General features: G+C 35.8%; 7 protein-coding genes and 1 long non-coding RNA gene across 11 annotated transcripts; 1 reads left to right on the plus strand and 7 right to left on the minus strand.

Moving 5' to 3' along the window:
• Positions 1–3,043: 3,043 nt before the first annotated feature.
• On the minus strand, positions 3,044–5,137 carry LOC111992366 (uncharacterized). Its single transcript, XM_024024233.1, has 3 exons — positions 4,388–5,137; positions 4,090–4,339; positions 3,044–3,912 (listed from the first exon to the last, which is right to left on the minus strand). Exons 1-3 carry the CDS (start codon positions 5,135–5,137, stop codon positions 3,044–3,046), a joined length of 1,869 nt encoding a protein of 622 aa, XP_023880001.1.
• A 45-nt stretch (positions 5,138–5,182) lies between these two features.
• Positions 5,183–23,703, minus strand: LOC111992384 (phospholipase SGR2-like). Its single transcript, XM_065773420.1, is given in 17 exon segments — positions 5,183–5,372; positions 6,860–6,962; positions 7,617–7,689; positions 7,916–8,037; positions 9,062–9,134; positions 9,216–9,353; positions 9,355–9,597; positions 9,695–9,760; positions 12,488–12,637; positions 13,763–13,933; positions 15,607–15,657; positions 16,047–16,199; positions 16,289–16,360; positions 16,828–16,983; positions 20,206–20,397; positions 20,624–20,724; positions 23,046–23,703. Coding segments are annotated over 17 exon segments (2,232 nt in total). The 5' UTR covers positions 23,224–23,703.
• LOC136067474 (uncharacterized) lies at positions 14,795–15,600 on the minus strand. Its single transcript, XR_010628949.1, has 2 exons — positions 14,991–15,600; positions 14,795–14,895 (listed from the first exon to the last, which is right to left on the minus strand). It is a non-coding gene; the product is annotated as an uncharacterized LOC136067474 (long non-coding RNA).
• Positions 23,704–25,080: 1,377 nt separating the features above from the next.
• Positions 25,081–31,775, plus strand: LOC111994449 (uncharacterized). Of its 2 annotated transcripts, none has more exons than XM_024026340.2 (7): positions 25,081–25,486; positions 25,954–26,264; positions 26,359–26,544; positions 26,675–26,776; positions 26,861–26,935; positions 27,036–27,152; positions 30,287–31,775. In XM_024026340.2, exons 1-7 carry the CDS (start codon positions 25,216–25,218, stop codon positions 31,535–31,537), a joined length of 2,313 nt encoding a protein of 770 aa, XP_023882108.2. In that variant the 5' UTR covers positions 25,081–25,215; the 3' UTR covers positions 31,538–31,775. The 2 variants fall into 2 exon arrangements, with proteins under 2 accessions (XP_023882108.2, XP_023882121.2); XM_024026353.2 differs by having other exon boundaries at positions 26,861–26,932.
• A 2,787-nt stretch (positions 31,776–34,562) lies between these two features.
• Positions 34,563–36,291, minus strand: LOC111994777 (tubulin-folding cofactor E). 2 transcript variants are annotated; one of them, XM_065773402.1, is made up of 6 exons: positions 36,098–36,291; positions 35,524–35,615; positions 35,365–35,441; positions 35,204–35,281; positions 34,852–34,957; positions 34,563–34,721 (listed from the first exon to the last, which is right to left on the minus strand). In XM_065773402.1, exons 1-5 carry the CDS (start codon positions 36,142–36,144, stop codon positions 34,859–34,861), a joined length of 393 nt encoding a protein of 130 aa, XP_065629474.1. In that variant the 5' UTR covers positions 36,145–36,291; the 3' UTR covers positions 34,563–34,721; positions 34,852–34,858. The 2 variants fall into 2 exon arrangements, with proteins under 2 accessions (XP_065629474.1, XP_023882432.2); XM_024026664.2 differs by having other exon boundaries at positions 34,563–34,957; positions 36,098–36,281.
• A 2,191-nt stretch (positions 36,292–38,482) lies between these two features.
• On the minus strand, positions 38,483–47,580 carry LOC111994473 (tubulin-folding cofactor E). 2 transcript variants are annotated; one of them, XM_065773403.1, is made up of 16 exons: positions 47,210–47,580; positions 44,249–44,419; positions 43,351–43,397; positions 42,966–43,112; positions 42,634–42,708; positions 42,248–42,357; positions 42,013–42,152; positions 41,862–41,923; positions 40,743–40,850; positions 40,625–40,659; positions 39,991–40,053; positions 39,424–39,515; positions 39,265–39,341; positions 39,104–39,181; positions 38,752–38,857; positions 38,483–38,621 (listed from the first exon to the last, which is right to left on the minus strand). In XM_065773403.1, the coding sequence occupies exons 1-15, from the start codon at positions 47,520–47,522 to the stop codon at positions 38,759–38,761; spliced, it is 1,617 nt and encodes a 538-aa protein (XP_065629475.1). In that variant the 5' UTR covers positions 47,523–47,580; the 3' UTR covers positions 38,483–38,621; positions 38,752–38,758. The 2 variants fall into 2 exon arrangements, with proteins under 2 accessions (XP_065629475.1, XP_023882131.2); XM_024026363.2 differs by having other exon boundaries at positions 38,483–38,857.
• A 795-nt stretch (positions 47,581–48,375) lies between these two features.
• Positions 48,376–49,921, minus strand: LOC111994399 (uncharacterized). The gene is made up of 2 exons (XM_065773404.1): positions 49,196–49,921; positions 48,376–48,789 (listed from the first exon to the last, which is right to left on the minus strand). Exons 1-2 carry the CDS (start codon positions 49,381–49,383, stop codon positions 48,525–48,527), a joined length of 453 nt encoding a protein of 150 aa, XP_065629476.1. The 5' UTR covers positions 49,384–49,921; the 3' UTR covers positions 48,376–48,524.
• A 711-nt stretch (positions 49,922–50,632) lies between these two features.
• Positions 50,633–60,681, minus strand: LOC111995105 (uncharacterized). The gene is made up of 21 exons (XM_024027002.2): positions 60,518–60,681; positions 59,987–60,102; positions 59,432–59,547; positions 58,996–59,100; positions 58,635–58,691; positions 58,476–58,546; positions 58,132–58,231; positions 57,440–57,510; positions 57,226–57,326; positions 57,036–57,139; positions 56,895–56,948; positions 56,229–56,284; positions 55,996–56,034; positions 55,722–55,866; positions 54,749–54,927; positions 54,594–54,661; positions 54,059–54,131; positions 53,909–53,970; positions 52,897–53,824; positions 51,446–51,736; positions 50,633–51,037 (listed from the first exon to the last, which is right to left on the minus strand). The coding sequence occupies exons 3-21, from the start codon at positions 59,540–59,542 to the stop codon at positions 50,773–50,775; spliced, it is 2,880 nt and encodes a 959-aa protein (XP_023882770.2). The 5' UTR covers positions 59,543–59,547; positions 59,987–60,102; positions 60,518–60,681; the 3' UTR covers positions 50,633–50,772.
• Positions 60,682–70,310: the final 9,629 nt, after the last annotated feature.

Consider the following 70,310-nt stretch of genomic DNA (forward strand, 5'->3'; position numbering starts at 1 on the left):
TGACCCTTTATGACTTACACCTTTTTTTCAAAGATCTTGTCATCGTCCGTAGCCTACATCCGTCATGGCGAAATCTTGCTACTTGACCATTTTTGATTCTTTTTGACTTGTGATCAGCTATGCCTGCTTGTAGAGAAACATTAGCTGAATAACTTATTTATTAATTTCAACAACGAATAATGAGTACATTTCACAATCGCGTTTATTGATGGTATTTCTTTCAGTGTTCGATATTCCATGGTCTGGGGAGTCTTTGTCCGTCTAGGGTCTCCAGGTGATAGTTGCCCTTCCTGGAGTAATGAATGACCCGGTAGGGTCCTTCCCATGTGGGGCCGAGTTTCCCTTGAGAAGGATTCCTGGTAGCTGGAGTTACTTTGCGAAGGACGAGGTCCCTAATGTCAAGTTGTCTGAGCTTTACTCTCTTGTTGTAATAGTCGATCATCTTTTGTTGGTATTCCATCATTCTGCTACAGGCTTTATCTCTTACTTCGTCTAGAAAGTCCAGGTTAAGTTGCAAATGATCGTCATTGACTTCTTCATTAAATGCCTCTCGCCTGATGCTGGTTATTCCTACTTCGACTGGGATCACCGCTTCTGTGCCATAGGTGAGTCTGAAGGGGGTTTCTCCTGTTGGTGTTCTTGCTGTTGTCCCGTAAGCCCACAGGATATTGGGCAACTCTTCTGGCCAAGCTCCCTTCGCGTCGTCCAACTTCTTTTTGATAATCTTGAGCAACGTTCGATTCTTCACCTCTGTCTGTCCGTTTGCTTGTGGATGACCTGGAGACGAGAAATGATTCTTGATGCCTAGGCCTGAGCAAAATTCGTTGAAACTTTGGCTGTCGAATTGTCATCCATTGTCCGATATGATCATCTTTGGAATCCCGAACCTGCAAATGATGTTCTTCCATACAAAGCTCTGGATTCTGGCTTCGGTTATGGTTGCCAGTGCCTCTGCTTCAACCCATTTTGTAAAGTAGTCAATAGCAACTAGTAAGAATTTTACCTGTCCTTTGTCCTGGGGCAGTGGGCCGACGATGTCAATTCCCCATTGTGCAAATGGCCATGGGGATGCAATCGTCATCAATTTTTCTGCTGTAAGTCACTGAACGTTTCCGAACCGTTGACATTTGTCACATTTCTTGACGAACTCTGCTGCGTCTACTTGCATGGTTGGCCAGAAGTAGCCTGTACGAATTATCTTACCTGCCAGAGATCTAGGACCAGCATAATCCCCGCAAACTCCCTCGTGTATTTCCTCCAAGATGTACCTGGCTTCTTTCTCGTCAACACACCTTAAGTAAGGCATGGAGAAGCCTCTTTTGTATAGGGCGTCATTGAGGACCGTGAATCTTGCTACCCTCTTTTTTATCTTCCTGGCTTCTTTTATGTTCTGTGGGAGGTGCCCATCCTGAAGGAAGGATACGGTAGGTGTCATCCAGCTGTTTGTACTCTAGATTGCGAATGTTGGAACTTCTTCAATGCTGGGGTTCTTCTGGACTTCCATCATCAGGCCTTCTTCCAAAGCCCCTTCATCTGACGAGGCCATCTTTGAGACTTCGTCTGCCATCACATTCTGGCTTTTGGGAATTTGTACGAACTCCACTTTTTCGAACTCTTGAGCCAGATTCTTCGTTAATTTGAGGTACTTCTGCATTCTTTCTTCTTTTGCTTCGTATTCTCCCCTGGCTTGTCCAATCACAAGCTTTGAATCGCTCTGGATCATCAGATTCTTAACTCCAAACTCTCTTCCGAGCCTTAATCCCATCAAAATCCCTTCATACTCGGCCTCGTTATTGGTCGCTGGGAATTTCAATTGAACTCCGTATTTTAGCTTTTCTCCATCGGGGGTGATCATGACTACCCCTACTCCCCCTCTCTTATGGGCTAATGAGCCGTCAGTCTGTACTGTCCACTGCTTGTGTTTGATGGTAAGATCGTCTTCATTCGGGAGGGTGAATTCAGCGATGAAGTTTGCTAAAGCTTGTGCTTTTATGGCCATTCTGGGGTGGTATTCAATATCAAATTGACTGAGCTCAATTGCCCACTGGACCATTCTTCCCGCCGCCTCGGGCTTGCTCATGGACTTTTTAATTGGTTGGTCTGTCATTACCAGGATAGGATGTGCTTGGAAGTATTGCCTGAGTTTGCGTGAAGCTACTACCAGCGCAAACGCGATCTTTTCAATTTGGGGATACTTGGCTTCAGCTCCTTGGAAGGCCTGGCTGACGTAATAGACTGGGAGTTGCTTCCTGTTTTCTTCTCGGATTAGGGCTTCACTGACGGCCATATCTGACACCGCCAAGTATAAGTATAACTTCTCACCTTTCTTTGACAGGCTGAAAAGGGGAGGATTGCTTAAGTACCGTTTGAGTTCTTGGAAAGCGGCCTCACACTCGTCAGTCCAGGCGAAAGCCTATTTCAATGTCTTGAAGAATGGCAGGCACTTGTCCGTCGCTCTAGAGACGAACCTATTGAGGGCTGCAATACGTCCTGTCAGCTTCTGGACTTCCTTGCCTGTCTTGGGCGAGGCCATGTTGATTATGGCTTGTACTTTCTCTGGATTCGCCTCGATTCCTCTCTGGGAAACCATAAATCCCAGGAATTTGCCTGAAGCTACATTAAAGACGCATTTATTGGGGTTTAGCCTCATATGATATTGCCGGAGGGTAGTAAAGGTCTCTTTGAGGTCGTCCAGATGAGTAAGTTCCTCCCTGCTCTTGACGAGCATGTCATCCACGTACACCTCCATGTTTCTGCCTATCTGCTTGCTAAACATTCTGTTCACCAATCTCTGATAAGTGGCTCCTGCATTCTTCAGTCCAAAGGGCATTACTTTACAGCAATAGAGCCCTTGGCTGGTGATGAAGGCTGTTTTCTCCTGACCCTCTTCTGCCATTTTTATCTGGTTGTACCCAGAGAAAGCGTCCATAAATGTCAGAAGCTTGTGTCCAACTGTGGAATCTACCATCTGGTCTATTCTTGGGAGAGGGAAGCTGTCCTTTGGGCACGCCTTGTTCAGGTCTGTGAAGTCTACGCACATTCTTCATTTCCCATTTGCTTTCTTCACCAGGACGACATTTGCAAGCCAGTCTGGATAATATACTTCGCGGATGAAGCCTGCATCTAAGAGCTTGTTAACTTCGTCAGTAACCGCTTGGTCTCTTTCGGGTGCGAAAACTCTTCGTCTTTGTTTAACGGGCTTCCTTTCTGGATCTACATTCAACCTGTGTTGGATGACTTCTGGAGGTATACCTGGCATGTCTTCGTGGTTCCAGGCAAAGACGTTTAGGTTTTCTTTAAGAAATTGGACCAGCTTTGTTCTCATCTCAGGGCTTAGAGTCATCCCTATTCTTGTTGTCTTATTTGATTCTTCGTTGGATAACTCTACTGTTTCCAAGGCCTCCACCTTTTCTTTCTCCTTTTCTTCGATCGTCCATGTGTGGTTTTCCTTTGCAGCTATAACGGCCTGGTAGCACTCCCGAGCCAAAATTTGGTCTCCTCTGACTTCCCCTACCCCATTCTCTGTTGGAAATTTTATCTTCAGGCAGTAGGTTGACGTTGATGACTTCCACTTGTTGAGTGCTGGTCTTCCAATGATCACATTGTAGGACGAGGGACAATCTACCACCAAGAAGTCTAAATGACTGGTCAAATGCTTCGGGTAGGTTCCCACTATCACCGTCAACGTTACTATGCCCTTGGGATATACCCTGTCCCCACTGAAGCTGACGAGGGGAGAATCAAATGGATGTAGTCTTTTTGGGTCTAGCTTTAACTGTTGGAACGCAGGGAAGTAAATGATATCAGCGGAGCTGCCATTGTCCACGAGGATCCTTTTTATGTCAAATCCTTCTATGGTAAGTGCTATGACCAATGGGTCATTGTGAGGCTGCTTCACTCCCCTAACATCCCCTTCATTGAAAATTATGTCCTGATTAGTTCACCTCTGTTTCAACGGGGGTGTCATATAAACATTGTTCACCTGTCTTTGGCATGCCTTCTTAAGGGACTTGAACGATCCTCCTGCGATGGGCCCTCCTGCGATCGTCTGTATTTCCCCCATCACATTTTGGGGAAGCTAGAACTGACGATCACTGCCCCCAGACGAGGACTCGTGTTGGCCCTTGTTTCCATCCCGGAACCTACTGAACTCCCCTTTCTTCACAAACTTCTGCAACTTCCCCTTCTTTATCAGCTCCTCTATCTGCTCTTTGAGGTTCCGACAATCTTCGGTGTAATGGCCGTGATCCTTGTGAAATCGGCAATATTTATTCTTATCACTGACGTTAGGGGATGAGTGCAATGGTCGCAGCCACTTCAGGTAATGCTCGTCCTTAATCTACGTTAAAATTTTATCAACTGGCATAACAAGAGGGGTAAACTTTACCGTTTGAGGTCCCTTGTCGTCCCTCCTCCTGATCCCGTCACTGTTCCTACGATTTGGGCGCTCCCGTTTTTGCCCTCTACGATCGTCATCTTTCCTTTCTTTGTCTCCTGGCCTTCCTGCATCTCTGATGGCTGCTAATGCATCTTCAGCGTTCATGTACTTCTGTGCTTTAAGAAGCATTTCGGCCATTGTTTTTGGAGGATTCTTTGCAAGTGACGTGACGAGCTCTCTGGACCTCAATCCTGCCTTGAAGGTCGTCAATTGTACCTTGTCGTCTGCTTCGTCGACCTCTAGTGTTTCGCGAGTAAAGCGTTTCACGTACGACCTTAGGGTTTCCTTTTCTCCCTGCCTGATGGTAAGTAAGTGATCCGCGGTCCTCTTAGGACGTTGTCCTCCAATGAAATGACGCAGGAAGGCGTTGCTCAGCTGCTCAAAGTTGTCAATGGACGACGTTGGCAACTTTGTGAACCATTCTCTTGCAGCTCCTTTGAGGGTAGTTGGGAAGGAACGACATAGTATTTCGTCTGGGGGCTGTTGGAGCCCTAGGGTCGTCCTGAAGGTGTTAAGATGATCCTGAGGGTCCTTTAGCCCATCAAATGGTTCAAGCTGGGGCAACCGAAACTTTGACGGTAGTGGACATTCAAGGACTACTGGAGTGAATGGAGAATCCGTCGCCCTGACCAGTCGATCTACACTCTGCTCTGTTTTCTCCTTGATGGCGGTCCTAAGTTCGTTCATCTCCCTCCTCATCTCTTGGAGAAGATTTGAGTTGTGCTCGGTTGGAGTGGCGGGCCTTTAATGGTCACTTCTTCTATGGCTATCTCCCTCGTCGTCTCGGTTCCCTTTAGATCGATTCTCATCCTGCTGAAGTAGTAACTTCATTTCCTGATTTTGTCTAGTCAGTTCTTCTACAGTGGCCGCGAGAGCCTGAACCTGCTGAGCCAAGGATGTGGAATCTTGATTGGACTCCATCTGATAGTGATTGCTGATTGGAAACTATTTTTTCGAGATTGAGAACAAAAATTTCGCTTCCCACAGACGGCGCCAAACTGATGAAGCGTAAATTCGTTAGTCAGAGTGTGCAAACAAAAATGGACTCCGACCTGCAAGAATGTGTGCTTGAGGGTGGTCACCGGTGTGGTGCCTGCCACAATGCCTCCGATGCCAAAGTCAATATCAATTGCTATTTGAGAATGAGTAATGTAAAGGTAATAGAGCAAATTATAATCTCTTAGTATGTATGTGTGAATGTACCTGCTCTTTGGCAATGTGGGGGCTATATATATATGTTGCTGCATCCTCTAGCCGTTGGAGCAGTTATGGTGGCTTCAATGCCCTCCTGGGTAACGTTTTTCCGGCCTCATAATGCTGCTTTAATTTACCCCAACGGTCTGTACAGTTGGCTTTGCAACCGTCTGGGGTGTTTATGATCGTCAGTGGAGCAAATATTCGTCTTAAATGTTATTCTCGTCTGTACAATTGGCATCGTCTATACTTGATTTCGTCAGTCCCATCAGTAATAAAATCAATTGTTACATTCACTTAATTTAATCATATAATTAAATACAATCATACAAAATTTAAATTTAAAACTAATCAAACTCTAATATGGAAAACCATATTTCTTATCAAAACTAAAAAGAAGATATTCTTCAATAATAATAGAAATATATACAAAATAAAGATGGAAATTTTCGAAGTCCCATTTTTGACATTTCATTTAACATTATTTAGGCAACATTAAGATAAGATATAAGAATTTTAGTTTTTAACTTCCATAGAATCAAATGTTTTCCACATTATTTCAGCCTTATGGAAAATAGGGTTTACATGTAGCATGCAAAATGTGTATAATTGACTTAGAGATGTACAAATTAGTCAACCAACTATGGTAGAATTAAGGTTTCAAAATTTAAATAAAACAATTCTACAATAATAAAAAATTATTTTACGATGAACATGATTATGAAATGCATTTCTCTTCATTAAGTTAGTTCAAATTACAAAATAATGATAACAATGAGACCTCCTTTAAAAAAATAATCACGCGACGCGCGGGTCCGTGTCTAGTGATATATAAAAGAGAAGGCAACCACTTTGGAGTTAAGCTCACACAATCTTTTTATATTCTCTCCTTTCTAGCCATCAACACTACTACATCTTTTATGCAGATCTAATGAAAAGTACTTACCAAATAAGTTCATTGGAAGGTTGCAAGTTGCAACCCAAGTACACATCTAAGTATGCAAGAGGAATCAAATAATGATGAATAAATCAATAAAAATGGAACCAGAAACTAGCACACAGAAATCAATCCACCAACAAAATCAAGACGAGGAAAGACAAACTAGCTGGTTGAAACCACATCCGGCCCTTCATACACCCAATTCTAACAAAATACAATGTCTACTAAGCAAATGAAAACAAAACAAAAACGAGAAACATCAATGTAATAGAGGAACTATGACTGACCTGTATGCCACAGGATCAAATGGGTGAAAAATGTTAAACATTTGCCGACAGGCTGGCATCTCTTCACTTATATTTTCTTCTCCCCAATACTCCTTTCCTTTTCCTGGGATGAAGACGAAAAGCAAGTCATTAAATCTGGAACACGTATCTGAAACTACTTAATTTTATAAAAGAGTGACAGAAATTCAAAACTAAAGAAAAAGACACATCCTAAAGCTACAAAGCAAATTAGCAACCCCAAGAGAAAAGACTGACACCTACCAAAATTCACCAAATCCTGAACAAACCTATGCCCATTACAAGGAGAACACAAACCACAAACTCATTTATAGATAACTAACTTTCCGCACAGGCCTCTGCATATTTATCAGGTAGATTACATTTAAATAAAGTAAAAAAATAGTCAGAGCCCAACTCAAAATTAAGAAATACGGAAGCTCTTGTCCACAAATAAGTATTTGAATGAACATTGATTAGAAACTTTGAGCATCAAGTTCAGTTACATTTTAGTCTCTAAAAAAGCAGAAATTTTACATGGAAGTATAAACACATGATGTTAAACACTTTAGCTCATACTAGAAAAGAAAGTTATACTATCAGGACGAACTAAATATCTAGACTAATTAATCATAAGATAATTATAACCATTTAAGAACTTTGGAAGATTTCAGAGAGATATCAACATTCTTAGTAAAAAGGATATTCATGCACCCATACATATACAGGGTCTTAAATCCATATGCATATTAACTCTTACCAATGCCAATACGAATATTACGAAGGGTGAGGAATACTCCAAGAGGCGATCCAACTGCAAAGAATGTGTCAACCTGATGTAAAAGATTTTAGTCATATGACAAAATATACCCATTCCAAAATATGAGCAGATCTGATTTGCAACTAAACATAGAATCAATTTCATTCTTCTTCAGAGATGCAAGCATTTACTTTTGAAAATCCACAAGCACTAGATAAAGTAAAGAACAAGGTACTCCATTATGCAAAAAGGAAAAAAGAAATTGCACAATAAAGGATCCAAAAATCTCCCTTCTTTACCTTAAATTCAAGCTTCATGTACTTAATATTTGGAGTGTAATTCATTGATGCATCATCTTGCCCAGATGGCAGCTTCTCATCTATGTGTTGCTCTTGAATAGTTGTAAGATCCTCCTTAGTTCCTGTATATTTTTCACATCAAAACACAGACATATAAACACAAAATGTTATAGATATATTAGCCCATTAGTATAGGCCCAAGCCTAATTCTACTTTGTGTGCAAGCCAAGTCTCCTACTTGTACTAGAAGTCTATTAGTCTAGAGTTTAGTCTACTATATATACACATGTTATGATTCATTGTAACACAAAAATTTGTACTACACTCTAATATATTATTAATATAGTCATTTAGGGTTTCCTCCGTGGATGTAAGCTGTTAGGCTAAACCATGTAATCCTCGTGTGTTATTGTGTTTTATACTTTATGCTTTCACTTCCGCATCCATACTAGTATATTCAACATGGTGTATCAATGCTAATATTTAACATGGTATCAGAGCCACCTTCTTGTGGCTATGGTTTTCTATCCTTGCAGTATATTTAAGAGCAATCTTTGTCTTCCTCGATGTTTTTTTCGCTACGTTCATCTTCTTTGGCTTCCTACTATTGCCGTAAAAACTCTTCGGTATAGTCATGCTACCATTAGAAGTCGCATCAACACTGCAAGACCATTGCCTTCCTCAAACTACCGTCACAAAGTCAAACTTCATTCAAGCGATCTTCTCAACCTTATCAAATCTCAAGATTTCATCAAGCTTCCATCTTGAGTTTGAGAGGGGGTATTAGAGATATATTAGCCCATTAGTATAGGCCCAAGCCTAATTCTACTTTGTATGCAAGCCAAGTCTCCTACTTGTAATAGAAGTCTATTAGTCTAAGGTTTAGTCTACTATATATACACATGTTATGATTCATTGTAACACAAGGATTTGTACTACACTCTAATATATTATTGATATAGTCCTTTAGAGTTTCTTCCGTGGATGTAAGCTGTTAGGCTGAACCATGTAACTCTCGTGTGTTATTGTGTTTTATACTTTATGCTTTCACTTCCATATCCATACTAGCATATTCAACATGATGTATCAATGCTAATATTTAACACAAAAAAAGGGGGAAAATTTTATGTGAAGATTGGAGGTCACCTTGATGCAACCTTGTATCTCCACCACCACATTGCTTTTCCAATTCCACTATTTTGGTCTTTAATGAATCAATCTGAAGCAGCAAATATTACATGTTATACAAAAGGTTCCATAGAAACCCATGAAGAAAAATGATCATTTTTTATAGTCACACCTCTTTCTTCAGCAATTTGATTGCTTTGTTTTTATTGCCTTCATCTTCACACATGTCCTCAGTCATTTTCTCCAAACCCTCAATCTGGATGCCAGAATCCATGTTCGTAGTTTCACTCAAGGCATCCCTCTTCTGAGAAAGTATATATGTCACTAGAATCACAAAGTAATTCATCAACATCTTTCTCACTACCTGGTTGCTTGGAGTCCATAGCCTTTGCAGTAAGTAGTGAAGACTGGTTGTTCACATCAGGAGATGATTCTTCATTTCTAGCATGTTCTTTGTACATCCAATCCATTGGAAATGGGGAGGATAAACTCTCCTGATGACAGAGAATATCATAGGAAAGGACACTTCCCAACGAATGCCCATATATTGAAACCTATATAAATGTTAGCATGATTCATATCATTCAATGTACATAACTTATATTTCATTTTAAAAAATTAGAAAAACCAGGGATGCATTCCAGTGCAAACCTTTCCATCATAGCCTGGATTCCTCTTCAGAAACTTCAAGTATAACCGATTTAATTGGATGGATACCTGGAGGAGGAAGTATTTTTATCAATTCAAGCACTAATCATGCTGTTACCTCCAATGTCCTTAATAGCTTGAGTTGGTCACTACTAACTAAAAAAATTACTTTTTCAAAGCAACAGCTGAAGTTGCTGAGGAAGAAAATAAATAGTTATAAAATATTTAATACAAATATATCTATTAATTTCATTTCAAAAAAGAATACAAATCAATGTATTCTTCCTTAATCAATAACTATGATCAGCAAATCCCTTGCAACTGTTGCATATGTATACATACGTATGCATAAAAATCCTCTAATGATCCTCTCATTGATCATAACCAAATTCCTATGAGAGCAAACCCAGAGCACATCTTCAGTGTACACCTTTTTCCCAAAAAAATCCTACAAGGCTGATATGAATCTGTCTATCAAAAAAAAAAAAAAAAACCTGTTTATTAGTCTTCTAAGCACCTTATGAACACAGTTTTTTCTTTTTCCATATGATATCTGAAATTAAAACTTAAAAAATCTCTTGTGCCTCTAGAGCCTGGAGATCCAAACTCTTATACCTCTCCCTACCTTAAGCTTTAACTTTATACCTCACCCTACCTTTTGCTATAATCTGTTTCTTTATTGTAAATCTGCCTCGTCATGACAGGTATTGCATCAGCTTTATGCTGCACCAGCCAGTTCTTTCTAATCTTGTTTACCTACAGTCATATGGTGCAATTGATACCCATTTGACACTTGGATGTTAGAATATCATGAATACTCTTAAATTGATTGGATCTTAATCTGATCACTGTCCCACTTCTTAAATAGAGAATAATTTCCCAAACAGTTTTTTTGGGACTACAGCTTTGGTGGTGTTGTTATTTTAAGGAAGCCCCAACATTTGTTAATCATGGTATTGTAGAACTTGCTGTATTATAATGTAGACCAACCTTCCTTAATAGTCTAATAAAGGAATATAAAGTTTCAATTTTTTCTTTTTTTTTTTTCTTTTTTTTTTTTTTTTATAGGTAATGTTTCATTATTTTCAAGGAATGAAATTTCCTCCTCTCCCACTACTTAAATAACAATAATTGCCCAAACAGTAGGGTTTTTTATTTATTTATTTATTTTATTTAAGGAAACCCCAACAGTTGTTTATCATGGTATTTTAATTCTTGATGTATGATCATGTACACTAACCTTCCTATTAATAAAAGAACTAGTCAATAACCCATGTAATGCAAAGAAAAATAAAACAAAATACAATTCTCTCTCTCTCTCTCTCTCTCTCTCTCTCTCTCTCTCTCTCTCCACTAACTATGAAATTTGATATTTATGGTAGCTATTAATAGGCATTTATTAGTATGGTGTTTCTATATAGAACTATATTATACTATTTAAAGAAAATATGATGTGGCAAGATTTTAACGTAGGATGTAAATAAAGAAGGTTTGTAGAATTTAAATTCAATTTATGTATTAATACACTTATGAATAAACCTTCCTTGTACTGTTTTAGAATATTAATGTACTCATGAATGAAGCCTCCAACAACTTAACTCAATACATGAATTCCTATTTACCCCCCCGCTGGAAGGAGAAAAATTCCTATGATATAGACAGATTAATATAAATAAAGTATCCCTGATAAAATATGTATTATGAAGATGCTTAAGAATTGCCAATAGTGCACACGATATCTCCAGCAGAATATTATAAAATGGATGGATAGAAGTGCAGAGTTGAAAAAATCCTTTTCCAATAAGTGATGATTTTACTGAAATTAAATAGATTCAACCTAATTATACATAAAGAACTAAAAACTAGAAATAAAAATGACTACAAGAGTATGCAAGATCCATACCGAGTCAATAATATCCTAACAATAAATGGGGCTCATGTAGTATAAGACATCATGAATAGTTGCACTCAACATGACACGCAAACCTCAAACTCCATCTAAAGTAATTTTGTCAACTGCAGCTTCACCACTAGAATAGAAATACCATCAAGTTAGTTAGAGTACATACTGATATGGAAGAATAATCATAGCAGGTGTCATGGGCTTAACCCGTCAGCCGAAGCTTGGGCTGACGGGCCAATCACGGGTAACGGACAAGAGTCACGCTGACGGGACCAAGATAAACTGGGGCTGAAGGCTCCGGTTCTAACCGACGGTTATTCAAAGCTCCTTGGTTACTCGTATAGCGAGAAGGTGACGCCAACTTGGCTGAAGGGGAGAGAAAAGGCTGACGGTTTCAAGGCCGACGATTAGAGCTTCATTATTTCCATATAATGAAATTCCCCCCCCCCCCCTCCACCCCCCAACAATTAAAAGGAAGCAAGGAACTGAGTTAATGTACCTATGTATTAATATCCTTATGAATTAACCTTCCTTGTACTGTTTTAGAATATTAATGTACTAATGAATTAAGCCTCCAACAACTTAACTCGATACATGAATTCCTATCAACCCACCACTGGAAGGAGAAAAATTCCTATTATATAGACAGATTAATAGAAAAAAGTATCCCTGATAAAATATGTATTATGAAGATGCTTAAGAATTGCCAACAGTGAACATGATATCTCCAATAGAATATTATAAAATGGATGGATAGTTAGAAGTGCGGAGTTGAAAAAATCCTTTTCCAATAAGTGATGATTTTACTGAAATTAAATACATTCAACCTAATTATACATAAAGAACTAAAAAATAGAAACAAAAATGACTACAAGAGAATGCAAGAGCCATACCGAGTCAATAATATCCTGACAATAAATGGGGCTCATGTAGTATAAGACATCATGAACAGTTGCACTCAATGTGACACGTAAACCTCGAACTCCATCTAAAGTAATTTTGTCAACTGCAGCTTCACCACTAAGCTTCAAACCCTTTCTCCACTAGAATACAAATACCATCAAGTTAGTAAGAGTACAAACACCAAATACTCCAATTAACAAGATATACACCCCAACCCAAGCACTCAAATCTTTCAAAAAAGGAGACAAAAGAACCATTATCCTTTTTGAAAACAATTTGAATTCCTTACAACTTGCACCACTTAACATAGGGTACTATCCAGTTAACAACTTTATTTAAAGAACTTTTCTTGCTTTAAAACATTGCAAATTCTGTCCTCCAAAGATTTGTTTAAAAGCAAACCCAAAAATACTTTCAACTTCAATCTACTTCTTATGCTGCTTCTATATTTCAGAAAATGGTTTAAACATGCTTACACCAATAGATTGCTAGGACCATTGTTATTAATGTTTGCTACAATCAATGAATCAATTTGTTTTCCTTTCAGGAATAGCTTAAATATTTAGGGACCATGTTTTCTGCTAATTGCATAGTCATCTCTATGAAAATAGACAACTAATGGTGAATCCGTTAATGGCATAAATCTCTACAATAAATTTAAAACACAATGCCCAAGACAGATTGTAGAATACTACAGAACAGTTACAAGTGACCTATAATAGAATTTGCAGCTTAAGAAACCCCTATAATTTGATGATAAATGTGCTATAATGCTCTAAGTTGAAGGAGAGTGCTTCCACCTTTTGAATGGCATATCAGTTTGAGAAGATTATAAGCACATTCAATCCCATTCATCTCAAATTATGTGACTGATTCAATATAGTCTAAACATTATGATAATCTCACATTTACCCACCAAAGAAAGAAAGAAAGAAAGAGAGAGAGAGAGAGAAATTGAATAGCTTTGGCTCAAATTGCACATCCTCCTCCACAAGAATGGGTGGAAGGTGAGTTTGTGAATTCAAAACCCACCGGGTTTAAATTACCAATAAAAAAATTTTGAAAAAAAAAAAAGGAAAGGAGGAAGATAGTTATCACTATAAGAAATAGCTTGTCCAACCTCATCCATACATTCATATTTTCTATATCCAATTTTCCTCAAATAAACAAAGCTTGATCTTGTCAATATCATAGGAAACTAAATGCCTAGGAATTCTTTATTCATGTAACCAAAAAAATATCCACAATAAATTGGCAGCATTTACCTGGCATGGGATGAAAAGGACTCTCTGAGCGCCACGTTGGTGTGAAGTAAGGTGACGTTCAGCAAGACTTGATGTGACATGGCGAAAATTAGTAACATCATCAACCAAATTAGACTTCTCCAACCTTTGACCAATACCATGAATCATAAAAACTAAGTGTTGAACAGGTACCTAGAACAATTTCAGTCAGACAAAGATCATTTAAATGATATGGTAGTTTATTGTGTTGAATGCTAAAGAGGAAGATGAGTTTCTGGGTTCAATACATGAAATCTAGTTATGCATATGGACTTGTCCCTTAACACACCTGTCTCAACAAAACAAGCCGGTAACACTTGCATGGAACATATCTTTGGACATGGTTGCCATACCATGGATCCAAAAGAAGAAAGGAAAAGTTGAAACAGAGAAAATGAATATAAATAAATAACATTTTCTTTTCCCTTTTTGTCTATCACAGAAGAGGTTATTGAAGGCTGCAACTGAGTCAAGCCATTTGCAAACAACTGATGCTCAGCTGGTCTCATTTCATATAAAAAACATGCAAATCCCAAGCTCAATAAAAGCAGGTCAAACTCGAACATAGTAAAACTTTGCTTATGAACCCACTCTTTTAGAAGGACATAAATAGTCACAAGCAAGCCCCATATTAGAAAGTGACACTGAAACCCCAAGGAAACCCAATAGCTCAAGCGATCACAAGGTCCACTTAAACCTGATAAGGAATGGCTAATTCAATCTTACTCTTTCCTGATCAGGTTAGAATCATGCAAAGATGTAAAATTGTGGGAGCTCTCAAACTACCTTCCCATATACCCCCCAAAAAAAATATGAAGTACCTGAGCGAGGTTCTATCCTCTGATTCTTAAAACTTCTGTGCTTAACCTAATCCCCCCCTACTTATGTGACCCACATTGAACAAGAAAAGATAAGAGGGGGTGACACTTTCTATAAAAACAGATAAATACTGGAAGAAAAAATGCTTAACCAAATTCCCTTGGGTGACATGGGCCCCTAAATGGTGACTGAACCTAGCTGGAGCTTAAGTTGAAGTGTTCAAGTGGAGCTCGAGCCTAGCTTAAACAAGAAGTTCAATCAGCTCCATTACAGCCTACAAAGGAAGATCAGGCCATCTACGAATAAAAAACATCAAGCATGGTGTACAGCCATAATCAAATATCTGGCTTTCTAATTTAAAGTTGCTTTTAATAATTGAAACAGACCTTACCTTCAAATTAAAGAGACAATACAAACAGCCCTCCAAATATGATGTAGAACAAATTAAGCCCAAGATAATATTCTTTACAATATATCTCTTAAAATTATAATTTTATGCAACAATTGTGGAAAAACACAGATGAAACTATCTAATAGCCAAAATGTAAGTTGATTATAAGGTTCTGGCCACATAACTTTATGTTGCATTGGATGGCCCAAATTATTAGATATGCAGCCCACAGGTTTAAAAATTGTGTTCAACATCTAATCACATTAACTATAAACATGCACAGTTTCTTTAGTTAAAAACAAAACACTAGTTGCTTAGCTACCATGGTAACAGCGCACCCAATTCGTTGTCCATTCGCATAAAAAATAAAAAATCTGTTGCCCATTGAACTGAGGAAATGCTTGAGACTACTTAAAAGATATCACTCATATATTTGTCCTCCCACACCTCATATTTGTAATATCAAAACCGTTACAAGATTCTTAAAGTTTTAATGAAGACAACATGTCTAAATTAGAAGAGGGGGGAAGATATAGGGACAAACATACAAATATTACAAACAAAGTGCATTAAAAAATGAACAAACTCATAACAAGAAGAATGCTATGGTGCATACCTGTGAACAGTAATCATCCATTTCCTCCTCCTTTTGCTGACGTAATTCATCCTAAAGAGAAATAGAGGGGAAGATCAAATGATTGTTAAAAGAGATAAAGGCAGGGGAGGCAGGGGGTAGCAGCCATTATATAAATGGAAACAACTGTTCCCATATACATGCATACAAGCATAACATATGTGGGGGTTTTTCCTTTTGTTTGTGTGTGTGTGGTGTGTGTGTGTTGGGGGGGGGGGGGGGGGGGGGGGGGTGGGAGGCTGTGTATACAAAGTATAAACACAACTCACACCCCCATACAGGAACTCTCCACCCTTATTTTCAAGGGGAATGAGTCCAAACACCATCGGCATAAGCCATATATGTTGTACAAACATATAACAAGAAATAAAAAGGAAGGCTATAAAGTTTCTACAAAACTAAAGAGGAGAAAATTTAGAAACCTGGGTAGGTTTTGGTGAGTGAGATGTGGAATAGCCACGCCTTATCTTAATTCCACTTCCACTAAAACCCATTGCACCAGAAAAACCAGAAGCATCAACATTGAGCCAAGCCTCCCAAGTATCATCTTCTCCAGTAAAAAGTGCATGCAACCACTACAAGAACAGCCCCAAGATGTATTCATGCACCAGATATTAACAATGAGTTAAATGGGACTCTTGCTTTACAAAAACAATGCACATACTGGGGTAGAGCCTTGCAAATCAACTCGAGCTGCAAAAAGACCCGATGGTTGAAATGTTCGACGGTGCCAAACCTGGATACAAGAAATTCATTTTTATCATCTGTTTATAACTTAATTTAAAAAAAAAAAAAAAAAAAAAAAAATTAAAAAAAATTAAAAAAAATTAAAAATAAAAATAAAAAAAAAAACAAACAAACAAACAAACAAACAAATGCTCAAATCTTCGCTTAACCAAAGGGTGCAAAGATCTTATATTAACTTTAAACGTTTTAAAATTTTAAAAATCTTTAAAAAGGAATATGCAGACTGCAACAACTGAAAGCTATACCATGGACCTGAAATTATGTACTCTTTAGGCTTAAAGAAGAAAACACATTCTTCAACATCCACGTAAATTTCAAATTTTCTTACTCTAGTGTCGTACATATACATGCTTGAACATAACAGACAACTAGTAGTAATGAATAGAATACATATAAAATCCTCGTAGTCAAAAGACATAATAATCCAAAATGTCAAAACCCAGTATTGTAGCAAACCTGGCTACGATATGCAATCTCCAGTTGTTCAGCTACGTCTTCACGAAGTGGAAGCCAATCAAGGCCCCCCTTACGGGCAAACCAATGACCTCTTAAAACACGCCGATTTTCTCCATTCCAATAAACAGGGAAACAATGTCTTTTCACTAAATCTACCTGCATAAATATTGTAATTTCACTTTTACAAACAATGATTTAAGTTAAACAAAAACAACAAAGTTCTTCAAAATGCCTATAAAACCATAGAATATCATTTCTAATAAATTTTTCAGACACTAAAATAAATACATTAAAATTGTAAAATTAACAAAAGGATCAAAGAAGATATATGATTTAAGGTAATTGTCTATAATTACCAACAAATAATATACGAAACAAAATCAGATTCAGAGTTCAGGGGAGGCTGGTGGATGCTACAAATTATATAAGAAACAAATTCAGACTCAGAGTTGAGGGACGGCAAATGGTTCTTGAGAGGATCCTGTTGTGAACCTTGCCATAGACAGTTGGCATTAAGGAAGCCTATCACACCAATTTTAAAGTTTGAACTGGACAGACCAAAATAGAAAATACAACTAATATAACCAGCAGAATCCACCACAATTCCCCATCGCTAAGAATGGGTCCAGACGAAGCTCATTTAAAAATATGTGACTGCACACACCTCTGAAGAATATGGTGACCTGATGAACCCTATTGCCCCTGTCCTAACCCCACCCAAACCCACCAAAAAACAAAAATTCCGCCATATATCAGTCCTCTCTTCTCATTGGCATCTAATAGATCTCCACTATATAACTCTTTGATGATTGCTAACGACATAATTACACAAACCCAAATTTGATTTCAATTATGAATTAAAAAGGTCACTCTGTACTCAAAACAGTGTTACAAAAGATGGCCTTGGTCACTTCAGTCAACCACCTTCCTCTAAGCATGAGCCCAAAACAATTTTTTTGTGCTGACTTGTGAGATTTATGAGTCTCCACCTCTGCAGAGATTCATGAGGGTTTGAATTATAGATAAAAGTTCAATTGAGCTCAAAAGTGACAACATCAACTATCACCAAATAAGATACAGGTCAAGTAAACAAAGCCTTTGTCATCTAAATAAGCACACTGACATATCATAAGGTAAAACAATCTTCTGCATGATTTTCATTCCCTTTCCCCCTCCATTTTTGCCATTTTCCCCAAGAGCAACATGGTTTCTCAAATGTTAACAAAGCATTAGACCTGAATTGGTTTTTTCTGATTTTCTATAGGAACCCTTCTTCTTTTTTGAAAGGTAATAAAGATATATATTCAAGAACACTACCTTATGCAGAAAAACATAAGGCAGCAAGAAAAATACAAAGGGAAAGAAAAAAGTATAAAGATAACGAAAAGAAAAGATACTAAGTACACAGGAGAGAGCTAAGGAACATAGGGAGAGAATCACTAGAGGTGAGTCCCCAAGCTCTAGACCAGTCAAACATAGTGCCACTGAAAGAGGCCAGTAGCTAGTCATCCGAGCTTTCCATGTCCTCAAACGTCCTCCTATTTCGCTCCCTCCAAAGACACCACATCAAGCATAATGGAGCTAAATTCCAAATGCTAGACACATGCTTCCCAGGCCAATTCCACCAATCTAATAGAGTATCCGCAACTGATCTTGGCAAGACCCAAGAAAACCCGAAAGATCTAAACACCAAACTCCACAGCCGATAAGCCTTTCCACAATGTATTAACAAATGACCCACCGTCTCCCCATTACTACGGCACATGATACACCGGTCGACAAGAACCAACCCTCTGCCCCTCAAAATATCACCTGTAAGGATCCTATCCCATACAGCAGTCCACACAAAGAAGGAAACACGCCGAGGAGCCTTAACCTTCCAAACACCTTTCCAAGGAAAAATAATGGGCAAGCGGCTTCTCAACTTATAGTAGAACGAACGAATATCAAAGTCCCCATTCTTTGTCAACTTCCATCGCATACGATCTCCGTTCTCAATAGGAGGTAAATTTGAGCCCAAGGTACGGAGAAAATTATCCACACCACCCATTTTCCAATCATTTGGTCTCCGAATAAAATGAACATCCCAGCTTCTCCGCTCCTCTAACCCCAACCGCTCAAGAGAAGAGGCCACTAATGCCTCTTTATTGGATGCAATCCCATACACCCTCAGAAAAGTCAAATGAAGTGGAGAATCCCCACACTATTGATCTGTTTAGAGCTTCACTCTATCCCCCACCCCTACCTCAAAGTGAATATTCTTGCTAAAATCCTCCCATCCCATATGGATACTTCTACACAAGCCACACCCATGCACCCCTCTACCTAGCTTGGACATCCACCCCCCCATTCTTCTCCAAACTTGAGAGCTACAACCCTTCTCCAAAGCCTTGTCTCCTCAATCCCAAACCGCCATAACCACTTCCCTAGTAAGATTTTATTAAAAGTAGTTAATTTCTTTACTCCTAACCTACCATTTTTCAAAGGTGCACACACCTTGTCCCAACCCACCAAATAAAACTTGGAGTCCCCCAACAAGAAATCCCTTTGCAACCTCTCAATTTTATTAGCCACATACGTAGGGATGGTAAAAAAAGACAAATAGTAAGTGGGGAGACTAGATAAAGTGCTTTTAAGCAACATTAGTCTTCCACCTTTTGACAAATACAACTTCTTCCAACTAGCTAACTTACGCTCAATTTTCTCTGAGATAGGATTCCAAACAGTAGGGGACTTGTAGGACGCCCCCAATGGCTTACCAAGATAGGTCATAGGCAAAGACCCAATCCAGCATCCCAAAATCTCTACCAGGGCATTAACATTAGGAACCTCCCCAATGGGAACCATCTTACTCTTCAGCGCATTAACCTTTAAACCTGTCACTGCCTGGAAACAAAGAAGAAGCATCCGAACATGTAGAATCTGCTCCTCATCAGCATCGCAAAACAGAATCATATCATCCACGAACAAAAGATGTGAGACACAAACCCCTCCCCCCATCTACCATCGGCCCTAAAGCCTCAAAACAAACCAGCCCCTTCAGCTCTTTTCAACATCTTACTGAAGACCTCTATCATAACCAGAAACAACATGGGTCTTAAATTTTCTTCACTGAGAGAGGTGCTAAGAAATTAAAGACTCAAACAATCGTTTCCTCTTTTTCAATCATTCTATTAAGTTCTCATCTACATTGATCAAAGAACAAATATATGCATCAAATTTAGTAGTTGTCTCAATTCAAAATGGAATTTTCAAAGAAGAAGTCACCAGAAAAAGAAAACTATTAAGATAGATTGCTTACTGAAACTATATATATATATATATATATATTGAAAGATAGAATATCTTAAAGCAGAAACAATTCTTTTTTAAAGATACCTCATAGAGTCCTCCCTTTACAGGGACACCAACTCTCTCTTCTTCAACTTCATATAGTTGGGCTGATCGAGCACCCTCCGAAGAAGATTCACATTGTTGCTTATCCACCTTACTAGAGCTGGGTCGTCCTCTTGGACCTTCACTACATTCTGCATATTCTTTCCACCAACTAGAGAGCAAGTCTTCTTCTTGCTGTAAATGTATATTCAAGAAGTGATTCAATTAATAGAGAAAATCATTTAGATTAGCTGCCAACTCAACAAATAACAATCATCCGGCTCAAACTAATAACTATCAACAGATACTATTCATCATTTTTTTCCTACGTCTGTAGTTTCTGAAAGATATCCAGCAATCCAAGATGAACATGAAGGGAAAAGCTTATTATTAAACTAGCTAAAAAGTCTAAAAAGGTTACCTGCAAGAAAGATGCTTCTATCGCAAGAGAATCCCTCATCCCAAAACGAAAATAATCGCTCTTGCCCACTATCTCAGTGCGAGGGACTGAGGCAGCTAGCTCTGTAGAAACAAGAGCACCAGAATGTCATCAAGATGTATACTTGACCTGGATGTGCTAATGCTCATGAAGTACATTAAAGAAGGAACGAAATGAAAATAAACATACAAAGAAATGTTAAGGCTATTAAGCAAGCAATGCAGTTGTTTGATCATAAATTAGCAGAGAATAACAGGGAGAAATATCAATCTTCTCATGAATTTGTAAGCACCATGATTATTTCTCTCCTTTTTTTTTCCTAAGCATGACTAGTGAATTTGTGTTAAACAACACACACACATATATGCTTTTTTATTCCAGACATACAGCAGAATGAGTTATGTTAAAGGGACTCCTACCACACTATTCTCCCACTCATCAAGCAAGCAAACCTGGATTAATATGTATAGGTCATATCAAACAAAAGCAAGGCACTTGCACAGGTAAGCATAGAGAATTTTTCAGGTAATGTACAAGCATACTATGAGGAATTTTTAGCTTAGAGCATCTAATGTGAGTTCTAATTAATTCAATTGGTAAAGTCCCTAGTCATCGAATAAGGTAGAGGAACTAATGCACCAGTAAGAAATAGTGAGTTTATCAAAGTTGAGGGAACGAAAAAAAGGTAGAGGAAGATTAAAAATCACATTACTAGAAGTAATAAAAAAGGATATGTCAATTAAGAGAGTAACATATAATATGACTTTAGATAGAGTAGAATGGAGGCAAAGAATACATATGGCTAACCCTAACTAATATGTTGAGAATCCATACCCGACCCCAAAATGAGAATCCATACCATCTTCTTATAGGTAAATACAACAAAATGATATTTCAGTGCTACATTGAGCATCAAAGATGAAACTTGCTAGTAATTGAAGCCAATCAGCTCCTACATCTGCCATGAAACTCGAAACTCCAACGTCATACAAGGATTAAACCATTAACATCTACAGCATGCCATAAATATACCTTATACTCAAGATATTCTGAACATGTCGCCTTTAATTTTTCATTTCTTTTTTTTTTTTTTTTTTTATTTTATGATAGGTAATAACAGCTTTATTGATAAAATAATAAAAAATAAAAAATAAAAAAAGCACAATGAATTTACGATAGTAAACTCACTGCACTGAAAAGAATACAAACCAATCAAAAAGAAAGACTAACAGCGTTAAGAAAGTCAAACAAAGAATGACAATGCGTAAAGCCCCAAATCCGCGACCACTCAAACAAAGTCCTAAGTAGAAAAGACTTCACACAGTCTATAAGTCTCTCAGTTTCCTCAAAAGTACGGGCACTGTGCTCTTTCCAAATTAACCACATAAGACACGCTAGAACCATATTCCACACTTTTGAAGTGTGACTCCCCAACCAATTCCACCATGCAGTAAGAAGAGAAACAACATTCTTCTCTTCTTAATTTTTCATTTCTCTTTTCCTTTTTTTCTTTTTTAAATAAACAAACCCTTCAACTTAGATAAACTGCGGAAAGAATTTTGCTTATTAAAAAGTTGCAGAAGCTACAACTTTGTAATTATGCACTTAAGCATGTAAAGACTCGCGCAAAGCCATTTCACAAACTTCAAAATTTTCCACAAACATTCTCCTTCAACTTTATCCCTTTTTTCAACCAACATTAATTCCACTCTAAGAACCACCAAATCAGATGGCAAATAGAACCACATCACGTTACTTTCTTAACTGTGTTAAAACAAAAAAACAAAAACAAAACAAAACAAAAAAAAAAAGGAGAGAAAAATAACACAGTCCAGCTCATATCTCTCAGTTTGCTCATTACACCAAGCAACTGAGGAACTAGAATGAATATCAAATTTTAGATGTTATTTTTTGCATTGTTAAACGTTTCCAAGAAATAAACGATACATGATATAAGGAAGGTAATGAACTAAAAGTAAGATTCTTAAGCCTAAATTTCTTTACATCTTTTTCCATTGGTAATTAAACACATTAAGTGGATCCCCACAACCTCATCCTCCACTTTGTTCATTTCCTTTTTCTTTTCATGATTGGTAAGTTACACAAGCACTCAGTAGGTCTTGAACCCACAACCTCACCCTCCAACCAGTTGCTATAGCTCATTGACCATCCTCCATTAGTGATGACATATGAGCTATAGTTCATATGCCAGGCAAGTTTGTTATCACTATGTTCTTACAAGGAGAGGAGAGGATGTGCATTTGCCCATTTGAGCTAGAGCTCATTGACTTTAAGTTCTTTACATTTTCTACTGTTAACAACAAAATCAAGCATTTTGGGCTCAAACCATGCACCAGATAAACCATATGCTTCCAAAATTATTTGAAAATAAGAAAAATCTCACCATTCTCAGCCAAAGGGACCTTGTAAAAGTACCACCGAACATCACCTCCATCGGAAGGACTCCTAGTGTGCGCAAGATACTTCTGCCTGCCCTTACTGTGTTCAATCTCAACCTCCAACCTCTTAATATTTGATGGGGTATTCCTCAACAAATCAGGGTGTGCCTCAGAACTCGCCATGTTTACAAAGCAACTTCTCTAGGTGTTGAAACGCAAAATTTGTCAAAAATATCCAAAAGGGTCTTCTCCTATGAACTCCCAACTGAGTTTGCCACAAAAACAACCATCAAAACCATTCTAAACCAAGAACATGCATTCTCTTAGGCAATTTATCAAATGGGTGGTGTTCAAAATGGCCAAAATCCAATCTTGGACGAAATTTTGTGAGAATTAGAGGAACCCCACAAAGAAAAAAGAGGATACGAACGAGAATTGTAAATGGAAGAAAGTAAAAACTCGAAAAAAGCAATGATTTTGGGTAAGGAATATAAGGGAATTTGGATAACCAAGATTGAAAGTAAAGGTTTTTTATTTAGAAAAGCCCAGAACCCAGACGAAAGGAAGAATTGCTTTGAGATTGAAGAATGAATGACAGCTCGGTGTTGAATGTCAGGTAGGAAATAAACAACCACCACTTCGAAATGGCGGTTGCTGTGTTTTCTTTTTAGTTTTTACTCTCTTTTATATTATTTTTTTTTATTATTATTATTTTTTATTTGACTATTTAATATTGAAAACCTCTAAGCTTACTCAATGCGTGGGATGAAAATGAAAACAAGCCGTTGTGGCAAGGGATCTCTTAAATAATATTCTTTCCTATTAAAAAAAATCTCTTAGCCAAGAGTCGCATTGAATGAAATACAATATTGATAAATTTTTTTAATTAAAAAACATTATATCTAATTAACTCAAATAATATAATTTTAATTATAATTTATTTAATAATTATTATCATAATTTTATTTTTTTTAAATGATTTATAAAAAGTCATGGTGTTGTCATGGTAGAGAATAACTTACTCATGTAACTTATCATAATGTCAAACTTATTCTATAAAAAATGTAATGAAGAATATAAAACTTCTATAGTTGCACCTTCTAATAAAAATTAAATTTGCTAGAAAATAATGGGGTTTCCCAAGGCTATCCTATTAAAAAATATTATATCTAATTAACTCAAATAATATAATTTTAGTTATAATATATTTAATAATTATTATCATAATTTTATTTTTTTAAAATGATTTATAAAAAGTCATGGTAGAGAATAACTTACTCATGTAACTTATCATAATGTCAAACTTATTCTATAAAAAATGTAATGAAGAATATAAAACTTCTATAGTTGCACCTTCTAATAAAAATTAAATTTGCTAGAAAATAATGGGGTTTCCCAAGGCTATCCTTCAATCTCATTTCCTAAATAAAAATTCATAGTTTAAACTTGTGGCACCTCTAAACTCCAACAAGATATATCTTTTGAAACTCGCTTAAATTCTTAAGGACATTTTCATAATTTGTGAAAATTTTAGGTTCATTTATTTTGTTAGTGAGTCATTAAATGTAATAGAGTTGATTTGGGTTATCTGGCTCTTGTTAAAGTTATTAAAGAAAATAAAGAGATCATTGTTTGGCTTGAAGAATTTCTCACATTTTTCTTTCCCATTGTAAACCAAAACATTGAATGAATAAATATATCTATCATTTAAAAAAAAAAAACCCAAAATATGTTTGGTAATTAAAAAACAATTTAAAAATCTGTAAAAATAATTTCTTAGTATATAACTAGCAACAATCCCATTTATCCATTCTAGGCCTAATATTATGACTAATAAATGGACATTTTCAGAACCCAAAACAACCAATCTATTGGGCCCCAACAAAAGGCCCATTATACCATATCCATACCCACAACCCGCAAACCACAAACCCATCCCCAATAACCCTAACCCTAAAAAAACAAGACAGACAAAAATTGGGTCTCTTTCATACACACAGAAAAATATCTCATTCTCATATATAAAGCCTTAAACCTCTCTCAAATCTCTCATCTCATTCTCGCTCTCCCAAAAAAAAAACTCACTCACTCACTCAATCACTGACACGCAAGCACCAAAAAAAAATCATCGAAGAGAGCGAGCTCAGGTAGCACAGAGTTTCCGTGCACCCTATAATGGCGGAGGAAGGGTTTGTTGTTGTTGGTGGTTCGGAGGCGGAGGAGGTGGCCGACCCGAGCCCGAATTCGCAGCCGGATCACCACAAGCGGAAGCTTGAGGATCTGGAGCTCGGAGCTCCGGAGCACGGCCACATCGCCGATTTGAATGCCGACCCCGAAGACGTTCCGGCAGACGACGACGACGACGAGGATGATGAGGACGACGACGGCGCTGACGTGGTGGAGCCCGTGAAGCGGCAGCGGCTTGATGAGAAATCTGACGGCTCAGGTGTGTTGTTGTTGTTGTTGTTGTAATTAGGGTTTTATTAGGTTTTGGTTTTTGTGTGATTTTTTTTGGTGCTGAATTTGTTCTCTTTTTTGTAATTAGGGTTTTTTCGAATCAATGTCTGTGATTATTTTTTTTTTTTCAAAGATTTGATTTTTAAATTTAGTTTTTGTTTTTTCTTGAAAAAAAAGAAGATTACATTTTGGTATTTTAAGCTGGAAAATCAACGTCTCCTAATTAGGTTAAAGGAAAATGAGATGGGAAAGTTGTTGGGTAAAGTATATTCCAGTTTAGGAAAATGAAAAGAAATGTAAGCACACTTTTCAAGAACTTAAGAAAGAAGCAATAGATTTTTTCAAACATAAGTGACAGTTTTTTTTTTTTTAAGTGCTTTTTACACAACATATTTACTGTGGGTGAATTTGGTTTCTTGTTTTCGATTAAGTAATGCCCAAATTTTCGTGTTATAGCTAATGAAAATGGGTACCAACAAAAGGAAGAGAATGGGGATGAGCCTGTTGGTGAGAACAATGAGGAACCTAACGTGGAGGGTTTGCAGTCAGAGGATGCCCAACCTCTTGCTGAAGAAGTTCTGGAAACAGTGGCTGACGGTGAGGAAGCACCCTCTGTGGAAAATCCCGAGACGGGTGATGCCCAACAACCATCTGTTGAGGACTGTGCGACGGAAAATGCTCAAGAGCCATCTAAAGAGCAGAATCAGGAACCATTTGCAGAGGGTGCTGATACTACATCACGCAAAATGGAGGTGCCTAATAATAAGGTGTGTTGACTAATCATGCATCTTCTGAAAGATAGCCCTCTAAAGAGTTGAATAAGTTTCTGACTGATATATTGTACAATGCATGCTGTTGCAGGTTGGAGTTCTTATTGGAAAGGCTGGGGATACTATTCGTTACTTGCAGTACAATTCAGGGGCAAAAATTCAAATCACAAGGGATGCTGATGCTGATCCACAATCTGCAACAAGGCCTGTGGAAATAATAGGAACTTTGGATAGTATAACTAAGGCTGAGAAGCTTATAAATGCTGTCATTGCAGAGGTTTCCTACTTGTCTGAATTTTAGTTTTATTTTCCCGTTGTTACTCCTTTTTCATCTCACAGTGTGCAATATTTTGGTATTTTGGTTGTTTCTTTTGGAGATTGCTTGATTTTGATGTGTTATTCTGCAGGCTGATGCAGGGGGTTCTCCTTCCCTTATAGCCAGGGGCCTCACTACTGCACAGGCTGCTGCAGCATCTGAACAAGTACAGATACAAGTTCCAAACGAGAAGGTTGACAGTTAGTCTTTTGATGACTAATGTGTATTAATTAATTTGAACCATTATTTATGTAAGCCACAAGCTTTCTTGGTACAGGTTGGCTTAATAATAGGCAGGGGTGGAGAGACTATTAAAGGTCTGCAGACCAGAACAGGAGCACGCATCCAGGTAGTTGTAGACTAAATGGGGGTGTAACCTATTTCTTTATTTTGTTGAAGCTTTGTGATGCGACATGTGTGCTGATGGTATTTTTTCTGTTTTCTCCCTTTAGTTGATACCTCAACATCTTCCAGAAGGAGACGAATCTAAAGAAAGAACTGTACGTGTGACTGGTGACAAGAAGCAAATTGAAATGGCTAGAGAGTTGATAAAGGAAGTTATGAGTCAGGTTTGTTTTTTACCTTATGCTTTTCTCTAGGGAAAGAAATGCAGTTAAATTGTGTTATGATTCTATAATTGTTTTCACTGATATTGGTTGCTCTGCTCAACAATTACCTGTGTAAATTATCCTTCACATCTCCTTTTACTGAAATCTCCGGGCAAGCCGATGTAAGAAAAAAAAGTATAAACATTTTGGAAAATATAGTAATAGTATTCGCATGTATTGAGGGAGATTATGCTGGTCATTTTCTAACAATCAGTATTGCTATGTATATAAATTGTAATACTACTTGAAAGGCTGACAAGTGGAGTAGCTGGGATAGTTACTTGACTTTTATGCGGAAAGTTGCTACATATTAAGCCTGCATAGTTGTACGAGGAGAATTTTGCACATTAAGTTCTATTGATGTTTCGGTTAATCTTATATTATTACTTCTAAGTAGTTGAAGATGGGAAGAATTAAATGATTATGGTGGTGCTGTTGTTATTGTCATCAACCTCTGTTGTCCTGTTTTTCTTTTGAATAGGATCTAGTAACTATCAATAGTGCCTGTTCATGCCTTGTTTAGGTTAGTGCGGATGTGTTCTTCTCACTGGACTGCTTGAGCAGCATTTCTGTATCTTCAAATCTGGCAAAGCAACATATACTGTGGTCTTGACATGTTTATCTGTCCAAACAACTGAATTTGCATGTCTGTGTCACCTTTTCATTTATTTAGGCTAGAATTGTTTGATAATCTTGCCATGGGAGTGAGAGATTGATCACTTGAATAGTTCATAAGAGTTTGCGATATTGATGAATGATCCATGCCAAGGTCACTTGAATGCTGTTAGGAAGATCATATATTCAATCCAAGATGTCGGTTGCCATGATTTATTTATCTTGAAGGTGCCGATTTCGAATTGGTTGGCTTTAAAAATGCAGATTTGGCTATTGCCTTTTCCATGGGGTCGGCATTGCTTTCGTGGTGTAGCAATAGACAACCACTCTTCACTCTCAACCATGAAAGAAAGGTATCAGGCATTAAATCTCAAGATTCCAGGATGTTAATAGTTGGTAAGACTGCTTTGAGACTTGAAAGTTAAAAAAAAAAATCATAATACAGTAAAACTATATTATATTAACCTTAGTGCTCATTAGTGAGACCCATGTTCTATGCATGAGATGTGTTGGAAGAAAGCAGCATGTTTGGTGAAGTCATAATGATTAAAAATGCGTGTGGGAGAGTACCTCAGAACTTGTGTCTAATTCTATGTTTGAAGAATATGGTACATGTCATTTGATATTACATTAAGCTGCAGTGTAAATGCTAAAAGCATGGCCATTATGTTACGTATAAGACCTGAGCTGAATTAATGTTGAACATCTAGGATATATGTGTGAATGTTATTTAATTATAATTGTCTGGGAGACCTTGCATCTAACCAGTGATGTATCTGTGTTGATAAACTTGGAATTTTGAAGGTGCATTAATTGTGAATGTCTTGTCTTTTTGAACATTTGATTAAGTTATGAATGTTATGATCATCATTGCTGTTTATTATTATCAAATTTGAGATGTCATCTGAATGACTTGGTGTTTTGTACTAGTTGCATAGAAATAGAAGTATCTTGTTTTTTCGTTTGTGCCCTTTTATTTCATGTAATCATTCTAGTATTCACTTTAATGATGTGATGGAGAGTAAAATGGTGTGATGTTTTTAGTTTTTGGAGTATTATTATGCCATTTAGGAAACTAGAATTAGGTTATAGAATATGATTATACCATTTAGGACGCTAGAATTATGCAAGATGGGAAATTATACTTGGATTGTTTTACAAATTTGTTGATCCTTAAGAGAAAGCAATACAGAACATTCAAAACTTGTGGAGTTCACTTTGATATCGTTGTTGACAATACACTTTAATGTGTTCAGGTATAGTTGATAATAGTTATTGTTTCATAAAAACTACTCTTTCCCCCCTCCCCCCTGTAAACTTCTATGGATGTTCTCTTCCCATTAAACCATGGCCATGATGTCATCCTCAGTCACTCTCCAGATGAAGGTAAATATATTTACCCTCTCGTACTAGCATATATATGTTAGACTAATAGCAATTTAAATCACTCTTTAACCGGGAATGATCCTTGAATGGATGGACAAGGAGGTAAAATGAAGAATAAGATTAAACATATAAAGAATTGGTAGTGTTGTTGGTAGTTGTTGCTTGATTTTTATTTTGAAGCATGATGATTCTTTTCAGGACCAAGTTAGCATTGGCTATTGACGTATAATTTTTGCATATTTTGAAAAAAAGGATTATGGTTTTGCTATTGCTTTTGCTTTTGCTTTTGCTTTTTAGATGTGTGACCAAACCAGTCATTATGTCCTCAAAACATAGGAGTCTCATATTCATGGAGAGGTCCTTGCCTTGTACAATGAATAGAGGATTTCCATTGATGAGTGGGAGTGTTGATGGACTGATTAGTCTGGTTGATGAATGTCTATGGTCAGGTTTAAATCTAATGGATGCAAGCTTAAAATTGATTGAAGCAGAGCCCCTCCACCCCCCTTCCCCCCAACTTTTTTTTTTCATGTTCTCTTCGTGGTTGAAAAGGAATAATTGTGATAGTTTTACTATTGGTTTTTAGAAAATTTTGAAATGGTATGTTCTTTGTAGCATTGCAAAGTTTAAATTGTCTGGAAATTGTAAAATGTGATTTGTTTTGTTATATGTTTGTATCTTGTTCTTGGCCTACTTTATCTCTTATATTTGATTTCTTTTTATAGTAATATTCATATATTCTTCAATGAACATGTGTCTTGCTTGTTATAGTACCTGCTCTTTCGAAGTTGCTGTTGTAATTATAGTATTAGGAGTACAACTCATAGCACAGTTTTTTTCTTTTGTGTTGTTGTCTTTGCTCTCCTTTTTCTCTCGTTTGATTTTGCATTAATGACATGTGATGCATATATATATATATAGATATATATATATTTATTCTCATTCAAACAAAATGATTCCAACGTCTTGAACAGGAGATGTGGTTACCAAGCTCAAGCAGCAGTTTTTCATTACCTTCTACCTTGTTAATGTTCTTAATTTAACTGTGAATGGATTACTAATTTTTTATTTCTTTATGTGATTGCTTGGAGTAGCCTGTGAGGCCATCATCTTTCTCGGGTGGTTTCAATCAGCAGGCCTATCGGCCTCGTGGATCTACTGGACCACCTCAATGGGGTCCACGGGGTCCTCATCCTGCAGCATATGATTACCAGCATCGAGGACCATATCCAAGTCATAACCCACAGTATCCATCTCCAGGATATGGGAGTTATCATCAACAAGCCCCTCCAAGGGGCAACTACAGTGGTGGATGGGAACAAAGGCCTAGCATGCAGGGTCCACCCTCACATACTGGTGGTTATGATTACTATGGCGGACAAGGAGGCCACATGTCTGATGCCCCAGCATCTGCCCAACATTCTGCTCCAATTGCTTCACATGGTCATGGCCCTTCCCATGCTGCTGCTATGGGTCCACCATCATCCCAGGCAAATTACAATTATGGACAACCACAGGGGCCAGATTATGGACATACAGCTCCTTATTCTCAGGCAGCACCTCACCAGCAGAGCTATGGCCATGGATATGATGAACCAAAATATGAAAATCATGCTCCAACACAGCATCCCTATGGAGGACATGGAAGTTCTCAGCCAGTGTACTCACAGACTCAACCGGGTTATGCTGCACAGCAGTATGGTAAGCCACAGCCATACGGACAGGGACCACATCCCCAATCCTATGCCCCTCCTAGAGCCACTCAACCGGGGGAAATGCCTTACCAAGGTTCTGCTCCTGCTCAATCATATGGCCCAAATTCAACTCCTCAACAGCCTTACCCATATCAATCCAGTGGGCAGATGCAGCAATCATATCCTCCATATGGTTCTGTACCTGCTGCTGATGCTTATAATCAGCCACCACCTGCATCTGGTCCTGTTTATCCACAGCAAGGAGGGCAGCCAGGTTATGGTCAGCCTGGTGCACAGCAGGCACAAGGGTATGCGCAAGTGGGTCCTACTGGGGGTTATGGCCCATACGCAGCTTCACAACAAGGTTACCCTGAGCAGGCAGCTCCTAACAATGCAGCTTATGGTTACCAAGGACCACAAGATCCTGCTTACAGTGGTGCCCCTGCTTCAGCCTATAGTGCTCCACCAAGCGGTCAGCCAGGTTATGCTCAACCAGCTCCAACTCAACAAGGTTATGACCAGTCTGTCCCACAATCAGGAGGTTATGGAAGCGCACCAGCAACTGCTCCGGTTGCTTATGGCAAAACTGTGTCACCTCAGCCTGGTTATGCTCAGTATGACTCGACTCAAATGTATGGCGCACCTCGTTGAAAATTTTTAGTCAGTGTTTCTGTTGAGTTGAGTGATTATTGTATTAGGTATTTTACCAAGTATTTGCTCAGTGTAATGTTGAGTTTAAGGCGGTTATTGTATTAGGTATTTTTCCAAGTATTATAGCTTGGTCATTTAGGTCTCTGACTGTCGATGCAACTTCTGTCATTGCTTTTTCTGATGTAGTGCTAATATTTGTGATTGAATATTATGAACATTTTAACAAAAGAATTATGAAGATGACGTCTGGTAATGGCTTTTGCCATGGGATCCAAAAGGAAGAGAATTGGAAAAATACGTATGAAGAAATTGCCAAAAGAATTGTGGATGGACATTGATCAGGACATGCCCTGTCCATATTCTATATAATGTCTAAAATATTGAAAAGTTGAAGCAATAAACATTTATTGTAGTTATGATCATGTCATTATTCTTGATCATGTCATTATTTTTTTTCTTCTCTAATTTTATTACACTATTATGTATATAAATTATTAATATTGAAACTGTCCAAATTACAATCGTTAGTATTCACATCCATTACTTTACCTTTACTTATATATACTACACTATCGTTGGATAAATTCTTCTACAAATGATTAGATCAGTCTTATTAAACCTGACCCGGTCTGGCCTGACTGGTTGAACTGATGACTCGGTGACCCGGCACATTAACTGGGCTAGGTGATCAATTGGATTAGAAAAGTATGTGACCCGGTCAAAATCGGTGCAACCCAGTGGGTTTTAAGCAATCTGTGTGACCCGGTTGGGTTTTATTAACCTGGTCGGGTTTGTGAATTATGTAAACATATATTAATAGATTCACTTTATTGATTCTTTTATTATTTAAATGTGTGATAATATGGTAATTTAAACAAGAAAAAAATTTTAAATATCCAAAAAAAGCATTGTTCCTTGCGCCCTGCCTTGCGAGCTGCTACTATGCATAAATTTTTTTATGCTTTGAAGTCTGAACATATGTACTTGGCCAACAATTAGCACGTAACTCTGACCATATAACTCTATGCCGCCAACTATCTTCTTGTTTAGGTCTTTTTTTTTTTTTTTTAATACTTTTATTTCTTGATTGCTTTTTAGTTTAAGCATCTTTGGTTTTTTTTTTTCCCGTGTACAGTGTGAGTGTGTTTTAGCTGACTTTAACTTTACTAACTAATATAAATTAATTTGTTTGTTTCTTCAAATGCTATTGCTTATGAAATATTGATTTTCAATTATAATGGTGAGTTTAATTTAGGCATATGCCTTTTTTTTTTTTTTTCCTTTTTCTTTTTTTAATTTACATATTCAGGTTATGATTTCTCAAACTTAATTTTATATATATTTAATTTTTTAAATTCTTTTATTTGACCATGTGGTTCGACCAATAACTCACTGGTTGAACTAGTGAGCCAGTGACCCAGCTCATAAACCGAGTCAATGTCCGATCCGGGTTTAATAAAAAGGCAACATAGTTGGCTGCACTATAAAGCTGAAATGGCTAGCAGCGCCATAGAGTTGAGAATAAAAAGACTAAAAAGCCTCTACTTTTTCCCTAGCTAACAAATGAAGTTACAAGCAACAAAGTAATTTCTACCAAATGTGTTAGCAGAAAATTATAGAGAAAAAGACCAAAAAGTGGGGAATAAACATCGACTAACCTTGTGCCAACAAAGACCAAAAAGTGTTCCAAGCTCCAACGTTTTTTTCTCAGCTTACATATATATGTAAAAGCAACAATGTAATTTTACCAATCTGTTGAGTCTTTACCATTTTAAGTTTTTTAGTGTCGTTTTGCTAAACACAAACAGCACAATTGTCATTTTTATATAGAGTATAGACACTTTTAACCTACCTATGTACTTAAGAGTGAAGATGGTAATTTAACTAAAAAGGCAACACAGCTGGCTGCCCTATAAAGCTGAAACGGCTAGCAGCACCACAGAGTTGAGAATGAAAAAAACTAAAAAGCCCCCACTTTTTCTCTAGCTAATAAATGAAGTTACAAGCAACAAAGTAATTTCCACCAAATGTGTCAACAGAAAATTATAGACGAAATGACCAAAAAGTTGAAACAGCTAGTAGCACCACAAAGTTGAAAATAAAAAAAACTAAAAAGCCCCCTTTTTCTCTAGCTAATAAATGAAGTTACAAACAACAAAGTAATTTCTACCAAATGTGTCGGTAGAAAATTATAGAGGAAAAGACCAAAAAGTGGGGAATAAGCATCGGCTAACTCATAGGTAGCAAAAAACAAAAAGTGCTCCAAGTTCCAACGTGTTTTTTTTTTCTTTTCTCAGCTCACATATATTTGTAGAATCAATAAAGTAATTTTACCAATCTTTTGAGTCTCTACCATTCTAAGTTTCTTAGTGTTGTTGTTTTGCTAAACACAAGCAACTCAACTGTCCTTTTTTTATATAGAGTATAGTCTGTATAGATAAAGGAGAGTATAATCATAATCATCTTCCAACCTGCAGTTTTTTTTTGCTCATTCTAGTAGTAGCCATGATCAATTCTGTTCCCGTTGGGCTCTGGGATTGTTGTTGGGCGCATGATCTAAACTACGCCAAGTGGAATGGTCTAATAGTTTTTCAGCTGGCACATATGGCTTGCTAGAAATGCCTATATTTTTTGTCGATAAATTGTGTCCCTGAGGGATTGTATTAATTGGGCCCTAACCTTCAGATCAGCCGATATATATGCTGGGTTCCTCCTGATATTTTCATTAAACTTAAAATTTGATGGAACGTAAAGTGTTTTAGGAAATCTGGGATGGGCTGGAGCAGGAAGGATAGTTAGAGATAGGACGGATGGTAAATTAATAATATGATTTTCTATGGAAATTCGTATTACCATAAATAATGCAATTGAACTATGTGCTGTTTGCCTAGGGACATCTTGTTACAAATTGAAAACAATAATTTATACTGGATCCTCAGATTCTTAGTTCAAAATGGTGGATGTATCCATATTTAAAGAGCAACTAATTGGTTGGTTGACCATGTTGATCTCCAGCATAAGCAAGTTTTTGAGTAAGCTGCTTCATGTTTGTAAATTCAACCTGCATCTAATCATCGATATGCAGACTTTCTGCACAATTCTGACAATACAATAGAACACCATGATACCAGCTTTTACAGAGACATGTTCTGTCTGGTTATGCAGACTTTCTGCACAGAACACCCTATCAAAGTATAAACAAAAATTTTAGAGCAAACCATAGTATGCATTACATGCATCAACAAGTGGAGAAATTGCAGAAAATCACAGAAAGTAATATTCTCTCTATAAGTATATTAATTGTGCGACATTACTTCTTTGTTAACTCTCTTCATCAATAAGAATGGTTGACCCATTCCCAATTCCAAGGTCCATCAAAGATTCCATTTCATCGTCAAGCAATATCGGTAAAGGAGAACCCTGAAAATTAAGGAACACAACTTATTAGCAAGAGACATTAGTTGCTGATGTACAAAATTCTCTTGGTTCTTATGCTTTTGAAGCACAGGAGGCAGTGACCAAGGCATGTGTATTGATATTTCAAAAATGACATCTTTTGGACATATATTTGAATAAGAATCCAAATCCAAAATGTGTAACTTCTCAATATATGGTGTAGTGTTATTATCAATGATATTCAAAAAGCAAGAGACGGAAGGGACAAACCTCTTCTTGAAGAAACAATTTAGGCTTGATAGACTTCAACTTGAAAAAGCTTTCAGATAGACTCTTTAGCTTACCAACCTAAAGTAAATGAAATCATTTTAAATGTAAAATCCTAAAATTCATCCAACTAGACACAATTCAGATAAAGGTTGGAATTTAACCGTGGTGGTTGCTGGCAATTTCTTAGTCAATGGAGGCTTCTCGCCCATAGTTGCTCCCACACATTTCAAAGTGATAGCTACATGAATATGTATAGACCAAATGATTATAGATATTGTAAGAGCAAAAGAGAAACTGATATCAGAATGTTGGACTCATACACAATAGTCCTGAAGCCATTTTTTGAAGGCTTGCTACTCCAACGGATGGCCTTTCATCCTCAATTCCATGAAAATTTTTAAGCTCAGCAAACCTGTAATTTTAGAGCAAGAAGTCCATATCATGAAAGTTTACAATGTCGAAACAAAATCAATTTTTTGTAAGCCCATGTGAAATCATACTAGGAAGTAATAGTCCATAAGGTGACACTTCCGGAATTTACATCAAGATCGGTGTTCTATTCTATTAAATCTACCCATAGTTGCTATCCCTGGAATAAGACATGGCAACAGAGTCTGAACTTTTCCTAAACCATCTGAATTACTTTGTTTAATTATTTGTGTTTCAAGGAGGAACACTAAACAGTTAGTTAGACTTGTAGCAGAATGGTTTTTTCATTGTAGATAAACCTAACGCTAATACCTTTACATCAAAATGTTCAGAAAAGTTCAGGAAACAACATACATATCTTAGGACACAAAATATTTAGGTATTCCATACTTATTTACAACCCTGCCTCAATATCAAAACCCTGTAAAGGTTAATTGGGCAAACACTTGACTGGAGTAAATTTACCTGGGATGCACTTGTTTGATTTCTTGAGGATCATGCAACTTGGACATAATTAAACGAACATACCTGCAAAAGAGATCATGAGTAAATTATCTTGTGAAAATAATCTGCAATACACCTTACCATACCATCAAAGCCTAGTTTCTCTCCACCACTCCCATCAGAAACCACAAATGTACGAATTTTCGGGAACCATGAATCATGTGTATTTTCTTTGTTAAACATCATATAGAGCACATAATGCCATATAAATAGATAACCCCGTTAAACTGAAAAGAAATTATGGTATTCAAAAGATTTCTCAAAATCAATACATAGTAAGGGTTTTTTTTTTTTTTTACAACTATCTTCTTGTTTAGGCTTTTTTTTTTTTTAATACTTTTATTTCTTGATTGCTTTTTAGTTTAAGCATCTTTGGTTTTTTTTTTTTTTTGGTGTACAGTGTGAGTGTGCTTTAGCTGACTTTAACTTTACTTACTAATATAAATTAATTTGTTTGTTTCTTCAAATGCTATTGCTTGTGAAATATTGATTTTCAATTATAATGGTGTGTTAAATTTAGGCATATGCCTTTTTTTTTTTTTCCTTTTTCTTTTTTTAATTTACATATTCAAGTTATGATTTTTCAAACTTAATTTTATATACATTTAATTTTTTAAATTCTTTTATTTGACCATGTGGTTTGACCAATAACACTAATAACCCACTAGTTGAACTAGTGAGCCAGTGACCCAGCTCATAAATGGAGTCAACGTCCAATCCAGGTTTAATAAAAAAGCAACATAGTTGGCTGCACTATAAAGCTGAAATGGCTAGCAGGGCCATAGAGTTGAGAATAAAAAGACTAAAAAGCCTCTACTTTTTCTCTAGCTAACAAATGAAGTTACAAGCAACAAAGTAATTTCCACCAAATGTGTTAGCAGAAAATTATAGCGGAAAAGACCAAAAAGTGGGGGATAAACATCGACTAACCTTGTGCCAGCAAAGACCAAAAAGTGTTCCAAGCTCCAACGTTTTTTTTCTCAGCTTACATATATATGTAGGAGCAACAATGTAATTTTACCAATTTGTTGAGTCTCTACCATTTTAAGTTTTTAGTGTCGTTTTGCCAAACACAAACGGCTCAATTGTCCTTTTTTTATACCAGAGTATAGACACTTTTAGCCTACCCATGTACTTAAGAGTGAAGATGGTAATTTAACTAAAAAGGCAACACAGCTGGCTGCACTATAAAGCTGAAACGGCTAGCAGCACCACAGAGTTGAGAATAAAAAAACTAAAAAGCCCCCACTTTTTCTCTAGCTAATAAATGAAGTTACAAGCAACAAAGTAATTTCCACTAAATATGTCAGCAGAAAATTATAGAGGAAATGACCAAAAAGTTGAGACGGCTGGGAGCACCACAAAATTGAGAATTAAAAAAACTAAAAAGCCCCTACTTTTTCTCTAGCTAATAAATGAAGTTACAAACAACAAAGTAATTTTCACCAAATGTGTCAGCAGAAAATTATAGAGGAAAAGACCAAAAAGTGGGGAATAAGCGTCGACTATCTCATAGCCAGCAAAAAACAAAAAGTGTGCAAAAAACAAAAAGTGCTCCAAGTTCCCACGTTTTTTTTTTTTTTTTTCCCTCAGCTCACATATATCTGTAGGATCAATAATGTAATTTTACCAATCTTTTAAGTCTCTACCGTTTTAAGTTTCTTAGTGTCGTTTTGCTAAACACAAACAGCTCAACTGTCCTTTTTTTATATAGAGTATAGTCTGTATAGATAAAGGAGAGTATAATCATAATCATCTTCCAACCTGCAGTTTTGTTTTTGCTCATTCTAGTAGTAGCCATGATCAATTCTGTTCGCGTTGGGCTCTGGGATTGTTGTTGGGCGCATGATCTAAACTACACCAAGTGGAATGGTCTAATAGTTTTTCAGCTGGCACATATGGCTTGCTAGAAATGCCTATATTTTTTGTCGATAAATTGTGTCCCTGAGGGATTGTATTAATTGGGCCCTAACCTTCAGATGGGCCGATATATATGCTGGGTTCCTCCTGATATTTTCATTAAACTTAAAATTTGATGGAACGTAAAGTGTTTTAGGAAGTCTGGGATGGGCTGGAGCAGGAAGGATAGTTAGAGATAGGACGGATGGTAAATTGATAATATGATTTTCTATGGAAATTGGTATTACCATAAATAATGCAATTGAACTATGTGCTGTTTGCCATGGGACATCTTGTTACAAATTGAAAACAATAATTTATACTGGATCCACAGATTCTTAGTTCAAAATGGTGGATGTATCCATATTTAAAGGGAAACTAATTGGTTGGTTGACCATGTTGATCTCCAGCATAAGCAAGTTTTTGAGTAAGCAGTAAGCTGCTTCATGTTTGTAAATTTGACCTGCATCTAATCATCAATATGCAGACTTTCTGCACAATTCTGAAAATACAATAGAACACCATGATACCAGCTTTTACAGAGACATGTTCTGTCTGGTTATGCAGACTTTCTGCAGAGAACACCCTATCAAAGTATAAACAAAAATTTTAGAGCAAACCATAGTATGCATTACATGCATCAACAAGTGGAGAAATTGCAGAAAATCACAGAAAGTAATATTCTCTCTGTAAGTATATCAATTGTGCGACATTACTTCTTTGTTAACTCTCTTCATCAATAAGAATGGTTGACCCATTCCCAATTCCAAGGTCCATCAAAGATTCCATTTCATCGTCAAGCAATATCGGTAAAGGAGAACCCTGAAAATTAAGGAACACAACTTATTAGCAAGAGACATTAGTTGCTGATGTACAAAATTCTCTTGGTTCTTATGCTTTTGAAGCACAGGAGGCAGTGACCAAGGCATGTGTATTGACATTTCAAAAATGTCATCTTTTGGACATATATTTGAATAAGAATCCAAATCCAAAATGTGTAACTTCTCAATATATGGTGTAGTGTTATTATCAATGATATGCAAAAAGCAAGAGACGGAAGGGACAAACCTCTTCTTGAAGAAACAATTTAGGCTTGATAGACTTCAACTTGAAAAAGCTTTCAGATAGACTCTTTAGCTTACCAACCTAAAATAAATGAAATCATTTTAAATGTAAAATCCTAAAATTCATCCAACTAGACACAATTCAGATAAAGGTTGGAATTTAACCGTGGTGGTTGCCGGCAATTTCTTAGTCAATGGAGGCTTCTCGCCCATAGTTGCTCCCACACATTTCAAAGTGATAGCTACATGAATATGTATAGACCAAATGATTATAGATATTGTAAGAGCAAAAGAGAAACTGATATCAGAATGTTGGATTCATACACAATAGTCCTGAAGCCATTTTTTGAAGGCTTGCTACTCCAATGGATGGCCTTTCATCCTCAATTCCATGAAAATTTTTAAGCTCAGCAAACCTGTAATTTTAGAGCAAGAAGTCCATATCATGAAAGTTTACAATGTCAAAACAAAATCAATTTTTTGTAAGCCCATGTGAAATCATATTAGGAAGTAATAGTCCATAAGGTGACACTTCCCTGGAATTTACATCAAGATTGGTGTTCTATTCTATTAAATCTACCCATAGTTGCTACCCCTGGAATAAGACATGGCAACAGAGTCTGAACTTTTCCTAAACCATCTGAATACTTTGTTTAATTATTTGTGTTTCAAGGAGGAACACTAAACAGTTAGTTAGACTTGTAGCAGAATGGTTTTTTCATTGTAGATAAACCTAACGCTAATACCTTTACATCAAAATGTTCAGAAAAGTTCAGGAAACAACATACATATCTTAGGACACAAAACATTTAGGTATTCCATACTTATTTACAACCCTGCTCAATATCAAAACCCTGTAAAGGTTAATTGGGCAAACACTTGTAAATTTACCTGGGATGCACTTGTTTGATTTCTTGAGGATCATGCAACTTGGACATAATTAAACGAACATACCTGCAAAAGAGATCATGAGTAAATTATCTTGTGAAAATAATCTGCAATACACCTTACCATACCATCAAAGCCTAGTTTCTCTCCACCACTCCCATCAGAAACCACAAATGTACAAAATTTCAGGAACCATGAATCATGTGTATTTTCTTTGTTAAACATCATATAGAGCACATAATGCCATATAAATAGATAACCCTGTTAAACTGAAAAGAAATTATGGTATTCAAAAGATTTCTCAAAATCAATACATAGTAAGGGTTTTTTTTTTTAAGACCATAAAATTTAAACGTTAAACGTACATTGCTCAAGTAATACAGGCAAAGCAGTAAAAGAAAACATCCCTGCCGTATTTATCCACTCAAACAGGCTCTCTTTATATTATAATTAGAAGAATGCTTAATATTTATTAAAATAAAAACAGTAAACCTTCAAAAGATCAAAAAACTATAACACAAAAGAAGATCACTTGTTATAAATATGAAAGAGAGCAAAGGTGAGGATAATTGCCTATATAAATGCATGCCTTTAGTGCAGAAAAGGTAAACTGAAGGATTGGCTAGGAAAAACATACCGAATCTCAGAGTCTTTCCTTTCACGAGGGCTTACCTGAAAAGTAAATTAGACAAGAGTACATTAGATAAATTTCATAAAGAAAGCAATGTTGACTGCATAGAACTTCAACAGTTTACCTCACTCCCATTTAGTATTTCAACTTTAGCTAAACGTGCAATCAAACCAAATCTTGGAATACCCCCTCTTCCAGGATCAGCTACTGGATTCTCGGAAAGCCTGATATCCTTTGAATGTAACCCAAAAGAAAATATATATATATATATATTTATATATATCAGAACAGTAGTGATCAGAAAGGAGTTTGCTCAAGCACAGAGGGGAAAAAGAGAATCATTTAAGATTTTGTAGTAAACCATTGAGACTTTAAAGTACTTTGAAGTTCATTAGAATAAATATCATATAATTCAACTTTAGCAAATTATTTAGTCCTCCAAATTGGCAGAAGAGGCCTAGTTTTCAGTTACAAACAAGAGATGGAATATGCCATCAAGTTCATGTATGCCCGCCAACATAACTTATATAATATATATATATATATATTGATAATTACAATGGGAAGGGGGGATTTGAACCTTGGATGTCTCCGTTAGTAACACCAAGAAGTGCCAACCAATTAGGCTACAAGGCTCTTGGCTTACTTGTATAAAACAAAATAAAATTGAAGCATGAACTATACTCCATGCATGAGGGTCTAGAAAGCTTATGCATAAATGTCTAGGTTCTGAATTCTATCTAGTAGCTTCTTCAAGAAAATGCTATCTGAGAGATTCTTCTTGAATTGGCTCGAGGTTATTATGTAACCAGAGTGATGCAGTAAGCACAACTAATCCAGCTGGAACAATTTATAGGGGAAAAAAAAAGGCCTCAGCCTTGCAAGTCAAGAGTCAGTCAAGAGAAAGAATTAACAAGATCATTGTATGCTACCTAATTGACAAATGAGCCAGTCCTAAGATTTCCTATTTGTCCTTTCTTTTCTTTTTTTATAGGTAAAAATAAATTTATTGATAGGAGACTACCTTGTGAAAATAATCATGAAGTGGCCTAAAGAATTACAAAAGGAAAACTATCTACATATGGATCAATTCTATTTGTCCTTGATAAAGGAGTGTAATATACATGTAAGCTATTTTCTGGGTACCTAGAAAAAAGGAGTCTGAACAGCATGTCAAATGTATCTAATTGGATATTGAACATGTTTAATGGCATAACAGATGATTATCATAACAAAATCTTACCACCAATTTAGGAAATGAATTTAACGCATCAACAGAGGCGAGATCCTCGATATTGTTACCTCCTGAAGCATGCAATGTGTAAGCCAACAGCTCAAGAACGCTTATAAGAGAGTCAAATAAAGTCAGGTGTTTACTAGTTGCATATATTTACCCAGAAGGAGACAACGCAAACTTGTGAATAGCTTTCTTTCTTTCTGTGATTCATTACCACCAAGAAATTCATGTATTCTAGTGTTAGGAGGATAGTAGATGCGGTTCAAATTGTTCTTGTTCAAATGAAGCTGCTCCAAGCTGAAACAACATTGCAACAGTCCTCAAGAAAACTTGGATCGAGAGAAATTTAGATGGTAAAAGGTACCAACAGAAGAATACAAACTTCACTTTACCCTCTTATCTGAGAAAGCTTTAAGATTTCATCCCACTCAGCTATACAATTATCTTCCAAATTCAGAAGCCGCAGAGAATCAAATCCCTGAACTACAGAGGATGATGTAGGCTGCAAAGCAAAACGGAAATAAAAAGAGGGCTGTATTGTCTAAAAAATTAATTTCTTTATATAGGTAAAAAAACATAAAGATACAAAGATTAGAGGACATTCTACAGTATATGAGTATATCCATAACACAACACCATAACCCACAACAAAAAAAGTTTATAAAAAACAATGATAAGTACATTTCATTTAATAATATCCAAAATACGACCTAGTAACTTCATTTAAGATTACAATTTGAACAAATTCAACAGCACCATAAAAGGGAATATAATGTACCTCTATTGTGCTGATATTATTCCCCATTAGATGTAGTTCTTCAATTGCTGGGAGTGAATGTTTAAGTTTTTCAATCTGCCATAGACAATAAAACAACATATATCACATTGAGGGAAGAAAGGAGTACTTCTCCTTATATAGGTTTTTGAAAACAACATTTTAAAAAGAATTGTATGTCTCATGGCCAGTCCCCGGAGGTAATGGCAGCAAAGCTAGACCACAAGGCTAACATGAGACCCCAACATTGACAGAGGAGCTCCCCAAAAAAGGGAGGACCATCAACATCAACAAGCATTTTTATGTGACAAGAAAAGGAGAAAAAATCAAGGCACCTGTGTCCACTTTATGCCAGTATCGTTTAAGACTAAAATACGGATGCTTTTTAGCTGTGCCAACCCACAAATGTCTGAAGACATTAAATTGTTAGATAAGTTGAGGGCTGCAAGAGCTGGTAACTGCTCACAGATGGTGCAAACATCCTGCAAGAAAATAAGAACCCACATGAGGTCCAGAACTGAAATCAAGTAGCATTTAATAATAGTAAATTACAAGGAAGAATTAGAAACAATCAGAATGTAGTAATAAGTATAAAAATAACTTGGTAACATAAATGCAATGTGCAATGACAAATTGTTTAATCTAGAAAGCTCTACTGCATTTAAATTTAGCCTTTGGTGGACAAAAAGGGGCAATTGATCAGTGTTTTAAAAAATGTACCTTCCATTCTGATAGCAAATTTCCAGTCAAGTCAAGCTCCTTTAAATCTGAGATAAGAGCATTATAAATTAATAACAGTACAGGAATTACCAGGATGTAAAAATTTTATAGTAACAGAAACAAAAAGGTCAAATCCACAATGTAGATTTATTCTAGACTGATTGGTTTTAAGGCCTATTAGTAGAGGAGAAACAATAAAAAATATAAGTAAATAAAAATTTTTATTGTGAATTTAGCCTTTCTTTTTAATGTCCTAGAGATGTGCAAATCACAAGGACTATTCCTGTGCAAACATGGATGCTCAAGCACATGCTCACACGCATTTTTAATAAACAGAATAGTAACTTGATCTAGCTTATAAAATCCTCACCAAAAATAAAAATAAAACGAAGTGCTAAGTTCATATAGCAAGCATGGGAAGGGGATTCAAGGATCAACATGAGGCAGCTAGTGGAAAACCTCCGAAACAAAGACTCAAAGAGTATAACTATGATCATGGATATTGGTTTCAGCATGTGACCTGAACTTAGGGAATCTGAACCTCAAAAGTCAGATAGACCAATTTAGTATAAATATGCTCAAGCATAGGGAGTTACCTCAATCTAGTTATCTAATATTTTGATTCTGACCAAAGCCATTTTCATTTAAATATATATATATATATATTGGCCTCAATAAGGAAAGAAAAATCCAATATATCAAGGAAAAACAATCTTAACCAATTTCTCTATTAAAGACAAGAAGCTCTGATTGCTTTCTGGTCAAGCTAAATTTTGGTAATGTGGTAAACTGCTAATCAGCTATATAAGCTACCCAGATTTAAAAACAATTGCATAAAGGTAAACCCAGGTATCCAGGGAACATAAATCTCAGGGAAAGGAAAATAAAACCAACTTACTTGGCACAGCGGTACCAATTTGACCAGGGTCTCCAGGAGTACTAACACCCAAATAAGATAGTGATGCACCAGTTAACTCCTCAAATCGACTTAGCTTGTCTTGAATTTTATCTTTACCAACCAGTTGAACTGATACTCGCTTATTGCTAGCTGAAAATACATACATTTCATCTGCAACACAACAATCAACACATTCAAAACAGAATTTCCAAAGTTTTCTAAATGTTACTTATATCCAACAAATCATAAGCTTATCATGTCTTTAAACTTTCACCAAATACTTCACATCGCAATTTTTCTAAATGTCACATGATTATAAATCTGAATCAGGTTGGAAACGTAAATCTGAAATGAGAAAAAGAATTGATAAAATACATTGCCAAAAAAAGAAAAAAAAAAAGAAAAAAGAGCATAGTGTGTAGATCCAAAACTAGAAATAACTTAAACTCACTTAATCTCAAAATTTTAGCAATGCCAAACGATTTAACAACTTCATACACTGTAGCATAACTTGCATTTGAAACCAAAACTGAAATCAACTAATTTCTCTTCCTTCCTTTCTTTCCTACTAGTTTCTTAGCAACCAAACAGAAAATTTAGAGCTAAGAATTCACTTCACACACTGTAAAGATTGTAACTTGCATTTTTATACCAAAAATGAAATCAATTTCCTCTGATTTTCCTCTCATGTCCACTATTTTCTCAGCAACCAAACAGAAACCAAGAATATAATCCATTAGATACATCTAACTTAAACTAAGAATCCACTTCATTCAATGTAAAAAAAAAAATAGCTTAACCTTACTAAACAAACACAAAAATCTCTTCCTTTTCTTTTTCACTATTTTTTCTCAGCAAGACAGCAGCCAAATAGAAACCAAGGCAATAATAATGTGTTTGGAGATCAAAACAACTTTAAACCAAGAATTCACTTCAAACACTATAAAAACTGTAACTTGCATTTTTGAAACCAAAAAATGAAATCAATTTCCTTTCTTTTCCACAAATTTCTCAGCAACCAAACACAAGCTGATAAAACAATAATGCATTTAGATTTTTTTCATACAATTATAATGCATTTAGATATATCGAGCAGCTTAAACTAACATCCACTTTATACACTGTAAAAACAATAACTTAACATTCCAACACACACACCCAAAATCAATTTCAAGCTCTCCATTTTCCTTTTTCTTTTCCCACTATTTTCTTAAAACACAAACCGAACCAATAATATTACATTTAAAGATATTGAACACCTTAAAAATTCACTTCATACACTGCAAAGACTGTAGCTTCCATTTTTTGAAACCAAAAAAAAAAAAAAAAAAAATCAATTTCCCTCTCATTTTCCTCTCTTTTCCACTACTTTCTCAGCAACCAAACACAAACCGATAAAACAATAGTGCATTTAGAGGTATCAAACCACTTAAACCAAGCATCCCCCTCATACACTGTAAAAACAATAACTTAACATTCCAAAACAAACAGACAAATGCGTCAATTTTAAGCTCTCCAATTTCCTTTTCTTTTTCCACTATTTTCTTAGCAACCAACACAAACCAAGACAATAATACTGCATTTAAAGATATATCAAACTACTTAATAATTCACTTCATACATTGTAAAGATCATAACTTCTATTTTTTCAAACCAAAAATGAAATCAATTTCCCTCTCATTTTCCTTTCCCTCTCCACTACTTTCTCAACAACTGCACACAAGCCGATAAAATAATAATGCATTTAAAGATATCAACTAACTTAAACCAAACTTCCAATGAACTCAACATTCCAAAACAAACACACAAAACACAAGCACTCCATTTTTCCTTTTCTTTTTCCACTATTTTCTCAGCACCCAAACACAAACCAAACCAATAATAAAGCATTTAATGATATTGAACAACTTGATAATTCACTTCATACACTGTAAAGACCATAACTTTCATTTTTCGAAACCAAAAATTAAATCAATTTCCCTCTCATTTTCCTCTCTTTTTCACTGCTTCCTCAGCAACCAAACACAAACCTAGAAAATAATAATGCATTTAGCTATATCGACTAACTTAAACCAGAAATCCACTTCATACACTCTTAAAACAAGAACTTATCATTCCAAAACACACACAAAATCACATTCAAGCTCTCCATTTTCCTTTTCTTTCCACTATTTTCTTAGCAATGAAACGCAAACCAAGACAATAATACAGAATTTAAAGATACCGAACCCCTTAAAATTCACATCATACACTGTAAAGACCACAGCTTTCATTTTCTGAAACCAAAAATGAAATCCATTTCCTTTTCCTTATCCACTTGCTCAAACACAAGCTGAGACAACAATAATGCATTTAGAAATTTCAAACAACTTAAACCAAGCATCCACTTCATACACTCTAAAAACAATAAATTAACATTCCAAAACAACAAGCGCGCGCACGCACACACACACAAATCAATTTCAAGTTCTCCATTTTCCTTTTCTTTTTCCACTATTTTCTCAGCAACCAAACACAAACCGAGACAATAATACGGCCTTTAGACATATCAAACAACTTAAAAATTCACTTCAGACACTGTAAAGACCGTAACTTGCATTTCTGGAAACCAAAAAAGAAATCTAATCTCCCTCTCATTTTCCTTTCCTTTCTACCATTTTCTCAGCAACCAAACACAAACCAAGACAAAAAAAAAATAAAAAAATCAATTTCAAACTCTATATTTTCCTTTCTTTTCCACTACATTGTCAGCAATCAAACACAAACCGAGACAAATAATGCATTTGCACACATCTAACAACTCAAACCAAGAATCCACTTCAAACACTTGTAAAATCAATAATTTAACATTCCAAAATCAGAATTTCAAGCTCCATTACTATTTTCTCAGCAACCAAACACAAACTAAGACCAAAAAACAACAATGCGTTTAAACACATAACAACAACACACACTATTTACCTTCCTCTTCTTTCGTCGAATCGGTTCGGTACCTGAGCTCAAGAGCTCTAACCACCGAAATCCCCGGGCTAATCACTTTGGCCCGAACAAACGACCCGGACCGATCCGACCCGGCCTGAAAGTATCGGATCCCGTTAACGGATCCATCATGCTTGGCTTCTCCGGTGTCCCAGTCCACGCCGACCCACTCGCCAGCGTGGCCCTCGATGGGCCCAACGTACTTTACCGTTCCGATTCTTCTTGGATCGTTCGCTGAGTGGACTCGCTGGCCCACTCGGAACTCGGGGCTCGACTCGGCCGAGTCGTCCTGCATTTTCTTCTCCTTCTTCTTTCTTCTCCGGTAAAAGGTCTTAACTGAACATTTATTTCATATTCGTTTTATCAGTTTATTTTCAACGGAAGCGTCGTCGTTTTGGGGATTTTTTTATAAGGTAATTGAGTCAAAAGTTTTAAATTGTTATGACGACTTTGTTGTTACAATAAATTTTTTTTTTTTTTATAAAGTTTATCCATTTTCTATTTTTGAAACTAAATTGACTAATTTGTTACATTCCTAAATTATAGGGACAAAATGTAATTTTATAAAAGAAAAAAAAAATTATTTGACTTTTTGGATATGTAAAAGTTAGAAGACAAAATATTATAATTCCATAAGAGAATGAATGAGGAAAATGTAACTAATAGTAAGGATTTGAAAAGGATTTATTTTACCTTTGACTCTTTATTTGTTTATTTGCAGTCTTCTTTTTATTTTATTTGGAGGGTTTTCTACTTAATACCATTCTCCTTCATATTGAGGCTATATTTATCGGTCATCGTTTCAATTTAATATATTTGATCACTAATGAATGGCAAATCTACTTATGTTTGTGCTTAATGTCATATATTTAGTCCATGGCCAGCTCCAAGCTCGAATAAAAGAGGGTTGCAGTAGGTTGACCGTCAACGTAAAATTTAATTACTGTCTTATTATCGCTAACTAACTCCGTTTATATTTGTGCCTAGTGTCTTTTTTTTTCTTTTTTTTTTCTGCTAGTCCCAAATACCCAAACCCAGACAAAGGATGAATGTTCCAACAAGTTGACAGCCAATATAAAATTTAATAACTTTTCATGAATGGATCTTATTAAAATAGAAAAGTTGTTATATGTTTGGTCACTAAAACAGGTAAATAATTTGTTATGTAAAATTGCATTTGAATATGAAAGTCCAAAAATGCAGTAACATATTAGATGATTACATCTCAATCAGGCTTGTACTTCTACACCCTTTAATTAAATTACAATATCATGATGAAAAATATTTGCCGATAGAATCACAATCTCTTGCAGGTGTACTCATGAATAACTTGTAGCAAACTTTTAGCAGATTCCTCCTTTGGCAACTTTAGAAGGCGTGCAACTTTCTCAAACCCTGCATGGTGACTATGGTCCTGGCTTGCTTCATGTCTGAACTCCATTTTACTAAGCTTCGGCTTTGACAAGGCCCACTGCATTGACCATATGGCCAATGGCCGCATGTAAGAAAGAGCTCTGTACTGGTCGTTGTTGTTCCAGCCTTCTGGTGTTTGAAAAGAATAACTGTAACAATAACTAGAATGTAAGTGAACTAGAAAGTGGGGATCCAAATAAGATGTATATGACCATGCAGATGCAGCATCGAGATAGATTGAGGGTAAGCATAGAAAAGAAGATTTAGCTTTCTGCAGTGGTAAATGGTAGCGTGATGCCTTGAGTTAAGATTATAGTATGTCAATGTGGGAATCACCATGGACAAACAGAAAAATAGGTATAAAATATTTGGAAAATAGAGTAATAATAAGTCGAATGTAGTGAGGTAGAGTAATGTAGTAAATTTCCAAAAATTATTATTACTATGTATAAATTGTAATACTACTTGAAAGACTGTCTAGTGGAGTAGCGGACTAGCAAGGATAAATACTTGACTTTTATGCAGAAAGATGCTCAATAGGAAAACTTTACTTACCCAAGACCTTCTTGGGACCAGGCTGTTTCATAGACACCAACAGCTGTCTGAAATGCCATTTCCAGCATTTCCTCTTGAATCATTGTAGCAGCAAGAGAATATGTAACTCCAGACCAAATTTCTCTCGATTGCATTGCAGACAAATCAACCTTTCCATTTGGCAGCATCCCATTAATTGCTCCGCGCATTCCTCCCTTCACCTTTAAGACATTGTAATTATAAATCTTTTCAAGTGCAGTCCTTCTCTTGCCTTCATCAACAATTGGAGAAAGACCACATGCTGCAGTGAACCTAAAATGTTACGTATAATGAGTCCATACACAATTTTCAAGAAGTTGAAATCACAATAAATTTACACACCAAAATATGTTTGCTTTCTGATGAAGAAATTATAAAGTTAAAGTGATCGTTGAATTTGATCATATATATGCAATAATTTTATAAGAAAGTCAATACTCAATAACATCTTAGGGATACTGCTATGTTTCTGCCCTGTTGGTTTTAATGATGAAATACAAGAGCCCATGCTATTTTAAAAATAGATCTTTTACAAGAAGATTGGCTAGAGATTTCTTGTAAAAACACTTGCCCCTTCGGTTCATGCATGAGATGAAACAGCGTAACAAGTTTGTTATGATAAGTAGGAAGGTATGTCACTGAAAAGTTCACATAACAAGAAATGGAAAAAGTTATTCCTGAACATGCTTTCTTATAACACCAAAGAATGACTCCCACCAAATTCAATTTTTAATTAAAACAAGCTATGAACTCTTTGGTCAATCTTTTAAAAATGATCTGTACATAATTTGTTACATTCCTAAATTATAGGGACAAAATGTAATTTTATAAAAGAAAAAAAAAATTATTTGACTTTTTGGATATGTAAAAGTTAGAAGACAAAATATTATAATTCCATAAGAGAATGAATGAGGAAAATGTAACTAATAGTAAGGATTTGAAAAGGATTTATTTTACCTTTGACTCTTTATTTGTTTATTTGCAGTCTTCTTTTTATTTTATTTGGAGGGTTTTCTACTTAATACCATTCTCCTTCATATTGAGGCTATATTTATCGGTCATCGTTTCAATTTAATATATTTGATCACTAATGAATGGCAAATCTACTTATGTTTGTGCTTAATGTCATATATTTAGTCCATGGCCAGCTCCAAGCTCGAATAAAAGAGGGTTGCAGTAGGTTGACCGTCAACGTAAAATTTAATTACTGTCTTGTGATCGCTAACTAACTCCGTTTATATTTGTGCCTAGTGTCTTTTTTTTTCTTTCTTTTTTCTGCTAGTCCCAAATACCCAAACCCAGACAAAGGATGAAGGTTCCAATAAGTTGACAGCCAATATAAAATTTAATAACTTTTCATGAATGGGTCTTATTAAAATAGAAAAGTTGTTATATGTTTGGTCACTAACAGGTAAATAATTTGTTAAGTAAAATTGCATTTGAATATGAAAGTCCAAAAATGCAGTAACATATTAGATGATTACATCTCAATCAGGCTTGTACTTCTACACCCTTTAATTAAATTACAATATCATGATGAAAAATATTTGCCGATAGAATCACAATCTCTTGCAGGTGTACTCATGAATAACTTGTAGCAAACTTTTAGCAGATTCCTCCTTTGGCAACTTTAGAAGGCGTGCAACTTTCTCAAACCCTGCATGGTGACTATGGTCCTGGCTTGCTTCATGTCTGAACTCCATTTTACTAAGCTTCGGCTTTGACAAGGCCCACTGCATTGACCATATGGCCAATGGCCGCATGTAAGAAAGAGCTCTGTACTGGTCGTTGTTGTTCCAGCCTTCTGGTGTTTGAAAAGAATAACTGTAACAAGAACTAGAATGTAAGTGAACTAGAAAGTGGGGATCCAAATAAGATGTATATGACTATGCAGATGCAGCATTGAGATAGACTGAGGGTAAGCACGGAAAAGAAGAATTAGCTTTTTGCAGTAATACATGGTAACGTAATGCCTAGAGTTAAGATTATAGTATGTCAATGGGGGAATCACCATGGACATATAGAAAAATAAGTAAAAAATATTTGGAAAATAGAGTAATAATAAGTCTAATGTAGGGAAGGAGAGTATGCTGGTAAATTTCCAAAAAATCACTATTGCTATGTATAAATTGTAATACTACTTGAAAGACTGTCTAGTGGAGTAGCAGACTAGCAAGGATAAATACTTGACTTTTGATGCAGAAAGCTGCTCAATAGGAAAACTTTACTTACCCAAGACCTTGCTGGGACCAGGCTGTTTCATAGACACCAACAGCAGTCTGAAATGCCATTTCCAGCATTTCCTCTTGAATCATTGTAGCAGCAAGAGAATATGTAACTCCAGACCAAATTTCTCTCGATTGCATTGCAGACAAATCAACCTTTCCATTTGGCAGCATCCCATTAATTGCTCCGCGCATTCCTCCCTTCACCTTTAAGACATTGTAATTATAAATCTTTTCAAGTGCAGTCCTTCTCTTGCCTTCATCAACAATTGGAGAAAGACCACATGCTGCAGTGAACCTAAAATGTTACGTATAATGAGTCCATACACAATTTTCAAGAAGTTGAAATCACAATAAATTTACACACCAAAATATGTTTGCTTTCTGATGAAGAAATTATAAAGTTAAAGTGATCGTTGAATTTGATCATATATATGCAATAATTTTATAAGAAAGTCAATACTCAATAACATCTTAGGGATACTGCTATGTTTCTGCCCTGTTGGTTTTAATGATGAAATACAAGAGCCCATGCTATTTTAAAAATAGATCTTTTACAAGAAGATTGGCTAGAGATTTCTTGTAAAAACACTTGCCCCTTCGGTTCATGCATGAGATGAAACAGCGTAACAAGTTTGTTATGATAAGTAGGAAGGTATGTCACTGAAAAGTTCACATAACAAGAAATGGAAAAAGTTATTCCTGAACATGCTTTCTTATAACACCAAAGAATGACTCCCACCAAATTCAATTTTTAATTAAAACAAGCTATGAACTCTTTGGTCAATCTTTTAAAAATGATCTGTACACCGTGTGGTCTTTCTTGAAGCCAACAGTCTAGGGTTCAAACCCCAGAATATCTTCATAAAGTAGATAACATCAGAACAAGAGGCCAGTGGTAGATCAGCCATGATTTATTTAACAGAATATGAGCAAGCATAAAAATTCAGAACCACCATAGCAAGTTGAGCATATCAGTTGATTAAGAAAAAAATAATAGGAACTTAGGATAGAAATATGAAGGCAATATAGAAATAATTCATCAGGAAGATTTAGATGGACCACTAGTGATACATTAGGAATAACGAGTTACAGTGTGTAAGATGCAGTAAAGAGGAGCAGCGAGAAGGACGGTCTATGCAACATGTGAAGGACACATTATATTTTAAGGACAGCAAACTAAAGTCCCATGGTTTAACTTAGGACATGACTTAACTAAAATATGGGAAACTAATTTCTTGTTACCAATCCCATGTGTTTTGTAAAAGGCACTGGATAGTGGATACACTGCCTTCCCAGTGCTACATGGTGATACTTGGATGGATTATGGATGAAACCACTGATATAGCCAATTCAACAGCTCACACATCTCATATAATCACCAATATGACGTTTGTTCTCTGTGCGTTTGAATGTCTTCTTTAAATATAACATCAAGAATGAATACTTTGTACTCACCATTGTCCAGCTAATTGATCAGCCTGAATAGATGCACTTGAACTACCACCACTATTGTCATAATTGAAGTAAGAACCGTTCCATAATGTGTCATATACAGCTTTTGCCTTTTGATACTTAACCCAAAAGTGATTCGCAGATGCCTTATCACCTACTTCATATGCCATGGCTGAAGCAGCCTGGAGAGCTGCCACCCAAAGCCCACCACTATATGCACTCACACCCTTAACGGACCACGCATCATAAGTCTGATCAGGGAATCCCTCATTCTCAATCATCCCATCTCTATCTTTATCAAACTGATCCATATAAGCCATGGCTACAAAAACTGAGGGCCAGACAGCTTGTGCAAAATTTTTATCACCCGTAGCTACCATATCCCTGTAAACTTGGAGAACAAACTTAGAATTCAAGTCTTTCCACCTAGATGAATTAAACAAGTTATAAGCATTTATTTCGAACCAAGGGTCATTGAGCCCAATATCATGGGGTACAGAACCAAGAACCTTTCTTGGAACCCACATTCCATCACTCATAATTTTCATCCTTTCAGGATCATGCATCATTACTGCTGCTGCAAAGTCTCTCTGGATGCTAAGTTCAAGTTTTGGGAATAACATGAGTAGTGCAAAAGATGAGTAGAAGTGGACATCATAAGTGTTATACATGAGGTATTCTGTTCCCTCAAGATAAAGAAACTGGCCAACATTTTCCTCTCCATCTAGGAGCAAATAGGTTCCAAAGGCTGAATTTGATGCTGCTGGAGTATGACATTGCTCGAGTTTGGATGCCATCCTTTCGAGGATATCCACAGCAGTGTCATTTTGATGGGACATATCAACTATATTTGTACGATTTGATTTGGGCCTATCAAGGCAAAACTTCCTCTCACCAATGGTTCCTAAATTCTGTGTTGGAGGTAATCCATCTGCAGAAAGGAAAATATGGCCTTCAATAAAAAGAATAAAAAGATTGAAGCACATTTTGAATAGATTTTAAGTTCCATAAGTACCTGTCCATATTGTCCCCCCTGTATTGAGATAATAGAGCTCATTGAAGAGAGTGATTGGGTACCTGGGGATGAACCTCTAACCATTCAGAATTGTTCAAAAAAGCACAGATTTTGTATTCTTTCTCCAGCACAAGTTTCATTTAATCTCACCATTCAGGAAGCCTTTTGTCTGCAAGAATTGGTCTTTGCCATGCTTCAATTTGGGATTCCCAATGGGCATGCTCTAATTACAAAGAAGAACAAACGTATTCAATCAAATGTGTTCCTTTCACTGTCAAAGTACACTACCATTGTCTTTTTTTCTTGAACGAAACTGCAAATGGTAATTCTAAATCAATAACAAAGATTTGAAGAACTTAACATGTTCTCTTTGTGTAGAAAATTGATAAGAAACAAGGGTAATATAAAAAAAAATGGCCAGATGATTACAAAATAATATCAGGCATTTCCAGAGAAGAGGTATTGTGTTGGTTAGTGAATATTCCTACAAAAGGAAAATTAATTTGTCTTGAATTTTAAGTGTTATTTTCATAATTAAAGGTCAGCCTTGATAATATCTGCAAATAATTTACTAGTTCATGAGCTCTAGTTACATCAACAAGAAGGTAAATTTTTTCTTAGAGAATACATATGTATGTTAAAATACCATATACTTAGGAAAATTAATGAAGCTGTATAGACATACCAAGAATAGCATCGTGTGCAATACTTGCTGCAGCATCCCCATGAGTGCCATAAAATCGGGTGTAGCGCCTGGTATTAAAATATTTTGTTAAAAAGATTAGTATACTTTAAGGACTAGGTTTCCACACAAGTGTTTTAAGGGCTGGGATAACCTACCTGTGGTAAGTCTTTTGACTAAACCTCAATTCTGGGCAGTCCCATGACAATGAAAATGTGACAGTACGGATGGAATCAGAAGGTATTGTTACAGAGGCTGCTAAGGCTGCTCCAATAGATGATCCTGGTTTTGAAGGCATTGGAGTTTCAACGCGGTCAAGGTGATCAAATGACCCATGCTATAAGAATAAAAGTAAAGGCATCAAGATTTTGGAGGATAAAAATATTATGATTGTGCTGAATTGGATTTTAACCCTACAATATATTTGTATTAATAGAAATTGTTGCTCCTCTATAGCATGTGTATCTCTATAGCATGGTCATTATTTGATTTTCAAGGTTGTAATTCACAAAAATCACATCAAGGTGAAGCATTCCTTTCTCATTTCAAATTGAAGGAAAAATGATGTTATTACAAAGCCCCCTCCTGGTCTCTACTGGAATGACAAATAACCCCCATCCTTGATCTGCTTATGTGCCCAGTAGAAGCCCTTACAGGAACAAATGTATCTCTCATCTAATACTATTCTTAACAAAAACTCTGATGAGGTAAAGAAATGAAAGAGTTGCAAAAACATTTAATAGGACTGCAGGTAGCCACTATTACGTAAACATTCAACCTTGTTTAGAGAAAAAGTGGTGGAGCAACATTATTGGAACAAAACTTAGCAAGTAATTAATTCTCAATATCCATATCAAATTCAACCTAGACTAACCTTCTCAAATGCCTAAATTGTGTACACTAATGTATTAAGATAATAGTGTCAAACTTTGAAAGTTTGTATCTGACCGAAATACTTGGAATTGATACTGGTAAACATTATGAAAACAATGAATGATAATGAGCAGAGCACAAAAGTTTTTTTTTTTTTTTTTTTGTCTGGATACATCAAGCTAACAAGAAACAGAGGATCCTAAAACAAATAGTTCCTCTCTATTGATTGTTAATGCTAAAAAGGGAAGGTTATCTAACCTTTTTAATTTCATGCCACATGTCTTTAGCCGTGATGCCATGGGAATCACCAGAAATCAAAAAGCAAGGACACTCAGAGACATGAACATCATCTGTTTCTTGTGCAGCAATTGCAAAAGTAACTGGAGGTTGATCATTTACAGCCCTGAAAATTTATATACTTTTTTTTAGAGATAATCAGACATCCAGCCACGATATCAGTCGTATAGAATATATGTTTGAACTGATGTATGCAGAGTCAAAACTCTCTTCTAGAGTAAATGGAGAGAATTACTTGTGGTGTAAAAGTACTCCACGCACTCCATCTTTCGCCCTGGTAGGAGTTAAGTAACGGTAAATTGCTAAATTATTAAGATAAATTAAAATTTAAGTAGAATAGCACATAAATACTATATGGTGTATTAGAGTAGGAAGTTTCTTCTGCCAGAAAAACAAATTCCATTTTCTGTGAAAGCTACTTATACTTAAAAATCAGACATTTATAAAAGTCCACTATTTTGTTCTTACACCATCTTTGAGTTGAAGTGATGACCAGAAAATCCAGAGTTCCCACCTACAGAATTCTGAAAATTCAGGCACAGAAAGTTCAGATATCAGAAATTTTTATAAATCATGCCAATCTGATAACTGGATGAGGAATCCACTCATCACAGTTAGACCATGGAATGTTGTAAGATAACTCTATAGGGATTAATTTTGCATATTTGCCCAGATTTTAACCATGTTTCACATAAAAAATGGCACAAAATTGCTAGTACAGTCTGAGAATCCCAAGATTAGGTTGGAAACCATTCAGTGAGGAATTATAAACTCATATTCAGTGGAAGGAAAATTACATAGTTTTGGAGTTTCTTGAATTCAGACTGGAATATCAAATGTAGTACTCACATCATTATGATAGTTTGTGATTATCCCAAAAAAATCTCATACATTATGTTATTTTGATAAGAATTATTTTTAACTTGAGGAATGCATTCAACTCTGGGTGAAACCTAAAGTAGTATAAAAATATGTCATTGTGTCAGCTTAATAACTAAGCCTTCTTTTATTTAAAATATTGAAGAACTTTTCCCCATTCAACTTCTATGAAAAACAGCTCCTAGATTATCATTACTAAAAGAAAGCACCTAAAAAAGGGTCAATGGAATATGCAGCTGGAAATTATTAACTTACAGCCCATGTAAAGACCAAGGTGACATCTGCAGAAGTCCTTCCTTTATTAGACAACTGAAGAAGGCATAAAGCACTACCTTAGAACTGTGGCAATGTGATCAATTCTAATATAAATGAAATTTCCTGAATTCTCTTTCGTACCGTATAAGTAAATACTGATACTGGGAAACTGCTCTCCTTATAATTGTGGGGAATAAAAGGTGAAATTTGGCGAGAAACAATTGTAAGTTCTGGGTCAGGTTCACCTGCTTCGACAAATCAACACAAAATACAGAATGTTGTAAGTGATATCACAAGTTTGAACTGTTTCCAGTGGGAGCAAAAAATTTACCCTCATAGGTTGTCCAAGCCCTTGGAAACAAAGCATGGTATGTACACTTCTCGCCATTCAAATTCCAATCCCAAGTTTCAATACCAGAAGCAGTGTCATCTCTACATAGTGATTGACAAAGCAATAATGTGATGTCTCACTCGCGGTTTTGGATGGCATATACTAATTTCAAAAAAATTAGAGAAACGCAAGTCCTGGATAATACGTTACTTACTTGGGTACCTTTGGGCTTTCGGTGCATAATACACTTGAGAATTTTCCACCATTTGGGCGTGAAACAAAAACCTAAATGAGTAAAGGAAACCTAGAGATTCACTACTGCTTGATAAGAAGTACTAAAGATAAATCTATAGCATTTTTATTCATTCAACCAAAAAGTATAATTTTGAAAGAAAAAAGGACAAAGTTTGTTCATGGGAAAATTCAACAGCATGGTGTTAACATACATATAAAACCTAAGTGCAAATGGATAGATGCATAGTTGCTGGTTGATTGATTCCTTCTTTTCCAGTGATTGGTGGATTAGTTTATGCAATTCTCATTTGCCATTTCACTATTTTTACTAATATCCACTTGTGCTTATCTAGTCCGGAGTAATAGTGATAACATAAGGGATAAACCGTCCTGATAATCTATTCAAATCTGTAAATGATCTTCTAATCACCATATCTGAGCTTGTCCAACAAACTTCACTGTTCCAAATAAAAATTATTCTTCTATGTCATACCAATTAATATATCTCACAGAAATATTTTCAGCAACTAGTGGCACTTCTATAAATGAAAACCTTTTGTTTATGATGTTCAATTTCACCCCAAAACATGTGAACACATTCTGGTTCCCTGAAATAGTTTCCATTGTTTAGGGGATAAGTAATAGGTATGGCTTCAGTAGATGCGAACTCACAGAGAATTGATTTGCTAAAATGGGGCTTTCTTCACATATTCTAGGGAACAGTTGAAAGCGTTGAAACTGGCCTCTGTAGCTTCTTCCAATGCTTCCTGCACTAAAATCATGCTTTCAAACATAAAAATGATATTGAAAGAACAAAACAAAATAGCTGTATTCATACATGCTTGAACTACTAGATTTTTTTATTATAAATACTTGAACTACTAGATAATTGCAATTCATTTCAAATAATAATAGCTGATAAAATTTCTGATTCACTATATATATAAAAATTTACAGTGTCCAACATCACTTATCAGCATAAGTCTTTTTTCAGTTGTAAAAATTTGACCACTTACCCAATACCACCTAAAGAAACACCATGATGACCTGCAATGGTGCGCCTATTGAAAAAATCAAATATTGCCATCTGATTGAAGGACAAGTGGCTGTAAGAGAAAAGGGGGAAAAATCACCAAATTCATAAAGAAGAAATCATTTGAGGTAAGATATATTACTCTTCCTTTTGCTGCCTCTTCCTTGGCATGACGGAATAATCGAATGCCTATAGGAGCCTTCAAAACCACATAACAATAATGAAAAAGATTATAATTTGATATCTACTCTTCTCATCCAGTGACTTAACTTCCCTATGTTATTAATTGGATTTCAATTTAATGATATAAGGTGTGACTTTATCTAATGTTGTTTTGACCATAAGAACTTATTTTATGACAACTTCTCCAAAGAATACATGTATGTTTCTAAGTTCTCAATCTGTTCTGTGACAATTGTCATAAGCACAACTTAGCTTATAATTGAAACTATCTCATCCACAAATTTTGGAAGGTGCAAATATGGTTACAGTTACAGACATACCAAATGCAATTTCTCTTGTATAGTCAATCCAAACTGCGAAGGAACATTTCCTAGATAATTTAACTTCCGTTGCCAAGTCAGTGGAGCTGGTTTCCCTGGGTCAACCTAATAATAGAAAGAACAACAGATTTAAAAAAAGAAAGAATTCAAAGGTTGGTTGATTTATTCATGATTCCCAGAAAAATAAAGAATTTTTTTAGATAACAGTTTATAGACATTAGTACATTACAATATATCATAGTTTTATTGACTGAATAGTGTTTAAGCAAAGAAAGAACCAGTTAAAACAAGTCAACAAGATGGATTGTATTTAGATTTGAGATACCCCAAGACATCAAGTTGAGTAAGGACAGAGATGCACATTTGATTCAATGCATAATTGACTGAACATTGTTGATTTGCTCTTGTATGTTTGTGCTATGCAATAATAGCATACCTTGCATTGGGAAAAACTGGAAGGAGGCTCCGTTTCACGGTCATCTTTGAAACCATTCTCCCGTTCATGTTTGAAACCATTCTCCCGTTCATGTTTAAAACCATTCTCCATCTTGGCTAAGAAATATGGGGGAAAAAAAAAAAGGCAGAATATGAGTTGCCATAGCAATCTAACGATTCATATATAGAAGGACATCAACAAATCATTATAGGCATGACCCTTGATATGACCTTCCAAATGGAACATGGCTAGATATCTGTCATATGACATCATGCCCAAAACAGCAATAACAAAGATATACCCAATACCAACATTGAATATGACATCATCTTCCAACCATAAAAGACGATTCCTCTCCATTTTAAATGGTTTAATATTTTAAATGACATGATACTCTGTACACAATTAGATCAAAATAAAAGAATCCTAACCGTGAAATGGACTCTCTCCAATTCCAGTGGAATGGAGAGAACACTGTTCCCTCACACCCCCCCCCCCCTCTCATAATATATACAGGAAACTGGGTTAAGTACAAAATAAGAATGGATCGCATACTTTGAAACCTTCTTGAATTGCTCTTGTAATTCAAAGTGTTTCCTAGAATAAAACACAGTCCTTAATTCTAATCCTCTTTCTTCTCACAAAAGCTGCGTATGAGTATATATCTCAACCTGTAAAAGTCATCATAAACCATTGTTCACTGAAACAGAGGAAAGTTCTGCCAAACAGTCTATCCAATAATTATTTTCTGTAGAAACAAACATTAATCATTAATGTGACTCAATGTCTCTCATCAAGCTTCAATCTTTCATGTTGTGCGAAGGCAATACAAACCCAGATTCTATAATAGCCTTATTGCATTGATGTGAGTCAGTATCTCCTTTCAAAAAAAGATTTTTCTTCATCAGGTTCACAGATAGAGACATTTGAAAGGCTTAAACTTTAATGGGTATCCTAATTTTAAGGATTTTCATTAAAAAACAACAACAACAACAACAACAACAACAACAATAAAAGCAACAACGAAAGAATTATTAATTAAGACAAGGTTATTAAACCAAGTTCTGAAAATGAGAAAAGTCTAACCTGGAAGAGTGAAACTACTCCTTTGGCAAAGACAGAGAGAGGCTCTAATTTATAGAAATCTCTGTGGTTTGAAAGCTAAGAATAAAATGGTGAAGGTTGTTGAATGTTGAAAGTTCTGTTAGAATAAAAAGATAGTCACGTAGAATTGGCTCAATTTGCATATAAAAAAGTTGTACTTAAAAATAAATAAATAAAGATAGTTTCCTTATTTTTAAAGCTTTCGGTTTGAAAGGAATCAATAGAAGAAAATATTTGAATACAATTAGATTTGATTTAATTTAATCCANGGGAATAAATTATACAATCAAATAGAAAAATTCTTCAAGCAAAAATTTCAGTCTGTTTTAATATAAGAATTTACTTTTATTTTTTATTTTTTATTTTTTATAATCAATTTTCAAAATATAGTTATCTATTTTACACTATATTTCATTAAAATATCATTTTTTAATTTTTTTTTAATTGTTTATCTTTCTTTACGCACAATAATTATAATCCACTCTCTTCTTTCAATCTCTATTATAAGGAAATAAAAAAATTAATTAATTGTTTATTTTTCTTCGCACACCGCAATCATCTTTATTCTCTTTCTTCATCATACATGTGTAAAGAAATAATAAAATACTAAGAGTTCATTTGGGAACAACTTATTTAGCTGAAACTAAAAACTTTTTACTGAAAATATTGTAGATAAAGCTAAAATGTAGCTGAAATAGCACAGTGAGATTCATAAATAGTATCAAAAAGTGTAATAGGACCCATAAATAGTAGCAAAAATAAACTAAATAATAAAAAAAAAGTTGACTTTTTAAGCCAATATTAAACGCAACCTAAATACAAAATTAATTGTCTCTAACACCTATATATTTTTACACAATATAACCTCATCATGATGGATTTTTAGTTTTAATCGGCTAAAGTGTGGTGGTTTAAAGCGGTGAAAATGATTGATTTTATAATAATCTAATCAAGTTGTCTTGAAAGTAACGTAAAAATAAAAAAGAGTGGGAGAAAAAAATCGTGTTAGTTAAGATTCTCTCATGGTCCCATTGGATTCTTAAAAAAAATAAAGGTAATAAAATTTTATTTGATACTAATTATTTTAATACATACAAGATATGATAAAAACATATTATGCAACTCTTAAACTAAGTTGGTATTTTAATATGATGATAAAAAATAATCATGATGAAGTAGATAATATATATATATATATTAAAATTACATTATATCTGTTAAAAACTCTTGTATTGAGTTGAGCCGTATTCAAAGCACGCCTGCTATGTAAGACTCATATTTAATTATTAAAACAAAAAAGTATGAAAAATTATTATAATAATTGAAAATGAATGATGAGACTTCTTTTGAAATTTGATAACAATTTTGATAATTGATTTTAATTAGAACTATAATTATTGTGAGTTACTAAACATTTAAGTTTTGGTTAGAGTAATAATTTGACACAGCTACAATTTATAGGAGCCATATTATTATTATTATTATTATTTTTTTTTTTTTTTTTTTTTTGTGTGTAGAGAAAATGGAATTTCTCGCACCGGCATGAAAACTGGAACAAGAATACACTCTGTTCCACCTTGGCTCAATTCCGGCCCATTTCGGCCAATTTCGGGTAATTTCGGCTGGAATGAATTTTGTTCTCTTCTATCGTTACATGCAGCAATGTTTTGACTTTTTTGAGTTCCACCATTTCTATACTACCTCACGGCATCAAATATAGGTCCGTTTCGATACAACTTATTATTGTTGAAAGTTGCTGAAAATTAATTGTTGTTGAAAATACTGTAGCAAAATAATTTTTAAATGTATGAATAGTACCATGGATCCATTTTTAATATTTTTTAATTGTAAACAGTATATAAACAGTGTGTAAACAGTACAAGCACTGTTCATGCACAATAATTTTTTTCTCTAAAAAGTCAAGAAATCCGGCCCAAAAATAAAAAGGAGAACTAAAAACGCAACGCCACGTTCAATATAAAGAAGTACTATCCAAACCAAGGCATAATAAAAAAAATTCTACAACAATAAGTAGAGAGAGTGAGAGGGGTAAAGAACAGAAAGTGACCTTTGATGATTCTTCTGAGGTGGATTACTCATGAAACTTCAACCTTCACATATTTGTATTTTGCACTTTGCAGCACAAGGCCGCAAAGAGAGAGGCAGGGAGAGTAACAAATTAAAATTTTAAAACACAGAGATTTGAGAAGAATTTGAAAGGATGTATACTTGTATTCCGCTAGAGGAGATGGGAGTTCGGTGGGGGAGGTGGTATGAATAAATGTGCATGCAATGTACAGTGCCACGTTTTTGGCCATTATTGCAAATAGTGCCACGTGACCATCATCCTATTTACATAAACTAACAGTTGAACTTAGGCTGTGTTTGTTTCGTGTAAAATGTTTTCCGGAAAATATGTATTTTCCGGAAATGCTATTTTCCGAAAAAGGAAAATATTTTGAAGTGTTTGGGTGAATTATGAAAATTATTGTGGAAAATATTTTCATGTGTTTGGATGTGTTAGGAAAATGCTATTTTCCGGAAATTTTTTTACATTTTCCGGCAACAACAACAACAACACCAAGAACAACAACAACAAAAAAAATCGATTCCGGCAACACAATAACAACAACAGCAACAACAACAACAACACAGCAACAACAACAACAACAAAAAAAATTGATTCCGGCAACACAACAACAACAACAACAGCAACAACAACAACACAGCAACAACAACAACGACAAAAAAATTTGATTCCGGCGACACAACAACAACAACAACAACAGCAACAAATTGATTCCGGTGAGTTTAAAAAAGAAAACTGAGATGGGTCTGGGTCGAACATCGGTTTGGGCTTTGGGTTCGTGGATCGCCGGCTCTGGTTCGAACATCGGTGGGTCGTGGCGATCGTGAAGATGGGTTCGCCTGCGAGCTGGGCTCTCCGTTTCGATCTGGGCTCTCCGGCGAGCTGGGTCTGGGTCGTGGCGATCGTGAAGCTGGGCTCTCCGGCGAGCTNGTAGAGTACGGCTGCTAAGCATGATACGTGTCGTGGACCATGTGTAATCTCTGTCTTCATAAAAAACTACTCATTTGGCACAGAAACAGAGGCTTTGTACTGTGGCCAGGGCCGGCTGAACCATATAAGCAATTGATGCAATTGCTTAAGGCCCCCAAAAAAAAAAAGGCCCCCACTTGTAAAAAAAAAAAAATTATATATATAATATATTTATCTATATATTTTAATTACAAAAAAAAATATTTTAGGTATTTTTATTGGTCAATAAAATGCATCAAAAAAGCCACATTGTATCTTAAAATCCAGTATACTACACAACAACAGTGCATATAACTTGATAGGATAAGATTGTACAATGCACATAGCACTGTGCAGTCTTGTCCATGAGCCCCAACACATCACAAGGCCTAAACTAAGTTGGCCCCCACACAACCCCATACTAATTAATAAGTTATCACATTTTTTTTAATGCAGACTCTTACTTTATCAATTATTATAAATTATCACATCAATTAATTATTTGATGTATATTATATCAACTTATTTGTATTATAGTAATACTAATTTATTGAACCAAATAATAAATTAATTTTTATTTGTACAAATTTAGACTTTAAAGTAAAAAAAAGAATCCACTTAAAATTTTCGCCTAAGGCCTCCAAAATTGTTGAGCCGGCCCTGACTGTGGCCTGTGGGGTTGAAAGTTGGGAATAAAATGAAGAAGGTGGTTTCCCTTCAACAATATTTCCCTTTTAAGCCAATAAAAAAATGGAGAAGGTGGTTAAATGTTGAAAGTTCTGCTCTTATTTAAAAAAATCATATAGAATTGGCACATTTTGCATATAAAAAAGCTTTACTTAAAAAAATGATTAATGATAATTTTTTTAGACAAATTTTAACTACAAAATTAGTTGCAGTTTAAAATTTCAATCATATTCAATAAAATAAATATTATTACATATTTTAAAAATCTAATCATTAAATTGTATGTTCTTTACGCTCATAATACATATGTCAAATTTTATATTAATCGGATATTATTTAATATATGATCTATAAGCTTATATTTTATGCATAATTTTAAATTACAAAAACTTGCAACTTAAACAATTTATTGATAACATAGCTATTTGTGGAGCTAGAAAGTCAGGCAGCCTCAGCCCACTTCAAACTAGGCCTAGAGGCCCATGCCGAGGATGCATGTGGGGTCCGATGATAAAAGTACGATGTCCAGCTCCCAAGGAACAGGTCCGAGGACGACCCCGTCCTTGGACATTCGAGACCTTAGAAGTACACAAGCACCACATCACCAAGGGGGGTCTTCTTGAATATCCGAGGAGGAAAGGGCAAGTGCCACGTGTCGACAACGGGAGCACGGTGGAGGAGCAAGTCTAAGGCGAGCTGTCACCTCCACATTAAATGCCCACAACTAATGTCTTGGCCGCATTAATGAGGAGGGGATTACAAAACAGTGTTGCCTTGGTCGCCGCAACCCATAGGAAGAATGGGAAGGTGGCTGATGGGACAGGTACTCAAGTGGTGGCTTGGTTGCTCAACAAATGTAGGGCTGTGATCAATGGAGAAAGGAGGATATAACGTAAGGGACCCCTTTTAAGAAAAGGGGAGGAAGAAAAAAGAACAGTGGGAACCAGGGACAAAAAGGAAGTCATAAGAACAGCAAGCTCGCCGGAGAAAGGTTGAGGAGCATTAGTGTTCACGTTCATCTAAGAATTACCACGCGCAGTCATTGCACCCCTTACTAGGGCCTAGTTCTTGACCCCGCTCTCTACAAATTAATTGCAGGGCTAGCTGAGCTTGGGTCCACTCCCGTAACATACAGGGAGGCCTGAACCTGGTCCCTACACTATTATTAATCTTTAATTTTTTAGAAATTTTGCAAGCATGGATGATATAAATAGAAGGTGTAATCTAATGGTGGATTTGTTAAAATTCACCTTCAATGAAAATATATTGAGTAAGATTATAACTTAAGGCTATAAATCAATTTTGTAGCTAAACTTATTCTAAAAAAAAATTTTTTTTTTTTTTTTTTTTTTTTTGGAGCATTTCATTGACTTTTGCAAAAATTTCATTCTATTTTAGTATTATGGGGACAATTTTTGCTTCAAGACCAAGAGCTAGACCATAGTTGGAACCTCAGGCAATTTTTGTTGTCTCACATTGGAAGGAAAGCTTTCCTTTTTGCAGCTTATAAGGAATGACCAATGGTGATAGAGTATTACTAGTTTGGTCAAATTGTCCCCAAAAGTATAATAACTTACTTTTTATATTCAATTTTCAAAACATTATTATTTATTTTATACTATATTTCATTAAAATATCAAGCTTTTTTTTTTCTTCTATTTTAGTATAATAAATTAATAACTTACTTTTATATTCAATTTTCAAAACATTATTATCTATTTTATACTACATTTCATTAAAATATTAAACTTTTTTTTTTAATTATTTCTCTTTTTTCATACACAATAATCATCATCCACTCTTTTCTTTTATCATCAGTATGTATAAAGAAATAATAAATAAATAAATAAAACTAAATACAAAATTAATAGTATCAGTGTACTGTTACTATAGGGGCGACGTTTTGGTTCCTAAGCCCAAGAGGTAGAAGGATTCAGGCTTAAAGAGCCCAACACAATAAATTTGTAGAGAGTGAGCTTAAAAGCTAGGGTTCAATAGATCAAGTAACACGCATAGTATATTAAAGATAATAAGAAAGCAAAGAAAGACAAGATCTGATGCAAAGAAATCCTTCCTCGACAAAGTCTGAGGAGAATGGTTCTTGAATATAATTTTTTCAGACTTGGATACAATTTAAGTTCTTGTTGCTACAATATTTTTTTTTTTTTTTTAGATTTCCCGATCTCCCTTCCCTAGAGGATCTCTTACATTATATAGTCCATTTTAGATGATCTTGGCCTTTCATTTGTTGATCATGTAAGCCACTACTCGAGTGTTTGTCTCATCAGACACCTTCCCAAACCTTCTGTGAGATGCGGCAACCAAGACAGTACTATTTAAGAGTCTTCTCCACATAAATACGGCTGGAAGGTTTGGTGGGATACATTAAATGTGATGGAAGCTACCATTCCTTTAGTCACATTAGAGCTAACCCTCTTTGTGAAGCTCTTCCTCTACAGTGTGGTCCCCTCCTGCAATGTGTCATTGACGTGGCCATGACCAGCTTCTCTGGCCTTACCATTTGAGTGTATGGACTCCTCGTAATTGTATTGGTCTTCTAGGCCTTGAGTATGACACGTGGCATGATTTCCTTTTTGAATTTCTATACCCCACAGTTACAATTAATAATCATATATTTTTTTACAACTCTGTATAAACAGATGTGGGTGAATTTTAAGTTTAGCATGCTAAAATGCGGTGCTCTAATAAAGTGATGAAAATGATTGGTTTTATAATTCTTTAGTCAAATTGTCTTGTAAGTAACGTCAAAATAAAAGGAATGGGAGAAAAAAAAAAACGCGTTTGTTAAGATGCTCTCATGGTCCTGGTCCCATTGGATTCATAAAAAAGAAAAGAAAAGGTAATAGCATTTTATTTGAAACAAATTATATTAATTATTTTAAAATGTTAGAAATATGGTGAAAACACATTGTATAACTCTTATAATCAATCGGTGATTTGGCCTAATGACAAAGAACAATTATTATAAAATGGACGATATATGTTATATTTATATCATATTTATTAAAAACTCTTCTATTGAGCAGCACGCATGGTATGCAAGACTCATATTTAATTAATAAAACAAAAAAAGTATAAAAGTTGATTAAAATAATTTAAAAAGATTGATGAGACTTCTTTGGAAATGTCATAACAATTTTGATAATTGATTTTGTGGGGCCTAAGGACTTGGCGACCCCAGCCCACTTTGTATCAAGCCCAAGGCCCATGCGGAGGATGAAGAATCGTCTAAAGATGAGTGTAGAAAGCTCAAGTGGCCAAGGAATGTTGCCGAGAACGATATTGTTCTTGGACATCCGAGGACACAGAAAGAAAGGGTAGCACGCCACCAAAGGTGGCCTCCCTAAGCACCCCAGGAAAAAGACAAGTATGATGGGTCATCCATGGAAGCATGGTGGAGGAGTAATTCAAGGAGGAACTATCATCTCCATATTAAATACTCACAACTAACGCGCTGGCCGCATTAATGGAAAAATGACCTCTGAACAGTGCTGCCTTGATTGCTGCAACTCACAGGAAGTTTGGTAAGGTGGCTGATGGAACGGGTAGTCAGAGGGAGATATGGATGATCAACAAGTGGAAGAAAGAGATCGTTGGAGGAGGACTATATATAATAGGGAGAAATAGATCGAGGGGGGGGGGGGGTATGCTCATTCAATAATTACCACAAAACTCCTCGAACTGTACCGAGGACAGACTTTCTTAGATAATCTCAGTTCATCTATGTTTAGTGGTGGTGAACATCATGTTGACTGTTGTCCATGCATTAAGGCCTAGTTCTTAAACCCATTCTTTACAAATTCATTGTATTGGGCTAGTTGGATCTAAGTCCACTCGTCAAGCAAAAAAAGTGTTCAGATCCAGTTCCTATAGATTTTATTAGAATTATATGTAAAGTTGTGATTTACAACTATGTGTTTTGTTGGCTTTTATTCCGTGCCAAATTTGATTGTAATTTCTATCAATCGTTTATACCCTGTATTTGTTGTGGGAATTGTTGTAAGGGGTGTGTGATAGAGAGTGTGTGAAGACTCAAGCAAGTTGGAAGCTNTCCTCAAATCTCTTATACAACCATTAGAAACTTTACTAGTTGAGCTAATTAGAACCCACTTTTTTTTAAGTTATAAATTCAAATAACCTCATTTTCAAATAGCTAAAATATAAGTTGTATAAAACCATATATGATATAACAAAATTTGGGTATTAGAAATTATAGTTGCATCAAGTAGTTACCCTCTCTTTGTGTATCTATATTTTAAAGAATTAATTCCCCTCCCCACCCCCCCCCCCTCCAAAAAAAAAAACCAAATTGATTAATATGTCTCCTAAAAGTTGTAGTTGTGTCAAGTGAAAACTCCCTTCTCACTAAGTTTTAAGAAATTCAAATAATTACTCTAACCAAAACTTAAATATTTAAAATTTTAGAATAATTATAGTGTAAGCTCGAAAACGTGTTGAAGAACACAAGAGCTGTTTAGACCCCCGATTATAATTACGGCTCGATAGATTTTACACAACTTTAATATAAAGTGCGGAATAGTGTAAAAGCGAGCGGATGAACAATATAGCTACTCTAATCCATAAACTAAACAACACAGCAGTATAATGGAATATAAAAGAGTAGGGAAGAGAGATGCAAACACAGAAAACACCAAGACGTGTTTTCGAAGAGGAAACCGAAGAACTCGGCGAAAACCTCTCCGCCGCCCTCCAAGCGGAAATCGATCCACTAGACAATCAGTTGGGATACATGAGTAAGCAAGAGACCCTCCAAGCCTAATCTACCCGATGTACCTAAGCCCTCCAAGCTCCTACTCTAACAAGGCTTCTCGGAACAGTGTCTTGTCTTAGTTATCCGGATCCCGCAACAAGCTCCATGTTGCATCTGCCATTCCAGGCTTCTTCCAATGCTTCCAGCAGCACCAAAACGTCACACAACACTCTCCAAAGGTGTGGTAAGTGTTTGGGCTATCAACCTCTCAATGGTGTGGAAATGGAGAGGGAAGGGTTGAGGAGATACCACAAGCAAGTGTATAGAGAAAGGTGGGGATGACAATCTCTAATTACAAATGTGTTTGGTTAGGGTTTTCTCTCTGAAACCTTTCTCAACATTTGTGGGTAATAGGGTTTATATAGGATAGGTGCAAAATGTGTGAGTCAGTCAGTACAGGCTGGCAGAACAGCATGTCTCGCGGGTGTCTCGCGGGAATGCCTTACCCGCGAGATACTCGCGAGAGACAGCTGTCTCCATCTGTCATGACTCTTCGCATTCCAGCATGTGCAGGGCAAATGCATCACTTCGCGGGAAGCTTAGTCGCGAGATACCGCGAGATTCCATCAGCTTCCAACTGCTTGAGTCTTCACACACTCTCTATCACACACCCCTTACAACAATTCCCACAACAAATACAGGGTATAAACGATTGATAGAAATTACAATCAAATTTGGCACGGAATAAAAGCCAAAAACACATAGTTGTAAATCACAACTTTACATATATTCTAATAAAATCTATAGGAACTGGATCTGAACACTTTTTTTGCTTGACGAGTGGACTTAGATCCAACTAGCCCAATACAATGAATTTGTAAAGAATGGGTTTAAGAACTAGGCCTTAATGCATGGACAACAGTCAACATGATGTTCACCACCACTAAACATAGATGAACTGAGATTATCTAAGAAAGTCTGTCTCGGTACAGTTCGAGGAGTTTTTCGCCTTCATTAATGTCCTCGTGAATTAACACGAGTCCAACGGTCTACGACCTCCTTGGAAATTGGCAGCTTCATTATTAGCCCAGCTGATAATTCTCTTTTCGAACTCTGCATGAATTAATTCTCACCAACCCCCATCCCCTATATAAAGTAAGGAGATGGTTCCTCCACAACCCATGAACCTCTCAACACAAACAGAACAAAACACTTTCTTCCAACTTCCCATGCCCTTTTAACAACCCCGCCGGAATTGTTACCGGGATTGACAAAAACCGGTATGGCCGCAGCCCCCACCGGGCTTTCGGTGCGGCAGA

Source organism: Quercus suber, unplaced genomic scaffold, assembly GCF_002906115.3.
Source record: "Quercus suber isolate HL8 unplaced genomic scaffold, Cork oak 2.0 scaffold_74, whole genome shotgun sequence".
Lineage (NCBI taxonomy): Eukaryota > Viridiplantae > Streptophyta > Magnoliopsida > Fagales > Fagaceae > Quercus > Quercus suber.

What these genes read in the sequence shown, in the direction of transcription:
- LOC111992366 (XM_024024233.1), bottom strand. Translation starts at nt 5,137, where the DNA reads ATGAGGAGGGAGATGAACGAACTTAGGACCGCCATCAAGGAGAAAACA. An exon ending in ACGACAAGGGACCTCAAACG is followed by an intron (nt 4,340 to 4,387) that starts GTAAAGTTTACC and finishes ATTTTAACGTAG; the next exon opens with ATTAAGGACGAGCATTACCT. An exon ending in CTCGTCTGGGGGCAGTGATC is followed by an intron (nt 3,913 to 4,089) that starts GTCAGTTCTAGC and finishes TTTTCAATGAAG; the next exon opens with GGGATGTTAGGGGAGTGAAG.
- LOC111994449 (XM_024026340.2), top strand. Translation starts at nt 25,216, where the DNA reads ATGGCGGAGGAAGGGTTTGTTGTTGTTGGTGGTTCGGAGGCGGAGGAG. An exon ending in TGGAGGTGCCTAATAATAAG is followed by an intron (nt 26,265 to 26,358) that starts GTGTGTTGACTA and finishes ATGCTGTTGCAG; the next exon opens with GTTGGAGTTCTTATTGGAAA. An exon ending in TAAATGCTGTCATTGCAGAG is followed by an intron (nt 26,545 to 26,674) that starts GTTTCCTACTTG and finishes GTTATTCTGCAG; the next exon opens with GCTGATGCAGGGGGTTCTCC.
- LOC111994777 (XM_065773402.1), bottom strand. Translation starts at nt 36,144, where the DNA reads ATGTCCAAGTTGCATGATCCTCAAGAAATCAAACAAGTGCATCCCAG. An exon ending in AATGGCTTCAGGACTATTGT is followed by an intron (nt 35,442 to 35,523) that starts GTATGAGTCCAA and finishes ATATTCATGTAG; the next exon opens with CTATCACTTTGAAATGTGTG. An exon ending in AATTGTTTCTTCAAGAAGAG is followed by an intron (nt 34,958 to 35,203) that starts GTTTGTCCCTTC and finishes CTTAATTTTCAG; the next exon opens with GGTTCTCCTTTACCGATATT.
- LOC111994473 (XM_065773403.1), bottom strand. Translation starts at nt 47,522, where the DNA reads ATGCAGGACGACTCGGCCGAGTCGAGCCCCGAGTTCCGAGTGGGCCAG. An exon ending in ATTTGCTATCAGAATGGAAG is followed by an intron (nt 43,113 to 43,350) that starts GTACATTTTTTA and finishes ATTTTCTTGCAG; the next exon opens with GATGTTTGCACCATCTGTGA. An exon ending in AATTGCCGGCAACCACCACG is followed by an intron (nt 39,182 to 39,264) that starts GTTAAATTCCAA and finishes CATTTATTTTAG; the next exon opens with GTTGGTAAGCTAAAGAGTCT.
- LOC111994399 (XM_065773404.1), bottom strand. Translation starts at nt 49,383, where the DNA reads ATGCGCGGAGCAATTAATGGGATGCTGCCAAATGGAAAGGTTGATTTG. An exon ending in TGGTCCCAAGAAGGTCTTGG is followed by an intron (nt 48,790 to 49,195) that starts GTAAGTAAAGTT and finishes TTATTGTTACAG; the next exon opens with TTATTCTTTTCAAACACCAG.
- LOC111995105 (XM_024027002.2), bottom strand. Translation starts at nt 59,542, where the DNA reads ATGGAGAATGGTTTTAAACATGAACGGGAGAATGGTTTCAAACATGAA. An exon ending in TTTTAGCAAATCAATTCTCT is followed by an intron (nt 57,511 to 58,131) that starts GTGAGTTCGCAT and finishes TTACTCATTTAG; the next exon opens with GTTTTTGTTTCACGCCCAAA. An exon ending in TATCAGTATTTACTTATACG is followed by an intron (nt 56,949 to 57,035) that starts GTACGAAAGAGA and finishes TGCCTTCTTCAG; the next exon opens with TTGTCTAATAAAGGAAGGAC.